Source organism: Cupressus sempervirens, chromosome 9, assembly GCF_028749045.1.
Source record: "Cupressus sempervirens isolate cs-2001-9-10 chromosome 9, ASM2874904v1, whole genome shotgun sequence".
Classification (NCBI taxonomy): domain Eukaryota; kingdom Viridiplantae; phylum Streptophyta; class Pinopsida; order Cupressales; family Cupressaceae; genus Cupressus; species Cupressus sempervirens.
The window spans coordinates 328,479,748-328,551,836 of record NC_143126.1 but is presented as its reverse complement, the minus strand read 5'-3'; the positions used below and the strand labels follow the sequence as shown (position 1 = coordinate 328,551,836).

The 72,089-nt window shown below is 37.5% G+C and overlaps 1 protein-coding gene across 1 annotated transcript; it reads right to left on the bottom strand.

Moving 5' to 3' along the window:
- Positions 1–18,040: 18,040 nt before the first annotated feature.
- TMT2 (tonoplast monosaccharide transporter2) lies at positions 18,041–70,178 on the bottom strand. Its single transcript, XM_089800020.1, has 5 exons — positions 69,866–70,178; positions 68,283–68,843; positions 19,423–20,441; positions 19,134–19,321; positions 18,041–19,027 (listed from the first exon to the last, which is right to left on the bottom strand). The coding sequence occupies exons 1-5, from the start codon at positions 69,948–69,950 to the stop codon at positions 18,580–18,582; spliced, it is 2,301 nt and encodes a 766-aa protein (XP_089656146.1). The 5' UTR covers positions 69,951–70,178; the 3' UTR covers positions 18,041–18,579.
- Between the last annotated feature and the right edge of the window lie 1,911 nt (positions 70,179–72,089).

Genomic DNA, 72,089 nt, shown 5'->3' with positions numbered 1-72,089 from the left:
AATTGTTTAAAATCGACAGGAAGACTTATTTATCATTGATAAGATTTTTTATGCATTGATAAAGCCATTTTATAAAGTTAAATTTAAATATTTAACTTTATTAATGCATAGACTATAGTTTGTGGGAAATATTTAAATTAAAAGAGTTCCCTTTATTTTTATAACACATTGGAGACATAAGGTACATAAAGGGAGTTATGTTTTATCCCACATTGAGAAAATGAAGGATTGAGCTCTTGTGAGAACACTATAAAAGAAATGGAAGAGCTTTTTTTTTGTATGCTTGGATGAAGATTAATGTTATGTTGTTGGATATCTGATTATCGGGCTTGGAGGACAGAATCCCTCTTTGCTAGCATTCTCTTCACTATTGGAAGACATAGTCAGGAGGATCAAGGGTGTTTTCACTTCAGGAAACACACTGGGTTTCATTTGGGGCGTTTGCATAAAGAAATTTACAAGGGTTTGAGGTGCAGATCTGAAGTTAGTTATTGCTATAGTGCCGCATGAACAGTATTTTGCTACAGTATGGCATGAACAGTGTTGGTATCAAGTTTACTTGTTTTTCTGGCTGATTAGAAGTTTGGAGGGTTGGCCGACTACATCTGCAAAATACTACGGCAACTAATTCCAGGTTTCTTCTGTCAAATTTTGATATTTTGCATAATAATTGTTGAATACAAGTCTGAATAGTTGTTGCAGCCTTTAAGGCAGCTGTAAGTGCACATCTACATTTAAAAATCACCCTTTATTAGCAGATTGAAAGAGTTTCCAGATTTTTCATATACTATTGAATGTGTGCCAAGTGTTTGTGAAAATGTTATGATGTGTATTATGCATTTTAATGTCACTTCATAGTTGTTCGTAAATGTACTCATTGGAAAGCAATTTATTGAAGAAATCAGCTTTATGAGTTTGCATACAAAGTGTTTGACAATATTCCTTAAGTTAAATTTCTGCAAGTCAAAGTTCAAATCAAGGGAGGATATTACAGTGGTATCAGAGCTATAAGTCCTGCCATCCTGTGGAGGTCTTATAGGAAATTTGGAACTGGCGGATAGAGGGGAAAGTGTTTGATGAAATGTCAAAACACTAAAATCAGAGCATTTATGATTGAGCATGCGACAGGGGCCTTATAATTTTTGCAATACCAGAGCAAGAAAAAGTAGGAGTTCAGACCTGCAAAGCAAACAGTCTAGTTCATCCGTACAGGGGGGTATAGAATCTAGTCATACAGACATAGCGGAGGTATTCTTTGATCAAGAGAGCAATATGGGTGATCGAGATGACAGGAATACAAGATTAGGTGGAGGCGAGAATGCCGGTCCAGAGCCTGGAGAGGAAAGATTCTTACAGTTATTAGAGACCTTGGTACAGGGTCAGCGAGTAGCAGAACAAAGGGCACAGGAACAGAATCAGAGATTGGATCTTATGATGCAGATGATGGCTCGTCAAATGGGGTTGAATGCTAACATGGGTGGAAGAAATAATCAAAATGGTAACAATCAGAATGGAAATGATCAGGATGGGACACATAATGGAGATGAACAAGTTGGGAACAATTTTGGTCATGCACCCCAGCGAGCTAGGACAGTGAGTTCAAGGCCCATGATTCCTACATTTCCTCCTAGAGCTCCAGAGCAACTCGTACTAGAGCCCCAGATTACTGATATACAGGACCAGTTGAGGAGAGATTGGGAAGCCAGAGGGCTAGATTTTACTGTTGCAATTACCTTTAGGGAGTATATGGATGTGCGGATGAAACATATGCCACGTGGACATGACAGGAACCAGAGCTATGAGCTACGAAAGAAAGTAGGGAGACTTGAGTTACCATATTATGATGGCTCGAGAAAATCTATAGCAAGAGCTTGGGTTCAAAAGCTTGACACATGCTTTCAATTGAACCCTATGCCCGAGGAAGAAGCTATTAAGTATGTAGCAATTCATCTGGATGGGTTAGCACACGAGTGGTGGCATCATGGTATGGTCACTATGGGACATGCACACATTACCTCATATGTGGAGTTTACAGAGAGGCTGATTGAACGTTTTGATAGGAAGGATCCAGAACTCCATTTGAAGGAGTTAGCTCAGCTTAAACAGTGGGGATCATTGGAAACATACATTTCAGAGTTTCAGAAACTTGCAGTGTTAGTAACAGATGTATCTGAATGAAGGATACTAGTTCTATTTATGGATGGGTTAGCTGATCCGTTGAGAGGGTGGATTAAAGCTCTCAACCCTCCCACTTTGCAGGAAGCCATTAAGAAAGCTCGTGACATGGATTCCTCTTCATCTTCAAAAAATAAATTCCAGGCAAAGAGTTTCCCTTCAAGGAAAGATAAGGACAGGAAACCTTTTCATAAAGAGGTTCAGCCAACTAAGGAGGAAAGTAAGAGGTTGGACAATGAGACACTTAATGATCTCAGGAAGAAGAAGCTTTTTTTTCATTGTAGGGAGCCTTGGGATTTGTCACATAAGTGTCCATTGAAAGAAAAAGCTAAGCAGATAGAGTACTTTTCAGCTGAAGATTCAGTAGATGGAGATTCAGAGCAGTCATCTGAATCAGATGGAGATGATGATAGTTCTTCATAGGAGGAAGCACGCGGTGATAGCACGATAGCTCAGTTGTCAAGTATACAGGAGGCCGTCACTTTCAGAGTTAGGGGAACCTTGGATGGACAGAGAGTTGTGGCACTCATTGATACAGGGGCGACACATAACTTCATTGATGAGAAGTTTGTGACACGCAGAGGGCTACATACAGAGGAGCATAGGGGATTTAAGGTGATGGTTGCCGATGGCTTCAAAATTGAATGTGCCAAGAAAATCTCCAACTTGCAGCTTCGTTTGGGAGATTATGACATGACAGGAGATTTCTTTGTGGTCAACATTGGTGATCAGGATATGGTGCTTGGGATGAACTGGATGAAGTCTCTGGTAGAGTTTACATTTAACCTTGAGAAAATGGAAATCAGGTTTGAGGAAAATGGTAAGAAGATAGTGCTCAGAGGTTTGTCAGATGGGAGACTTCAAGTGGTGTCACTCAAGCGGATGCAGAGTTTCTTTAGACATGATCAGGTGCAGTGGGCAGCAGAGTTTAAAGTAATGCCTGAGATGACAGAGCAGCATAAACTAGAATATCCACCTGATGTACAAAAAATAATAACCAAACATACTAAGGTGTTTGGTGAGATACCTTCAGGGAGACCCCCGGATAGGGGAATCGAGCATGTTATTGAATTAGAGGAAGGGGCTAAGCCAGTTATCATCACACCTTACCGCCATCCAAAGAGATATAAGGATGAAATAGAAAAGGCAATTAAGGAGTTGATTGACATGGGGCACATACGGCCAAGAAAAAGTCCTTTCGCTTCTTCAGTAGTACTGGTGAAGAAGAAGGATGGTACAATGAGGATGTGCATTGATTATAGGGAACTAAACAAGAAGACAATCAAGAACTGATACCCTATCCCGTGCATCGATGAGCTTATTGATGAATTGCATGGTGCATGCTATTTCTCCAAGATTGATTTGAGATCCGGCTACCATCAGATACGGGTTAGAGAGGTGGATGTGGAGAAGACAGCTTTTAGATGCCACTATGGACATTTTGAGTTCTTAGTCATGCCCTTTGGGTTGACAAATGCCCTTGCCACTTTCCAGTCCTGTATGAATAGAGTGTTCAGAGATCAGTTGAGGAAGTTTCTGTTGATATTTTTTGATGATATACTGATATACAACCGTACTTGGGAGGAACATTTGAAGCATATTGATACAGTTCTCAGTATTCTAGAGAGGGAGTCATTATATGCCAAGATGAGTAAATGTGAGTTTCGGATGACAGAGTTGCTCTATCTAGGGCATATTATTAGTGCAGGAAGTGTTCGGGTTGACCCAGACAAGATTAGGGCCATTCTGGATTGGCCACCACCGAGGAACACTTCACAACTCAAGGGATTTCTCGGGCTTTGTGGGTTCTACCGTAGATTTGTGAAGGGATTTTCACAGATAGTAGTACCACGTACAGATTTGACACGGAAAGATAGTTTCAAGTGGTCAGAGAGGGCTCAGGATTGCTTTGACAGGTTTAAGGAGCTGATGAGTACATGTCCTTTTTTAGCCATTCCAAATTTCACCAGGCCTTTTGAGCTGCAGTGTGATGCCTCAGGAGAGGGCGTAGGAGCTGTTCTCATGCAAGACAAACATCCCATCGCATATGAGAGTAGAAAATTACGAGGTGTGGAGAGAACCTACAGCATCTACGACAAAGAGATGCTTGCAATCATGCACGCGCTAGCTAAGTTCAGGTAGTACTTAGTGGGAAGCCGATTCACAGTAAAAATAGATCATAATAGCTTGAAACATTTCCTTGGATAGAAGGACCTTAATGATAGGCAACAGAAATGGGTGAGTAAATTATAGGCCTATGATTTCGACATAGCCTATGTCAAAGGGAAGAAAAATATTGTTGCAGATGCTTTATCTAGAAGGCCTCATTTGCTTGATGTTGGGATAGTCATGGATGATTGGAGAGAGATGATATTGGTAGAATATGCTAAGGATAGTTGGGCATCTAGCATTATTGAGGGAGCTATTCAAGATAGTCGATACACTGTCGTAAATGATCTGATCATCTACAAGGAAAGGATTTATTTAGTACCCGGGTCTGCTATGAAGCAGAAGATTTTGAGGGCATTTCATGATTCACCAATGGCAGGACATCCTGGATTCTTTAAGACATATCGACAGGTGAGAGAGCGCTTCACTTGGAAAGGACTCAAATCAGAGGTGCTTCAGTTTGTTAGGGAATGCCCTGTGTGTCAGCAGAACAAACAGGAACATTCTTTTTCGGGTGGTTTACTACAGCCCCTACCCATACCAGAGAAGAAGTGGGATAGCATTTCCATGGATTTTATCACAGGCCTCCCCAAGGCACAGGGTCAGGATTGTATCTTTGTTGTGGTAGACAGATTGACGAAATTTGCACATTTCTTTGCAATTTCGTCTACATATTCAGAAGCACAAACAGCAGAACTATTTTTTCGAGAGGTATTCAGACTACATGGGATACCATGGAGCATAGTCAGTGATAGAGATAGTAGATTTATGAGCCACTTTTGGCAGGAGTTGTTCAGGTTATGTGGAACAGAGCTCACTCTGAGTACCAGCTACCACCCCCAAATTGATGGGCGGACAGAGATAGTGAACAAATGGGTTGAGGGGTACCTTCGAAACTACATTGCAGGAGAGCAGAAGGCTTGGGTGAAGTGGCTACATCTAGGGGAGTACTGCTATAATACCTCTTTCCATATGTCTATTCAAATGTCCCCTTTTATGGCACTGTACGGGTATGATGCTCCTAATTTTTTGGATTTGTTATTTGGGGATAGCAGGGTGCCTAAGGCCAAGGATACTTTGCAGGAGTGTCAGGACATTATGCGATCCTTGAAGGAAAATTCGCAAAAGGCACAAAATCAGCAGAAGCAATATGCTGATCAGCATAGGGTTGAGAGGTCTTTTGAGGTGGGAGATATGGTGTACCTCATGTTACAGCCGTATAGACAGTCCTCTCTCAAGAAGAGTGGAGCAGAGAAATTGAAACCACGCTACTATGGACCGTTCAAAGTAATCAGGAGAGTGGGTGAAGTAGCTTATGAGTTGGAGTTGCCTGCAGACAGTAAAGTGCATAATGTGTTCCATGTGTCACGCCTTAAGAAGGCATTGGGTCATAATGTGGTGCCTTCAGTAGTATTGCCACCTCTTGATGATGAGGGAAAGCTTATCTTGGTTCCCGATGCCATACTTGACTCCAGGGAGAGGGTCCTTCGCAGGAGGACTATCAGGGAGTATCTAGTGAAGTGGAGGAACCTACTTGTCAAGAATGCTACTTGGGAAAATGAGCAGATATTGCAGCATCCATAGCTGAAATTGCTTGAGGACAAGCAATTATGGGAAGGGCGGACTGTAATGTCCCCTTTCCAGCATTCATAGCATGATGTTGTCGTTAGCCTATTTCCCCACAGTCCCGTAGGCTAACTAGGACATTAAAGGGGCTTAGAGGCCATTTGGCCTAGACAGTTTTAGTTGCAGGTCTTTCTGAGGGGTTCTGAGGTAACTTTGGGCATACTTACTATTTATAGTAAGTCATCTTGGACATGGCCGAACATTCAGTCACAGTGGTATGTCGATGATAATTTTTTAAAATCGACAGGAAGACTTATTTATCATTGATAAGATTTGTTATGCATTGATAAAGCCATTTTATAAAGTTAAATTTAAATACTTAACTTTATTAATGCATAGACTATAGTTTGTGGGAAATATTTAAATTAAAAGAGTTCCCTTTATTTTTATAACACATTGGAGACATAAGGTACATAAAGGGAGTTATGTTTTATCCCACATTAAGAAAACGAAGGATTGAGCTCTTGTGAGAACACTATAAAAGAAATGGAAGAGCTTTTTTTTTGTATGCTTCGATGAAGATTAATGTTATGTTGTTGGATATCTGATTATCAGGCTTGGAGGACAGAATCCCTCTTTGCTAGCATTCTCTTCGCTGTTGGAAGACACAGTCAGGAGGATCAAGGGTGTTTTCACTTCAGGAAATACACTGGGTTTCATTTGGGGCGTTTGCATAAAGAAATTTACAAGGGTTTGAGGTGCAGATCTGAAGTTAGTTATTGCTATAGTGCCGCATGAACAGTATTTTGCTACAGTACAGCGTGAACAGAGTTGGTATCAAGTTTACTTATTTTTTCGGCTGATTAGAAGTTTGGAGGGCTGGCCGACTACATCTGCAAAATACTACGGCAACTAATTCCAGGTTTCTTCTGTCAAATTTTGATATTTTGCATAATAATTGTTGAATACAAGTCTGAATAGTTGTTGCAGCCTTTAAGGCAGCTGTAAGTGCACATCTACATTTAAAAATCACCCTTTATTAGCAGATTGAAAGAGTTTCCAGATTTTTCATATACTATTGAATGTGTGCCAAGTGTTTGTGAAAATGTTATGATGTGTATTATGCATTTTAATGTCACTTCATAGTTGTTCGTAAATGTACTCATTGGAAAGCAATTTATTGAGGAAATCAGCTTTATGAGTTTGCATACAAAGTGTTTGACAATATTCCTTAAGTTAAATTTCTGCAAGTCAAAGTTCAAATCAGGGGAGGATATTACAGGAGCTACTAGGATGAGGTGTCGTATGATATCATACCTATGGATATATGTCATATATTGTTGGATAGGCCATGGCAATTTGACAGGCATGTTGTAAATGATGGGCATGCAAATACCTACACTATGACAAAGGATGGAGCAAAACATAAGTTGAAGTCATTGAAGGAGAAAGACGAAAAGGTATGTAGTCTTGCTAGAATATGTTTTGTTGATGGAAAGCAATTTCTCAAGCATATGAGGTGTGAGCATATGTGTTTTACTATAATTCCAAACGATGGGAAACAAGAAGTAGAGGAGGTTCCTACAAAAGTTTCAAATTTGTTGGAAGAGTTTCCAAATATTGTGTCAGATAATGTACTTGATCAATTACACCCAATGTAGAAGATTATTCACTAGATGGACTTGATTCTGTAATCACCTAAAAATGGTCATCTAGACTATTAGCCCACTTCTTAGTATTTTGGATAAATTAATTAATCATCTTCCTAAGCCAAATTGCTAAAAAATAATTAATTTGATTATAACATATTGTTTGACTATATTATCCCAAGTTCATTATTTGATTAAAAGAACATGTCCTCGTTTGATTAAATAAAAGACCCCAATCTTTTAACCCACTCAATGTGCACACATAAAGTCCATTTTCTATTTTCAAACTAAAAGGAAAGGCTTTTTGTCTGACAAAGTCAACTTCTTTCCATTGGTTGACTTTTTGCACATGGATCATGCCAAAGTCATCTCTCACCCTTGATCATGCATCCATTGATTTTGATCTCCACCATCCATACACCTTTAAAAGAAAGATCTCTCCCCTTCTCAAAGGATCCACACTCTTGAGTATTGTTCTACTACAAGTTTATCATTTGATCTTCTTGAGAGTTTGTGGAGAACTTCTACTTTCTTATCCAATTCTTTCATACCATGGCATATTAGCTTAGAATCATATATTTTAGCTTTGTATTTTGCAATAATCTCCCTCACGTAGTTTAATTAGCATGGACATGTAATACTCTCTTATTTTCTTAATATAGTTGCATTATGCATTGCATACTAGTTTAGTCCATATTTGCATTGCATAGCTTGAGAGTTTCTTGTGGACACTTGCACTCTTGCATCTTGTCTTAAGAACCTCCAGTTGCATGATTTACTAGCAAGGGTGGTGTCTCAAAGGCTCAGCTGAGAGCTATCTACATTTCTCAAAACAAACCTTTACCCTCCATGGATAGGGAGCTCTAAGCTAGCATTCAAGAATTCCAATCCATGGGATCACTTAAATAGAAGGGTTTAGAGTGTGACACTTTCTAAATGTACATTTTTTGTGCCCACCATGCATACATAGTGGTCTCCACTAGGATCCCCTATTGTTGGTCAAATGGACACCATACTCGGCCGGTGATGAACCACTCTACTATCTCCAGATGTCTCTTGACTAGTGGCCGACTATAGTGCATTTACCCTAGTTCCCATGTGCCAAACCATCTATGGCACTCATGATAGGGTTGCTAGATAAATGAAGTAAGCTCATCAAAGAGCCCCTAGCAGTAAGTCACATCTCCACTATGACTTTGTGGGATGAACCCTCTATATCTAAAAATGAAAGGCTCGTTGCGCTCTCATAGTTGCACCTGCAGTTGGAACATTACGATATGCTCCAATGCCCATACTTGGGCTAGCACTATACCACATGTCCAGGTTCACCCTAATTGGTAGGCTATCTCATGTAGCTCCCTGTACATATCTACCATAATTGCAAGTCCCCATGCCATCCTCTAAGGTTGTTCTAACAAATCTACTAATTATCTACCCCATCCTAGTGGGAAGCCCTTCTAGCCCCTGTCAGTGACCAGAGCCTAGGCAATCAGTGAACACATAAGGCAAGGTAGTGGATACTCAGCCCTATACTCATCTATGAGCCACTCCCAACTCAGGTGATGATTCAAGATAGTAACATCCTAGAATACCTGTTGCACAGCTACCCTCCCATTTCTTAGGGTCTAATCATAATATACCTGTGACATGTAGAACTCACATCAGTACATGCCAGATGGATATCAAAAACTTAATAGCAAATGAGCAACCAAACATAAACCACTCACTGGTTGTCCATAGTAGGGAACACGAAGGATGTGATATACATCCTCCAATGTGATGGTAGCCTCTCTGGTCGGTAGGTGGAAGGTGTTGTGCTCATTGTGCCATTGCTCAACTAAAGCACTTAGTAGCCCATGATTCACCTGGATATGGGGCATGTGTATCACCCACTTCAGCCCATACTTGATATGGCAGCCCTCTCATCAGCATTAAGATACTAGAGGATGCACAATCCTACCACTTTGTAGGCCCTGATATGAAGTGTGGGAAAAACAATTTGCAAAACCAAGTAAAACAAACATCAGTAACATCAAAACAGTGCTCAAACATGCAAAATTCAACTAAAAAGCTCAAAAAAAAGACCATACGACACTTTTTACTATGTGCAAGCGATACTATTTGTTGATTAGGTATTGTACAATACTTTTCATAATACTTGAGTGATATCTTTTTCCTAGGCTACATTTTGCACCATGTGGGATGACATTTGGGTATGGCTGGGATGATACACTTTGTTAGGCAATGTGACACTTTTGGTCTGACAGAAATATCGTATGATATTTCTCAAAGTGTGTGATATTTCTTAAGTACATGTGCAATACTTTTAAAGTATCGGGTGATATTTCTTTTTCAAACCCTTAAAACGTGCTAAAAATGCAATAAATGCTTCTAAAAATGACAAAATAATGATAACTTATTGGGGCCTCATAGTTGGGTGGTTGATTGTGCAACTACATGCCCTCCAAATGATGTTGGTGGGTTAAAGTGCCTACCAAATCCATTTTCTCTCTCCAAATCACTCAAAAACTCTCAAAACCATAAAGACAAATGAATTGAAAATAACACTTAGACCCTTTATATAGCCTTCTGACCTAATTTTGACTCATTTTTCAAACTCCTCATAATTTCGTGAAAGTTGCACTCCTAACTAATTTTGACGTCCTGGATCCATTTTTAGGATCAAAATCAAAATCCAAGTTCACCTTGATATTCAAAATTACATTTCAAAATTCTACCTTCTTCTGTGCAATTAACTGACCTTTTGAGGTCTAATCCTCGAATCTTCGCTACGACATCTTCATTTCTCCATATCTTTACCATTTCTACACTTCATATCCACTTCACTTCACATTTTCATGTCTAAATCATCTTTCTACTTGATTTGACCTTTTTGGTCAACTCTAGTCAAACTAGGACATTCTACCATTTCCTTATGGTCACTCTTTGGTTCTAATCACATATTTGTTATCATGGACTTTGCTATCTCAATTTTCTCATACTTAGCTTGTTTCTGCATCCCCTTTCCCTCATTTTGATTTCGATCCCGAGGGGGTAGAAATACTCTATCATTGCTTGCTACAGCTATCTATTTCTTAGGAGCATATGTTTGTTCTTTTCACGTGCTCTTGATCTATCTATTTTGCTTGGTATTAGTACTCTTCTTGAGTTCTAATATTGTCTCTATCCTAGTGTTTAGTACTATCTATTAGTGTACAGAATTAATTATTATTACATTTTACTTAAGTTTACTTAGGTTAATGCTTTAGCATATTAGTTGTCATGTAGACACCTAGGAATATGCATACACATATGAGTTGTCTTATTGACAACAAAGGAGTTAGAAACCTATTTGAGCACATGGTGTCTACAACATCTCTTTATGAGATTCACCTATGTAAACTTATCCTCTCATCATCGCACAAACTCCTATGCTCAATGGAGGATAATCCACTCTTGGTGGACATGTGCTTAGTTGGGATGTTTATCTCTTTGTTGACTCCTAGTCGTTCTAGTTGCCTTTATATACAAGGCACTTCTAGTGTGTATTCATCTCATATCCAATTATCTCATATCAATTGTCATTTTGATCATTATTGAGATTCTCATTTGATCATCATTAGCCTCTCTTGTGCTATCTATTGAGCTTCTTGATCTTGGTGTCATTTTTCCCTAAGGAAAATTCTTACATAGTATTAGAGCTATACCAAATTCTTACATGGTATTAGAGCCATAGGAGTTTCATTACATAGTCATCAAAGAGATTTTTTTTGCAGGTCAAGATTGGAGCTTGGTGCAAATCAGATGTTGGCAGCACATTCAGAAGGTCAAAAACCCCCAAATTGACTTTTGTTTCATCAAAATTAGACATCTAAGGTGAAATAAAGAGTCATTTTATTTTTGGAGGTGCGACAGCGACGATCCAAGAAAAATAATTACAGATGTGATTTTCAAACAATGATATCTCCCTCATACGGACTCCTTTTTTCGAGCAATTTTTTTTTGTTTTGGGGTAGAATTTTGTGATCTACACATTGGTGTAGGTTATTTGTGATCTATGTTCCTAAATTTTTCTAAAAATTACCAATCCCAATTTTTGCAACTTCAAAGGCTTAGTTCGGGCTCATCTGGACACATATTCAAGTGCTATTTTTTTTTAGAGTGCATGATTTTTTGTCTACTTTCTTGATCTGGTATCAATTTGGAGTAATTTTGAGTAGACATAGTACTTTCAAATTTTGGTCTTATTTTGGCCTATTGGTACTTGTAATTAATTAGATCCTTGAGAGGTCTTGTGTCTTATCTTGTTGAGTCTGATATAGCTTCATATTTGTTGTTATAACCAACAAAATCAAAAGTCCACGTAAGCCCTAAATTGGCAAGTGGCCATTGTAATCGCACTAAATATAAAGTGTCAAATCATGCATTAAGGGGGGGTTTCTTTGATTTTTTTTACATTTTAGGGGTGCATACATTATTTGATCTCATGGAGTCATGTCAAAAGTGTCGCTTTGGTTTAAGATTCAAATCAACAGAAAGGAACTATAAAAAATGGAGTGCTTTGATGATTGATCATCTAAGAGAACATAAGGAAGTGTTTCCTTATCTACATTTGAAGATATTTCCACCTAATACTAATTAGGGACATCTTTATCTTCTTCTTTGCTTTATGTATAACAGTATGAGTAAGAAATCTTTTGCTCCTCTTAGTAAGGCAAGTAGTCCTCATGATGTTTGGATGTGTTTTTGGGAAGAATATGGAGATCCATGAGTCCCTCCATTACCAGAGGACATTCTACCTCCAGTCACTCCAGTTGTGGTACCTACAACTCCAGTTGAGATCATACCTCTTGACGCTTATGTTGCTTCTACTGATCTAGTTCCAGCCACAGATGATCCTGATTCAGTGCAACAGGAAACACCATGTCTTCCTATTTCAGCTTCATGGGATGACTTCCTTCCAGACATTGCAGTGTTGTTTGTGGAGTCTAACATTGAAGATGTGGGAGACATTATTGATGACATTCATCTTCTCTTTGTTACGGAGAATTCTTCTTCACTTGTTACGAGGGAATACTTTGGCCCTCAACCACTTGATCTTTCTTTTGAGATTGACATGATTGTGGACACTTCTTTTCAGCAGTTGAAGGAGGACTCTTTTACTTCAAAGGAGACATATCAGTCTTTGGAGATTGTATTCTAGTTTCCTCAGACATCATATCTTTTGAGGATTCTTTCTACTAGTTGGGGAGCATTCTCTATACACCTATGGCACCACTTCTTCCTACAAGGAGGAACATCATTTAGTTTTCATAGTGCAGCTTCTTCAATCATCAAGGAGCTTCTTTCATGGGTGTGCATTCATCATTGCTACATTGCTTCTCTTCCCATATCTTCCTATAAAGTTGATTCCTTGTCTTTGGAGTTTGATTCACTTTCATATATGGACATGTTACCTTGTTTGCCACCTTCTTTTGGGCATCCACCAGATTGGCTTGTGGCATCTACATTCATCAAGGACTTGTCAACATATGAGTAGACTTCAGAGGTAGCATCCATAGCATACTACATATGAATTCCTCATCCATCTTCCTATCCACAATGGAAAGTATACTTGCACCTATACTTGGTGCATCTTCTTCCTAGAGGGAGAAATGTCATTTGTAGGCATTGGATACTTTTTAGTCTTCATGACATCCTTGCAGGAGATTATTCAATATGGGGGGATACAGTCATGTATTTTTTCTTATGGGGGATGTATGCGTGTACATGCATGATGTATGGGGGGTCTTGATTACTCCATCCTTGCATGCATCTTGTATTTCTTCATCTCTCTTTTTGGAGGAGGTTTTTCCCATGAGGTTTTCCCTCTTTCTCTATTTTCAAAGAGATTGCATTGCATCGAATCGCATTGTATGTAGAGCATTGCATTTGTACATGGGTACCTAACATGGCCTAGTAGCTGGGACCCACATTGCATCTTGCATTTAGCTTTTTGAACTTAAGTGCATTCCCCTAAGTTACACTTAAGGGGGGTGTTAGTGTAAATAATTAATTATTATTACACTTTACTTAAGTTTACTTAGGCTAATGCTTTATCATATTAGTTGTCATGTAGACACCTAGAAATATGCATAAAGATATGAATTGTCTTGTTGACAACACAGGAGTTAGCAGCTTATTTGAGCACATGGTGTCTACAACATCTCTTTATGAGACACACCTATGTAAACTTATCATCTTATCATCGCACAAACTCTTGTACTTAATGGAGGATAATCCACTCTTGGTGGACATGTGCTTAATTGTGATGTTTATCTCTTTGTTGACTCCTAGTTAGTCTAGTTGCCTTTATATACAAGGCACTTCTAGTTTGTACTCATCTCATATCCAATTATTTGATATCAATTATCATTTTTATCATTTTTGAGATTCTCATTTGATCATCATTAGTCTCTTTTGTGCTATCTATTGAGCTTCTTGCTCTTGGCATCATTTTGCCCTAAGGAAAATTCTTATATGGTATCAGAGCTATACCAAATTCTTACACTATCACTATCAGATTGTACATTTAGGACTTGCTATCTCTTTTTGCATTTCGTTCTTTGGAATTAGATCTCTCTATCTATTGTTGTCTACTTGGCTTCTATATTCTTTGACATCATGTGTTCCCAGATCGATCACACATTAGTCAAAGAGAGGCAAATGTAATCACCTAAAATGGTCATCTAGACTATTAGCCCCCTTCTCAGCATTTTGGCTAAATTAATTAATCATCTTCCTAGGCCAAATTGCTAAAAATCAATTCATTCGATTATAACCTATAATTTAACTATATTATCCTAAGTTCATTATTTGATTAAAAGAACATGTCCCCTTTTGATTAAATAAAAGACCCCATTCTTCTAACCCACTCAATGTGCACACATAAAGTCTTTTTTCTATTTTCAAATTAAAAGAAAAGGCTTTTTGTCTCACTTGAAAAGTCAACTTCTCTCCATTGGTTGACTTGCTCTTACACATGGACCATGCCATAGTCAACTCTCACCTTTGATCATCCATCCCTTGATTTTGATCTCCACCATCTATACACCTTTAAAAGGAAGAGCTCTTCCCTTCTCAAAGGATCCACACTCTTGAGTATTGTTATGTTGCAGGTTTATTGTTTGATCTTCTTGAGAGCTTGTGGAGGACTTCTACTTTCTTGTCTAATTCTTTCATACCATGACATATTAGCTTAGAATCATATAGTGTAGCTTTTTATTTTGCAATAATCTAGCTCACATAGTTTAATTAGCATGGACTTGTAATACTCTCTCATTTGCTTAATATAGTTGCATTATGCATTGCATACTAGTTTAGTCCATATTTGCATTACATAGCTTGAGAGTTTCTTGTGGACTCTTGCATCTTGTCTTAAGAAACTCTCGTTGCATGGTTTACTAGCAAGGGTTGTGTCTCTAAGGCTCAGCTGAGAGCTATCTACATTGCTCAAAACACACCTTTGGGCTCCATGGATAGGGAGCTCTAAGCCGGCTTTGAAGAATTCCAATCCATGGGATCACTTGAATAGAAGGGTTTAGAGTGTGACACTTTCTGAGTCTATAGAAGGATCTCCCTATCTCTTGGTGGGATACATAGATTCATAATTGGTTAGGGGATTTTCAAGATTGCAAGTTTACTTCAGGACATTGCTTCTCTCTTGGTTCAAAACTAGTGTTTTGGTTGAGCAAGAAGCAGTATACCCTTAATACCATTTTTATTTGGAATCAGATTTGAGGCTAAGTGTTCTTCACCTTTGGTGGTTAGCACTATTTCAACAACTTTTTGATAGTCACATATACGTCACTCACACAATCTCAGTTTGACATTTCATATTCTATAGAAATGGTATCTTGATTCAAGCAAAAGTGCATCAGTTGCACTAGAAAATAGCTAACAGTCTTTGTTGCATTCAAGGTACTCAATTATGGGATTCACTATTTAGTGGGTCTAGATTTTGACTTGGTGGGATACACAAATTCATAATTGGGAAAAGGATTCTCAAGGCTACAAGTCTACTTCAAGACATTGCTTCTATTTTGGTTCAAGACTAGTTTTTTGGTTGAGCAAGCAACAATTTACAACGTGAGACTTAGTGCATTTCACCTACGGCGGATAGCACTTTGTTTCAATACCTTGTTGATAGTCACGTATACTTGATTCACACAATCTCGATTTGACATTTCATGTTCTATAGACACGATATCTTGATTTAAGCAAAAGTGCATGAGATGGACTAGAAAATAGCTAACAACACTCTTCTTTGCATTTTAGGTGCTCAATTATGGGATTCACTATTTAGTGGGTGTGGATTTAGAATTGGTGGGATACACATATTCATATATTCATATTGGGAAGGGGATTCTCAAGACTGCAAGTCTACTTAAGGACATTGCTTCTCTTTGGGTTCTAAACTAGTTTTTCGGTCAAGTAATAAGCAATTTGCAATTGCTCATTCATCTAGACACGTTAGTATCAAGGTGCACTCAATGCTACTATTAAAGTTGTTTGGCTCATGAACATTCTCGCTAAGTTTATATTTCTTTTTGGAATGTGATAAAGGTATTTAGTTTTGAGAATGAAGAATGAATGGTCCATGTGAAGATTCTAGAATATGCTATGATTCATGATTTGTAATAGAATCTCTTGATCTATTACTTGACTCGTGTATATTTTACATCTGCTATATGTTAGATTGAGGTTGGGCATCAAGTTCAAGCCTACAATCGTAGAAATGTCATATACCTATGAACTCAATCTACTATTTGGCAACAGTCTTGATTTGTGTCTACTTTTCTCCAAATCTAAAGGTGGCAATTATCTCATGAGGTGACATGTTCTCTTATGTCAATTGGTAGAAATGTAGTCCAAGATTACTCTTAAGAATGCTCCTATGAATCTAAATCATTTTTATTGCACTAGATGAAATGCTTATCTCCCTACATATGAATAGGTATTTAGATGATTTAGTATTGATGCACCGAATGATGTATTTGGAACATTCATGTATATCTAGGTTTTTTTCATTGCACCTATTGAAATATTTCTCCCACCAGGAGAAAACTCCTTTTGGATACATTGAGTGCCTAAACAAGACCAATAGTCACTAATCAAACAAATATTTGCATTATTAGATTGGATTCATTGAATGCTTTTAGATGAAAGCACATAGAAATGCATGTTTGGTTAGCTCTAGGGTTAAAGTGGATGGACAAGAGTCAACCGGTATTTAAGTTTGAATTGTAAAATGCCAAAGGTCCAATTTGTGAATGCAAGATCAATTATGGAAGCATGAACTCAACTTGTTAAATATAGAGAACAGCCCACTTTAAATCTTATGGCTTTATTTCTATGTGTATGAGAAGTTAGCAATTCTAAGATATTGTTCAAAAGTTATGATCAGAATAATGAACATCTATGTTTTAGTTGCCAAAATAAAAGGATGACATGAAAAACTGGGCTAACAAAATGGGTGCATAGATAACCTGAATGTATCAAAATGTGCATGTATATGAATAGAAATAAGAATAGATGCATAAATGAAATAATAATAAGACGCTCTCCTTGGAGCAAGGAAAAAATAAATAAATAAAAATAGTCAATAGCTTGCATATACGAAATTCACGATACAACACAATAGAAACAACAATAAATCCAAAATTTAAATCGCCAATCTCCAACGATCCCCTGATACATAAATTTATTAAGGAATCAAAAATTTAATCGATAATATATATGATTTTGGACCAACAGACTAGAATTCGCTAAAATGGTTAACATGGCAGGGTGATCATATCATTCACTAGCATTTTTAGATCTGCTTTTTCAATTTGATTACTCCACTATTTAATTTCTGTGACCTCCCTAATTGTTGATTTATATCTCGCATATGTTTTTCTAATTGCTTTTCCCCAGGTCAGCCGCTATTCTTTCTCAGAAGTCGTTTAACACAATATTTTGCCTATATCATGCACTTGCCGTGCAGCAGGAAAAACGATGCACAAGTCTTCAATGTTGGAAAACTAATTGCAACAAGCACCACGTAAGACTGGCATATCTGTGTCAAATGTTTCAGGCTAATCAATAACAATCTTAAATACATAATCGCTGAAGCACCTGAAAACAGAATTATCATATAAAATAGGTGAAGCAAATGTGGAAGTCTTCTGTAGAGAGAACGCAACTTATTGGAAGCGTCCATTATTAAATCAATGTTCTGCTATGCTAATACTTGTGTGTACTCCATAAAGCATACATAATAAACTAATCTTGCAATTATTGATCAATTCAATTTATCTCTGGTGTAGGCCCTATGGCAACCACTCGAGAATTAATCATCTGAGAGTTGCAAACTGTGGAAAGGAAAGCAAAATGGGAATTTTTTTTAAAGTTCCGTGCATTTTAATCTTTTGTAATTAGATAATATTACTGTAATTCAATGACAGGAAACATATAGATAGATCAAATATTAAAAATCAATCATTACAGGCAAAATCCTTCAACTAAGCGCATTAATGCTCAAGATGTATTTTAAGTGCCACAACATTTAAGCACTAGAAATAGCCGTCAGAGAAATTATAGAATTTCTGCTAACGCAGTGGCAGTTATCTTCTCAAGCATTGTAAACTCATTGCAAGAAACTAAGCAGGAAGGAATAACATCACTCTCTATTATAGCAAATACTCTTCTAAAGAAAAATTAGGACCAGATTATAGGCCCAAACAACTTTTTCGGTATCCTTCGCTCTGCATAAATCTGGTAGAAAGGAAAAATTTGAATTATGGGCATTATTGAAATTCAACCTTGGCTTAATCAAAAAGCTGGCAACTCTTCACTGTTTTGCCTGTCTCCCCCTCTTAACTTTAAAGTACTCATTATATGACACCATTATAGTTCCAGCTGACTAACAATCAAATAATGCCTAACGGAGGAATGGATTACTCCATGAGGATCTTCAACAAAAACTAAAGGCTTCGCATTAATCCTGGCCCTTTACATGTTGTTTCTCCCCCTGAGACATGGCGAAGAACTCGGTTATAACTTCCAGTGGCATTCCCTTTGTCTCTGGAACTTTTAAGAATATAAAGACCCAAGCTATGCAGCATACAGCTGCATAAATGCCAAATACACCTTTGAGGCCAACTGAGGACAATAATGACGGAAGAGAGTAAGTTACAATGATGTCTCCAAACCAAAAGGCCAATGAACATATTGCTATACAGACACCCCTTACACGGGTTGGAAATATCTCTGCACAGAGGATATTTGGTATTGGCCCAAAACCCATGACAAAGAAGCAAATGTATGCAATGACACATATACAAGATATGACGGCTAAAGGTACATCGCCCATAGATATACAATTCACTATCACCAAAATCACAAGTGCTACGATCAAAATAGGCACAGTTTTAAGTAAGAGCTGCCTGCAGGCAATCATAACATCTGATCAGTTTTCCATTTCAAGTTAGAATAAAGTAGCTATAAGAAAAATTACGATGGTTATTTCCAACCTGAAATCTCCAAACTTACCTTCTCCCAGCTGTATCCATAAGCCGCATGGCAACTAAAATAGATGGAAGCATAAGCAATGTCGTAATTCCACTAATTAAAAGAGATGATGAGTCATCGCTTATGCCAATGTTGGCAAAGAGAACATATGCACCAGCCTTCTCTAAAATTTGCGGTGTATAATATAGGACTCCATTTATACCAGCAAACTGCATGCAAAACAGATTCGATTATTAGCAGTGAACCTTTAAAAAATCAGGTTAAAACGAAAAACTGTTGCATGTCTTTTAAATTGCAATTTCAAAATTACCTGCTCCAGAAGTTGTATCCCAATTCCCATTATCAAAGCACGTTTAACCCCTGGTTCAAGAAGATCAGTCCAGTTTGGACCTTTCACAGCTGTTTCTGAAGGATGTACCATAGCAGGTCCTACTGGATGTTCAGACAGCAGCTCTTTCGAAAACAATGCTGGTTGACTTACCAAGGCTGCTGCTTGGATGGGCTCCATCTCACCTTGAAAGCTAACGCTTGGTAAAGACATCATAGAAGCCCGGTTTGATTGGGTTCCACCTTCCTGGTGTAGATAAATTCTTTTAAATTGTCCCTCTTCAGGTTTGGCTTCTCTTCCTTCAGCACCAGTCCAGCGCCAAGCTAACTGCCAGCCACCTCCAATACCTGTACTGCCAAAGGACTCGGTGACACTACCAGGATGTCCACTCGTAAGACTACTATGACGACGCATGCTCAGTGTACTGCCATGAGGAATAGGTGCTCTGGATATCGTATTTGAATCAGCATGAGAAAGGGCTGCATGGTCCCATTTCGCACTAGTGTGTCTAGACAGTAGAGGGCTATGAAGATTTTCATCAAGATCACCTCCGGCATCATCAGATTCGTACCCTTCACCGGCATTATCCCTTTGCACACTCTCTTCATCCCACTGATCATTTTTCCCATCATCTATGTGTCTTTCTGCTGCATTCCACATACTCCCAAGCTCAGGAAAGGCTGTACTGCGCATGCTGCGCATGCTCCCACTCTCGGGTAGAGGAAGATTCCGAAGACTACCAAAGAGAGTGACCACAGGATCCATAAGGGGTACACTCTGTGTTTCCACGCTACCATGCCTTGAGAGGAAACTTCCAGTTTCATTAGTGATTGGCTTGGCAATCCAAGAAAGACCCTCTTCTGGCCCATACAGCTTTATGTTACCATTTTCTGAAACAGGTTCATGCTCATCCCCCAACCCATCAGCAGGCTGAATTAGGTATTCTTCAAGAGATGTTTCACCTCCTACTCCTAACCCTTCAACCAGAAGTGCCATTTCCCCTGCATGCAGAAAAGGATTCTAATTAGACAAATGAGATGCCATAAGTTCCTCAACATCTGATCTATAACCCTTTTATGGAAAAGGCTGTCACATGAGTCATTCCACTATTGCTTTTGAAGGAAGAAATATATGTCGAACATTTTTTTAAGTTCCACGGTATGTCCAATTAACATTCAATTAATCTATCTCTTCCACTTATCCCCACGTATTCTTTGTTAATTCCGTACTAATCAGGTCAAAATATGGGCATCTGTAATCAGACTCTATATTCACATAATCTTAGGGTGAAAAGAACATACAAAGACATTATCCGACATTAACAGATGGTACGCCTACCTACTTCATGGCAGAATTACCTCTTAGATCAAACAGAATTACCTGCACAGTTAATCCCAAACACCTGCAAAGTTAATCCCAAACAAAGAACAAAGCAACTTAAAACTTTTTAGCATCAAGAATTCAACCCCTGCTACAAAAATCAAACATGGAGTTGTTAGAGCAATGGACTGAAAACTTCATAGCAAAGCAGCCATCGCATGGAAACAAAAGTAGAACTATGCACAGTTCATAGCTAGATTCACGGTTAATTCAAAAAAATTCAAGAGTGGATATATATGCATGGATATCATTATGAGCATAGATATATATGCACATAGATATCCATACATATATGTATACATAGTACATACATATATTCATATACAGGTGTGTGTATATACAAATATGTGTCCACATATTTGCACACCTATACTCGTGTGTCCATACATTTATGTGTATATACACATGTGCATGTACCCAAACATATACATTAGTGTGTATCTATATATATTTATGTATGTATATTTATACATATATATGTACCACGCAGATATATATATATATATATATATATATATATATATATATATATATATATATATATATATATATATATATATATATATATATATATATTCATACACATATATACACACATGCATATAATAGTGTAGACACACATATATGGGATATGTTCAAAACTATAAAGTATAAGCACCAATGATAATCGGTGTTCCAGAAGGAACTAGGTTTTGATAGTCAGAATTTCCTAAAAAAACCACTGTGGCTCCCCATGTGCCAGTCAAATGATAAATCAAACATCAAGCATGCTCCCAAAGAAACAAAATTCTTGCATGCTAATCAATAAGCATGCATGAGATAACACATGTCAAACTGCAATATGCAACATTTTTTTAATGACAAAGTGATACCATCCTATTAGCACTTTGTCAACCTAATCACAGATGCCAACAACTGATGCAGAGCCACACCTTGGAAAGCTCAGGAGGAATAATCACTCAACTGAGTTACTTCAAGGGGCACGTACATCACCCAAGATCGAACTGCCGCCAAACTCAATAGTCGATTATCTATATCCTTTCTAATCATTTGATTGCATGAATTGATAGATACAGGATTTAACACTAGACATTCATAAAAAATGGTTCTTCAAGAAACACCATGTTGACACCAGGATATATATAAAAATTTGAATCTTCGTATTCTCTGCTGCAAAACAGAGAAGAACACCACAAGAAAACTGAAATTTGTTTCCAATGAAAATCCGTACCAACCCTCAAACCACTGAAACTTGCACAATAAAACCAAAACGCATTCTTTTCTTTCCAAAATCGAATCTTCCAAAACTGAAAAAAACACACTAAAACTGCAACTTTCTATCTTACTCCAATTCGAATGTTTTCTTACATAGCCGACTGGCTCACATTTTAAAACTGACTTTCTTTTCCTATTAAAGGATGTGAAACATTTTCTTCTTATTTTAGAAAAGAAGAACGCTTTCTATCCAAAAAAAAGGATAAGAATCTGAAACGTTTTTTCTACCAATATTAGACAGTCATTTTCTAAGTCAGGAATATTCCAAAAACTGCCTACTACCTATTATTGGATTTTAAAAATTATTAAACACTCCACCTACGAACTAAAAAAAACTATTCTAATTTAAGATCCACACACCTAGTCCTAGGTGGCTATATCTAGAGAGCTTATCGAACTGCTACTCTAGGTATGCCACCACATGTAGGACGTTATTACAAACTTCAAAAACTAAAAGCATTTAAAACATAACATTAAATTTCCTATTACATTTTCAACAATGTTGCCTCCTATAGCGTTTCTCTTCTCTGCCACTGCAGCATACTCCCCTGTAGAATGAATCTCAAGTCCTCTTGAGATGATGTGTTGTAGAAATGAGTCTCATTCTTCTTTCGAACTTTCCAATTGCTTTGAACTAGGATGAGCATATCTACAAGAAAAACAAAGATAATATCCAACTTCTCCACATTGTAGCTTTGATTCTTTAATGCTGTAAATGTCACAAAAAATTCTCCAGCATGATTCACTATACATGAAATCTGCATCCCTGCATAAACATTATTAGAAAAAAACATATCATCAGCATTAAGATTATTTGAGTTCTCTTTTTGAATATGAGCTTCCTTATACACCATGTAATGTGCATCATATCTATCTTCATCAATAGTAACCATAAACTTATCTGCTTCTTGACTATGAACCAGTTTCACATCTTGAATCTTAAGAATCGTATTTATCTCTTCTTCCTTTATTAAACATTTATCATCATCTTGATCTTTTGTAGTAATCTCACTTTCAAATATCTCTTTCTTATTACAACTTTGCTCAAAAACAATAACAGTATTGCACTCTTTCCTTTCTTCTTCAAGCTGAGTTTCCGTACTACCGCCATGCCTTTTCCATTCTCCCACAATGGCTGCAAATTTTTTCCATAAATCAGATTCTTCTTTAGAACTTGCTGTTACACATTCCTTAGCTTCATCTTCATGCCATTCCTCTTGACATTTTTCTTCATTGTGCATATTTAACGCTTCATCAGTTGCCTCCAAAATCTTTTCCGTAGGAGTACCTTCCAACATTGTACTCTTCTCTATTTTCAAAGGACATGTTATTGTTCCAACCACAAATTGTTCACACTCAAATCCCATAGGACTTTCCTCTTTATTCTTCTCATCAACATTTACTTGCTGCAATTTATCTTCTTTCTGCTCTTCAGGTTCTTTCCCTTCCAAAGGACAACTTACATCTATCATTGTTGAGATTTTTGTACCAACTTCACATACATCTACACTCTTTATGGTTGCCTTCTCTGTAGTTTCATTTGCCTCTACCAAAACTTCTTTCACTTCCTCTTTCACTTCATCATGCATTGAAAATGCTATCCTATCAATAAGATCAATACTTCTTTCACAACATCAGAGCTCAGCAAAAGGTTTGGGAAAAAGTAGTTGTGTATATGTTTGTGTGATTGTGAAAGATTGAGAGAAATAGTCTGAGAAGAAGTCCAGGAGACTAGATAAGAAGAAAATAACCTAGCTGAGGAATGATGGGACAAGGAGAAGCAGCTTTATTGTATCTTTTTAGAAGGTATCAGCAGAGAAAGGATTCTAAACAGAAGGAGATAGAGGAAAAGAAGAAAAGAGAGAAAGAAGAAAGGAGAAAACAAAGAGAAGAGCTAAGCAAGATAGAAGAGGAGATAAACAATTTGAGAAGGAGACTTGAGGAGAATGACGCTAAGTTGAAAAAGAATAAAGCTAAGTTGAAAGAAGTGCAGCAAGAACACAAAGTGCAACAACAAGAAGTGCAGCAAGTATCTCTTGACGAGAGCAGTAACAAGACAAGCCCTATTGGATTTGAATGCAAACAATCTGTGGTTGGAACAGTAACATGTCTTTTGAAAATAGAGAAGAGTACGATGTTGGAAGGTACTCCTACGGAAAAGATTTTGGAGGCAACTGATGAAGCCTTAAATATGTATAATGAAGAAAAATGTCAAGAGGAATGGCATGAAGATGAAGCTAAGGAATGTGTAACAGCAAGTTCTAAAGAAGAATCTGATGTATGGGAAAAATTTGCAGCCATTGTGGGAGAATGGAAAAGGCATGGCGGTAGTACGAAAACTCAGCTTGAAGAAGAAAGGAAAGAGTGCAATACTGTTATTGTTCTTGAGCAAAGTTGTAATAAGAAAGAGATATTTGAAAGTGAGATTACTACAGAAGATCAAGATGATAATAAATGTTTAATAAAGGAAGAAGAGATAAATACGATTCTTAAGATTCAAGATGTGAAACTGGTTCATAGTCAAGAAGCAGATAAGTTTATGGTTACTATTGATGAAGATAGATATGATGCACATTACATGGTGTATAAGGAAGCTCATATTCAAAAAGAGAACTCAAATAATCTTAATGCTGATGATATGTTTTCTTCTAATAATATTTATGCAGGGATGCAGATTTCATGTATAGTGAATCATGCTGGAGAATTTTCTGTGACATTTACAGCATTAAAGAATCAAAGCTACAATGTGGAGAAGTTGGATATTATCTTTGTTTTTCTTGTAGATATGCTCATCCTAGTTCAAAGCAATTGGAAAGTTCAAAAGAAGAATGAGACTCATTTCTACAACACATCATCTCAAGAGGACTTGAGATTCATTCTACAGGGGAGTATGCTGCAGTGGCAGAGAAGAGAAACGCTATAGGAGGCAACATTGTTGAAAATGTAATAGGAAATTTAATGTTATGTTTTAAATGCTTTTAGTTTTTGAAGTTTGTAATAACGTCCTACATGTGGTGGCATACCTAGAGTAGCAGTTCGATAAGCTCTCCAGATATAGCCACCTAGGACTAGGTGTGTGGATCTTAAATTAGAATAATTTTTTTTAGTTCGTAGGTGGAGTGTTTAATAATTTTTAGAATCCAATAATAGGTAGTAGGCGGTTTTCGGATTCTTATCCTTTTCTTGGGGTAGAAGACGAAAAAACGTATCTCATCCTTTTATTAGAAAAGGAGAGTCAGTTTTAAAGAAGCTATGAGGCCATGTAAGAGATTCATTCGAGTTTGAGTAGAATAGAAAGTTCAGTTTTTGTGCATGTCTTGTTCAGCTTTAGAGCAGTATTTTCGGTTTTTTTTTTTAATAGATGTATATTTTTACGTATTGGAACGATGTCTGAATGAAAAAACGGCATCGTGGAGGAAGGAGGCAACGACCACGGAGATCAAGAAGATAAGGGAGATCAGACTCGTGAATAATTGAATGAAAAAGGCAGAACTTTTCATTGGGAATTTCGAGCGGGAGTTGAAGACACAATGAGAAGACTAGTGGAAGCGTCTTTGTGCACTCTACAGGACAAGCGGCTGACTCCATTTTATATTGCTTCTTCCTATATGTTGTCGCCATTATTAACATAATTTCTCCATAGCTGGTGAGGTATTAAGTTTCGCATGAAGTGGTAATGTTACTATCGGCTCTTTCTGTGGATTAACAGCGCGAGAGCATGTTTTACTGTTACTCATATTTCGGCAGCCCAAATTCATATCGAAGGAGGGCGTGAATATAATTTGAAGGGGATTAAAGACGCATCCCACACTCGGACTGCCGTAACAGTGGCAGAACACGAGCCTTGCCGACCCTAAATTGATCGTGGATACCAAATCCCTTGTGGAGATTGTCAGGAGACGGATAGCAAAACGGTGAATGCGTCTCCATGCAGCTTGGAGAAAACCGTAAGCAAGTCATTGCAAGGAGTTAGTTATCCGATTGATACCTCTACATCATATTATAGAAGATACAGATATATATATGTATCATGTGGAATTTAGTCTGGCATTGTTAATATAGTCTCTGTTGAAATATGAAAAGGTAATGAATCTCAAGTCCTCTTGAGATGATGTGTTGTAGAAATGAATCTCATTCTTCTTTCGAACTTTCCAATTTCTTTGAACTAGGATGAGCATATCTACAAGAAAAGCAAAAATAATATCCAACTTCTCCACCTTGTAGCTTTGATTCTTTAATGCTGTAAATGTCACAGAAAATTCTCTAGCATGATTCACTATACATGAAATCTGCATCCCTGCATAAAAATTATTAGAAGAAAACATATCATCAGCATTAAGATTATTTGAGTTCTCTTTTTGAATATGAGCTTCCTTATACACCATGTAATGTGCATCATATCTATCTTCATCAATAGTAACCATAAACTTATCTGCTTCTTGACTATCAACCAGTTTCACATCTTGAATCTTAAGAATCGTATTTATTTCTTCTTCCTTTATTAAACATTTATCATCATCTTGATCTTTTGTAGTAATCTCACTTTCAAATATCTCTTTCTTATTACAACTTTGCTCAAGAACAATAACAGTATTGCACTCTTTCCTTTCTTCTTCAAGCTGAGTTTCCATACTACCGCCATGCCTTTTCCATTCTCCCACGATGGCTGCAAATTTTTCCCATAAATCAGATTCTTCTTCAGAACTTGCTGTTACACATTCCTTAGCTTCATCTTCATGCCATTCCTCTTGACATTTTTCTTCATTATGTATATTTAAGGCTTCATCAGTTGCTTCCAAAATCTTTTCCATAACAGTACCTTCCAACATTGTACTCTTCTCTATTTTCAAAGAACATGTTACTGTTCCAACAACTGATTGTTTGCATTCAAATCCAATAGGGCTTGTCTTGTTATTGCTCTCGTCAAGAGATACTTGCTGCACTTTGTGTTCTTGCTGCACTTCTTTCAACTTAGCTTTATTCTCTTTCAACTTAGCGTCATTCTCCTCAAGTCTCCTTCTCAAATTGTTTATCTCCTCTTATATCTTGCTTAGCTCTTCTCTTTGTTTTCTCCTTTCTTCTTTCTCTCTTTTCTTCTTTTCTTCTTTTCCTCTATCTCCTTCTGTTTAGAATCCTTTCTCTGCCAATACCTTCTAAAAAGATACAATAAAGTTGCTTCTTCTTGTCCCATCATTCCTCAGTTAGGTTATTTTCTTCTTATCTAGTCTCTTGGACTTCTTCTCAGACTATTTCTCTCAATCTTTCACAATCACACAAACATATACACAACTTGTGAAAAAGAAAGATGGAACAATGAGAATGTGTATAGATTATCAATCCATGAATAAAAAGACAATTAGAAATAGAGACCCTATTCCTAGAACTAATGAACTAATGGATGAATTACATGGGCCAAATACTTCTCCAAAATTGATCTAAGATCAGGATATCACCAAATTAGGATGAGGAAGGAAGATGTTCCCAAAACAGCCTTCCGTTGTCATTATGGCCATTTTGAATTCCTAGTTCTTCCTTTTGGCCTGACTAATGCACCTGCAACCTTCCAATCTTGTATGAACCATATCTTCCATCAACAACTAAGGAAATTTTTACTCATTTTTTTTTATGACATTCTCATTTACAGCAAGACACGGGAAGAACATCTCAAACACATTGAGGAAGCTTTAACCATCTTAGAAATAGAGTCCCTCTATGCGAAAATATCGAAGTGCGAATTTGGACTTGAGGAAATCATTTATTTGGGGAACAAAATCAGCAAGGAAGGAGTCAGCATAGATGAAAAAATTAAGTCAATCCGAGAATGGAAAACTCCTAAAAACTTAACACAACTAAGAGGATTTGTTGGATTATGCAGCTATCATCGACGATTTGTAAAAGGGTTCTCAAAAATTGCCACGCCTCTCACAGACCTAACCAAAAAAGGAGCTTTCACTTGGAATGAGAGGGCCCAATCAGCCTTCGAACAACTTAAAATAACCATGAGCTACTAGCCAGTGTTAGCTATTCCTGATTTTTCCATACCCTTTGAACTACAATGTGATGCTTCCGGTGAAGGGACTAGAGTTGTACTCATGCCAAGGAAACACCCCATAGCTTTCGAAAGCCGCAAACATACAGAGGCAAAAAGACTATTCTATTTATGACAAAGAAATGTTGGCTATAATGCATGCCTTGCTCAAATTTCATCAAGAAATGTTGGTTATAATGCATGCCTTGGTCAAATTTCATCAATATTTAGTTTGTGGGAAGTTCGTGGTGAAAACAAATCACAACAGTCTACGTTTCTTTTTGAGCCAAAGAGACCTTAATGATAGACAGCAAAAGTGGGTGAGTAAAATACAAGCCTATGATTTTGATATAGAATATATGAAGGGAGCAACTAATGGAGTCGCAGATGCACTTTCCAGAAAGGTTCACCTTAACGCCATCACCAACATTTCTAAAGATTGGAAGGAAGGGATTATAAAGGGATATGACCAAGATTCACAAGCTCAAGAAATCATTAAAGGCAACCTACCCAATAAAGACTATAAAATTAGAGATAACCTCATATTTTATAAGGGAAGAGTAATGCTTTCCCCCCACTCCCAATTTAAAGATAAGATACTTAAAGAATTTCATGATAAGCCATTAGCAGGGCATCAAGGATGCTATAAGACATATAAACACATCAGAAAAAGATATTTTTGGAAAAATCACAAATTCAATGTACGAAAGTATGTGCAAGAATATTGATATGTCAGCGTAATAAGGCTGAACTCACCCATCCAGCCGGGTTACTTCAACCATTACCTATTCCTCATCATGAGTGGGAAAGTATATTGATGGACTTCATAATGGGTTTTCCCAAAACTCAAGGGAAGGACGGTATCTTTGTAGTAGTGGACAAGCTTACTAAGTATGCACATTTCTTTGTAGTTTCTACTGAATTTAATGCCTATCAGGTTGCTGAACTTTTCTTCAAAGAAGTTTTCCGACTTCATGGGCTTCCCCTCAACATTATCAGTTACAGAGATAGTAAGGTCATTAGCAAATTCTGGCAAGAACTCTTCAGATTGGAGGGGACATCCTTAACACCTAGCACAAGTTACCACCCCCAAACAGAGGGACAAACAGAAATAGTAAACAAGTGGTTGGAAAGCTACCTCAGAAATTATCTTACAGGTCAACGTCACGCTTGGATCAGATGGCTACATTTGTGAGAATATTGCTATAATACTACATATCACATGTCAATAAGGATGAGTCCCTTCAAGGCACTATACAGATATGAAGCTCTGGCTTTCGGGGAACTGTTGCAACCAGAGAGTAATGTACCTAAGGCACAAGACTTAATTCAACAAAATAGAGATATCATTAAGTCCCTAAAAGAAAATCTACATCAAGCTCAAAATCAACAAAAAATCTATGCCGATAGAAAATGCATAGAAAGGACATTCGAAAAGGGAGATCTCATGTTCTTACGACTGCAGTCATATAGACTGTCCACCCTTAAACAAAGTGGAGTGGAAAAATTAAAGCCTCGTTTCTATGGACCCTACAAGGTATTACAAAGAATTGGAGAGGTAGCTTATGAACTCAAACTTCCTAAAGGCAGTAAAATCCACAATGTGTTTCACGTGTCCCGACTTAAGAAAGTCATTGGATAATACACAATTCCTTGTAATGAACTACCCCCATTAGATAACGAAGGTAAACTCATCTTATGTCCCAAAATTATCCTAGACACTCGGGTAAAGAAATTAAGAAACCGCACCGTCAAAGAATATCTAATTAAATGGAAACATCTACCAAGTGAAGATGCCACTTGGGAAAAGGAGGAAGTTCTTAAGTTGCTTGAGGACACGCAAAATCGAGAGGGGGAAACTGTGATGATCCTCGAATAGGGTATATTTGCGGATATAAATTGTACCTTTGTAATTTAATATATCAAAATTAATTGTACCTTTGTAATTTAATATTATAATATATCAAAATTATCATAATTTAATATTAAAATGTCTTTCTTTTGTTTAAAATATATTAAAATTTTCATAAAATAATACTATATGATATATATATTATAATTACAATATTAAATAATAATAATTATATATTATATATTATAATATAATATAATATATATTATATATAATTAAATATTATAATTATATATTATATTATATATACTGAACAACAAAATTATAGAAACAAAAGCAAATCATATAGGCAGAACAGTCACACCATTACGGTGTATCAGTCTCACCGTAAGGTGCGACTGAGGGAAGGGATGTGACTCCCTCTCCCTCCATCCTATAAATACAAGAAACTTCGCCAAGTTTCAGGACAGAGCAGCGGCAGATTGCTAAAAGACAAGCAGTTTTCAGCATTTTAGAAGGTAATTTGTGAGGAGAATATCTAGGGACATTAGATCCACACCTTTTTGAGGCATTATATCAAACAATTCAGGTTATGTGTTCATTCTTCCATATTCAGCATACACATCTACGAGGAAAGTTGTAAATGCAACATTTGTCAAAATTCCCCATTATGCTTGGATGTACCCCGTTCCAAAGGCCCCATTTTGGAAAAGATAGGAACCAAGCTGACAAAGGTTATGAAATTTTCCTTGACACCTATCAATTGCATAATTCAACCCTTCAAGGAATACTCCTGCAGCATAGCTTCGACTTATGCTATTAGCAAATCAATATATATGTGTTTCCTACCAAGATAGATAGAATTAACTTATAACTTTTCATTTAAACCATAGCTTTCTAATTTTCTCAAGATATGCAGTAGTTCCTCTAATGTGATCTAAATAGGCTGCACAACCTGAAAATGAACAAATTTCTACTGGAAAGACTAAAGAGTCAAAGATCAACTTATTTATTATTTCTGATTTTGCCTTAAACATGGGATTCAAGTTCTATAAGTCAATCGACAAGATTTAACAAATGACTAAAGAATAACGCTTTAAATTTGGGTACTAATCTGTTTCTCATAATTTTATGACAATCATTTGTGTGTCCTTCTATGAGCATTGCAATATTCTTCCTAAAAATGCTAGACACAATGGGAACTCCACTTCTAAGCATTTTGGAACGCATAGAACAGATATTAATTATAACAATGCTCGAGTTAATTTGGAAAGTGAACGATCCAGCATCATATTGTTTTCTTAAATCTAAGAAGTTGTGATTTAATGACATGTTGGTTAGCTTCTTGTGTATAATTGATATCAAATAAGGACTCGTACAATGGATGATGATGTTTCTTTCGCTTATGGGAAAGGCTCATTTATTCAAAATATCATACGCTTTGGCATGTAGATATGACACTTTTTCTGTTATGAAAGACGAGCATAAGATGGCATGCAACTAGTTTAGTTAACATCCTATAGAATGCCGATGAATCATATTTGGTTTTTTATTCTGCGCATTTTTTCCCCTTTATAGTGAAGTGCTTGTAACACTGGTAATTTGACTAATCTGATATTTTTTATGTAGACTACTTTGGTTTACCAAATTTTGTTACCTCTTAAGGCTTGGATTATAGCCCAAGTTGGTAGTTTTGGACTGAAAAGTCAGTCTTTAAGTTGCGTCTACTACTTAGTCATTGTTTATTAAAAGTCAACAAAGAGCCTGAATTGTGATGTGAATATCAGGATTTAACTGTGTGATTTTTGAGTCAAACTCGATGACTCATGTTTCATGAGTAGTGATTCAACATGAATCCATCTCTCATGAGAATAAATGGAACACTTAGCACTCATTGGATCTAGGTGATGCTCACAGGGGTGAAGCACCGGGACTTCCCGGGAGGTCACCCATCCCAGTACTACTCCAGCCTGAGCGCGCTTAACTACGGAGTTTCCTCCACAGTTAAACCCAAAGCTTGCAACCCCATTTGCAAAACCTTCACCAAGTGTTGTGCCTTATGAACCATTCATTAGAAAGCCCCTTAAGCTCATCAATTGATAAGTAGGAGATGATTTCCACAGCTAGTCAAATTGTGATGTGAATATCAGGATTTAACTGTGTGATTTTTGAGTCAAACTCGATGACTCATGTTTCATGAGTAGTGATTCAACATGAATCCATCTCTCATGAGAATAAATGGAACACTTAGCACTCATTGGATCTAGGTGATGCTCACAGGGGTGAAGCACCGGGACTTCCCGGGAGGTCACCCATCCCAGTACTACTCCAGCCTGAGCGCGCTTAACTACGGAGTTTCCTCCACAGTTAAACCCAAAGCTTGCAACCCCATTTGCAAAACCTTCACCAAGTGTTGTGCCTTATGAACCATTCATTAGAAAGCCCCTTAAGCTCATCAATTGATAAGGCACAACACTTGGTAAAGGTTTTGCAAATGGGGTTGCAAGCTTTGGGTTTAACTGTGGAGGAAACTCCGTAGTTAAGCGCGCTCAGGCTGGAGTAGTACTGGGATGGGTGACCTCCCGGGAAGTCCCGGTGCTTCACCCCTGTGAGCATCACCTAGATCCAATGAGTGCTAAGTGTTCCATTTATTCTCATGAGAGATGGATTCATGTTGAATCACTACTCATGAAACATGAGTCATCGAGTTTGACTCAAAAATCACACAGTTAAATCCTGATATTCACATCACAATTTGACTAGCTGTGGAAATCATCTCCTACTTATCAATTGATGAGCTTAAGGGGCTTTCTAATGAATGGTTCATAAGGCACAACACTTGGTGAAGGTTTTGCAAATGGGGTTGCAAGCTTTGGGTTTAACTGTGGAGGAAACTCCGTAGTTAAGCGCGCTCAGGCTGGAGTAGTACTGGGATGGGTGACCTCCCGGGAAGTCCCGGTGCTTCACCCCTGTGAGCATCACCTAGATCCAATGAGTGCTAAGTGTTCCATTTATTCTCATGAGAGATGGATTCATGTTGAATCACTACTCATGAAACATGAGTCATCGAGTTTGACTCAAAAATCACACAGTTAAATCCTGATATTCACATCACAATTTGACTAGCTGTGGAAATCATCTCCTACTTATCAAAGAGCCTGAAGCTTTTGATTACGATAGAATGTCCATGTCTCCATTGGAAGGAATCATTGAAAAAAATCTTGGTTGACATACACTCCCAGATCTATTGTAAACCTCTGAATCTAAATATATTGTTAAGCTTAATAAAGTCGTAATCTTATTTAAGTAAAGGAGACAAATGAAATATCAAGGGAAGAAATCAATATTACATGTGCTCTATGACCTCCCTGAACAAGAAATAGACTGGATGACTCCGTTGTTTAAATGAACTATAAATTTTAAGTCAAGTTGTCTTCGCGATATTGCATTCAAAAAATATCTTCAATTAATATTATTCTTTTTGACAACTACTGATTCTGGATAGGAATCTAATGGGCTGGGTTGCAAAGAAAACTACTCGCACATGTTTATAAGTTTTACGAACTACTTTCTGGATTTTGTTATTCACACTTTCCCTTTATCAGACCATGTTGAACTTCTAATTTTGGCCAAGGGATGGGGAAGGCACAATAGTTTAAATACTATACTAAAATTGGTTTATATGACATAAGTACATAAACTGAATGGCTAATATCATTATTGAAGAGTATAATATTATGAACATGGATAAAATTATTTCTCAGCCTTTTGATGGATTCTGGGAAAGCACTCAAGACTTGGAGAATTAACCTAAGTTGCCAATTTGGGTTTGGGGATGGATTCGGGTTCAAGGTTCAAGTTTGTGGGTTCGGGCAAAAAAAAAAAATTTCCCATTTGGGTTTGTGGGTGGGTTCGTGTGTGTGTGTGTGTGTGTGTGTGTGTACAAAAAAATAAGAGAAACCCACGGGTCCTCCTGGGTTCATCATGGGTCCTCTCGAGTTCGCTGTGGGTCCTCCTAGATTCGCCATAGGTCCTCCCGGGTTTGCCATGGGTCCGTTCGGGTTCGCCCACGTTCGCTGCGGGTCCGGGCAGGGTCCTTAATTTGGACTGTGGGTCCGCCTGGGTTTCCGGCTAGGTTCGCGCTGGACCCAGGCGGACCCATAGTCCAAATTAAGGACCCTGCCCGGACCCGCAGCGAACCCAGGCATGAACCCGGATCCAGGCAGCAGGGTCTGAACCCAGTAGCTAAGGAATTAACAAATGAAGAAGTAAGACATAAATGACAGGATAAGATATTTGGTAACTAAATCACCTAGCTATGAATGAATTTAGAGAACATGCAGGATATGACGTTGCCTTTTTTTGGTACTATTCTAGTTTGTCACAGGGTTTGCCAAATTAGACATGATGTTTGAAATTCAATGAACTTCAAAACTGTGTCAAACAAATACAAAAAAGTGTCAAATATTCATCAAAAAAATCACAAAAAATGCCAAATATTCAAAACTACTCCTTTATATCTCGTGCTTTTATCCATATGTCTATCTCATATCTCCTGTACAGTTCTACAGGCAGAACACAGTGTGGAAGGAATGAGCATGGCATCTTTGGAAGAGCCATTTGGGCAATCGAGAGAGATTTTAGGACAAGGTTTTTGTGGAAAATGGTATAGTCAAAACCATAATGATTTGATTGGGGTTTGCCAATGCATAATGGGAAAAATTCAATCAAATCTGTAATAGTCAATTTAAAGGAGAGAGAAAATGTAATGGTTGAAAATGAAAAGTATTTTATAGACCTCAGTTTGATAGGAAAGTTTGAAGGGTTTTGCCAAGGCATAATGGGCGAAATTCAATCAAATCTGTAACAGTCAATTTAGAGGAGATACAAAAGGTAATGGCTGGAAATGAAAAACATTTTGCTGAGCTCAATTTGATAGTGCAGTTTGAAGGATTTTGGTCAAGGCTCAATGAGTGTCACAAGTGGATCTCATAAATTTGGGGCCCGTTCTGAAAGGGGATGTACAGATCTACCCCAGTGCTTGTAGGTCTTTTGTCATTGTGTTTGATAATGTGCAGGACAGGAACGAGATACTTTATGAGTACCAATGAGGTTGTGAGGACAAAGATGTGCTAATGCTAAAACCTCAGTACCTTGCTTTCAGTCCTACCACTAAATCTTTCGACAAGATTTCAATCTAAGACTTTGAAATCCTCCTTTGTAATACTGGCTTGATTCCTGTTTTGAGGCTGTCACTAATTCTTTGGGTAGATTCTTGGTTGTGAATGTGGTTTCTTTAAACTTTCTACACACTACCTACACCCACATTTTGGTGGAGATGGATGTCACAAAAGATTTCATAGATGACACTTGGCTAAACTCTGCAAAGGGTTGGTAGAACCAACCATTGGATTATGAAGGAATTCCTTTCGGATATTGAAGAAGCTTTCCAACAGGATATGTTGCAGCTCACTGTGCCAAGCATACATAGGATAGATGGGCAACTTGGTAGAAAGAGGTCTATGCCCATCACTATTAGATGGAGAAGGAAGAATGTACTCCAAAGGTTCAATAGGAGAAGGAAGATTGTATTGGAGCTGTAATAGACCTTGTTAAAGAATGAGATTCTTGTCTCAACTTGTTTCTGTGGGAGTTTTAAATTTTGCAACAGAGCCCAGAATGAACACACCAATCATGGATAGGAAAAACTGGTATTGCTTCGACTTAGTTCTCAACAGTAGAGCCAAATTATTAAATACAATAGCCAACAGAGATGGTACAGAAAATTATTGAACATCACTACTAGTGCAATATGGAGACCTTTCCTATCTCCAACTACAAACAATCTAGCATCAAAACTGAATGAATTCACTAACAGATATATCACTGTTATATGAATGCATGGCGCTCACCATACCCGTAGCCAGGTTCAGATGGAACCATGAAGATGCAGCAAACTCAAGAGAGAACAAACCCGATAGTCGTTCCCAATGACATCCAGTAGCAAACGATGGGGTATTGCTCCCTGTCAAACAGAAAACATTCACGACACTAATCAATTCAAGAAGTTGTATCCCAGCTCCACTCTATCACACTTGCTCGCAAATATCATCCAGAATGCCTTTCTCCATTTCCTTGCCCGATGCCATTAATATGGGATGCTACGCTGATTGTAAATGGTTTCCATGCACTTGCCAACCTACAGAACACTGCCAATGGTTACACAGAAAGAATGAACCAGAATTTAAGGAGGAGGAAACAATAGGGGCTATGTCCTATTCCCAACATGGTAAGGGATTGCATCCTTCCATGAGAAAGCCAAAATTACCTCGCAGAGAAAACTTTTCCAATCATTTATATCAGCCGCTCCTCGCCAAGCCTCTCCCATAACACTAGCCTCACTGCGGATGCAAGAAGCCTTACGACCTCCACATGCACATTACACCATAATAGCAGAAATGGGTAAACATAGCTGCCATGTGTATGTGGAGGCATCAACTGACCACGGCTACGCGAGCAAGGATCACCGCTTGGATACATAGGCAGAATGAAGTGCGCTGAGGTGGACTTAAATTATATTATTCTTTTCCTTCCCACTCTCAAATCACCCCTTTTTAACAAACAATTAGGCCTATCAGGGTGTGGGATAGGCTAGTGTTGTCTGAGGCAAATCAATTAGAAGGTGGGGTCATGAAAGGAGCAAAACCAAATCCAAAGTCCTTAAGGGAGGTTCTGGAAATGAAAGTGGATATTTATATTGTTGAATGCAGCACAGTGATGGATGTGGAAGATAGGCTAGAAACCACCATTGGCTCGAATTGGAGGAAGGCAAATCAACACGAGAAAGCCCAGTAAATATCCAGAGGGTTGAAGCTCGAGAGGAAGGATGGAAGGTGGTGACAAGGAAGAGAGTGAAAAGGTCAGGGAATGAGGACTCTTTCGGTATGCATCTCCACACTCATTCTAAGAGAGATGCCAAAGTGCATCACTAAATTGCAAAAACCTGTTAATAGGTTCTTTCGTGGGGGAGATGGCTCCCTAGTTGTAGCCCCGCTTGGTTTAGGCCAGGCTCAAAACCTAGCATTAATAAAAATCTAAAACAAAAAACTTCACCAGTCAAAATATATATACATGAATAAAATTACGTATCTATATTACATATTTTAAAAATTTCAAAAACAAAAAAATTATTAAGGCGAATTTAGTCACTTTTTTTTGCCCTTTGTCAAATTTCATCCGCATTTTGTTGTTGCCGAACACAAGTATGAACACAAACCTTGTGAGCTATTCAATAGATGTTATTACCTTGGAATGATATTATTGAACTAATACCAATAAGGGCTTCATCTTCTCGATATTGTTTTATTCATCTTGTACAATGTCAAGCTATCATAGTGATGATTGAGAAATTCTGTGTTGTAAACATTGAATGCGATTAATTTCCATGCATAAGTGCATTATGTTGATTGATTTACATCCAAGCCCATCGTTTGTTAACAAAGTATTAGATACATGATGCATGAAGATATAAGTATGCTAGCATATCAGCGACCCACATAGGGAATTGGATTCATGTTGGCCACATACTGCTAGATTCTTTGTGTTGGGTCAAGCTTCTCTAGTGGAGTGGCATGGAGAAGCTTAATGCTTTGTGGCAAGCTGGAAGTCACCTCTCTCTCTCTCTCTCTCTCTCTCTCTCTCTCTCTCTCTCAAATTCTAAGTATGATATCATGATGATTGAGTAATTATAACATAAAATGTTTATAATTATACCAAAAACTCTTAATTTAATTTGTATTAGTTATTATGTTTGTTGAAATCATTACATGTATTTAAAAAAAGGGTCAAATGTTTGATTCATTCACTTTGAGTAAGTATTATGTTTATTCATCAACTTTTATACTTTGTTAAGTGATAATTTGGGTAGATTTTACAAGACTACTGTTAGCCCTCTATTAATTACCACCAATTGCTTTACAAAATGTGGAGAAATTGTGTCAACGCCATAATGCACTGCTCATGGCACTATGAAGTTCTTGGAAAAGAACAATCTTTGGTTTCGACATCTAAAAGATATTGGTGAGTGAGTGGAACTTACATCTAAGTAAAACAACTGAATTATAAACCAAGATGTTCAAGACCACCCATCACGAGATTGCCCCATATCACCCACAACCAACCAACTAGGTAGAAACTTTGAGCAAGGCATTAGCAAAAGCATATTGACAGAATCTGCAATGTGAACTAAGATGACTGGGAAAAAAGGATCCCAACAATGCTATCTGCATATCAAAAATCTTTTGTGGGTCTACAAGGCAAACGCCATTTCAATCAATAAATGGATCTGAAGTTATTATGCCAATGGAACATATCTATCTGATCCTACGAGTTGCTATAACAACTAGAACGGGAGAGGAAGAGAATCTTACTAAATTAGAAAAGGCCAAATGATCTCCCAATGTGAATAGGAGGTACAGAAGAGACAAAAAATGGTGAGGCATGATAGGACACCATGACTTGCAAAATTCATTAAGGACCACACCTCTTAATACATGAGAAGCTATAAAGAGCACCAGAGGAATTTAAGAATCCAATGACTTGGTCCACATGTAATTCACCACATCACTAACAAAGGGGCACTCAAGCATGGGTATATGAGAGGACAATATGTGATTCATAGTTGACTTAAACCCTGTCAAGGATGAGTGGTAGAATAAAATAAGTTGTAACTAAGTATGCAAAAGGAGCACAAGAGCAGAAGGCATAAGAGCGAGTGTTTTGTTTTTCAATTGGTATGTAGTTGGTACCACTAAGAAGGAAATTTTGAAAATAATCGTAGTTGTGGAGGGATAAGTTAGGCTACAGAAGTAATGAAATTAGAAAGCTGTCACATCTGTGTTAGAAAGTTAGTGGTTATTCCAGACATTTAGAGAAAATTACAAATGTTTAGTCGTATATAACACCCCACATACATTTTGATGAGAAATAGAAAAGCTAGAGAAAATATTTTTTAAGATTGTTTTTGAGCTTTAAAAAAATACAAACTTTACGTAGCCTGAAAGTGAGAATTTTTATTCCCAAACGTGTGGATTCTTGGGCACGAGGAAGTGCAAATACTTTGTACTAAGAGGTGAAACAAAGGGCACATATAAGATGAAGTGTTCAGAAGAGAAAATAGTGTGGAGAGAAGAAAAGGGAAAAATGTGCTAAGTGGACATTTGAGGGTGCAAGCATTTGACTATGAGGAACTGCAAAATGTGATCCAAGAAACTATAATATAAACAATGGTAAAGAAGGCACTCCAAAACGTGATCCAAGAAGCTATAACCTAGACAATTTTAAAGAAGGAACTGCAAAATTTCAACAGAAAATGCTTAAATTTTTTGGAGCTGAGGAACATTTTCATAGTGAGAGGTGTCAAGTTTAAGTCCAGAGCTGCACAAAAGATATGTGGCTATGAAAATTTAGCACTATAATATGCACATTTCCGGAGGAAGAAAAGTTCTTGGAGAATGCATGCAGCAGCAAAAATTTGGTCTAAATAGATGCAAGCCATCAAGTCCAACAGAAAGAAAAGCAAGAAAGTAGTGGAAAAGGTATAAAATGATAACAATAACAAACTTTTGAGTGGGAGACAAAGATGAGGTAGCATGTGCATCTACATTACTTCTGGTGATACAAAAGTGATTAAACTATACAGAAAGGTAAAATTCTACTATCATTTTCTTGAGCCTTCAACCACCACCAAGAGTTGATAAGAGTTTTCACTCTTTAGAGATGCCGACATAGGAAAGGCAAGAATCATAAAGTTCAACAAAATGGCAGCCATCCAAGCATCTAGCTCTACAACAACTATTGTCAAAATGTGTGTAAATACCATTGAGCAAATGTGGCTCTGATGAAGCAAGGAAAGTAAGAATTGAGGTGGAAAATGAGATCATTCATGTCAATTCGGCATTTCACCAAAGGGATTATTGGATGGTAAAAGATCTTCAAGACCCAAACTCATATGCAAGCCAACCTTCAAAGATCCTGAGGCAACTAACAAATCTTCTCAAGTTGCCCCATTTCGGGTCAGTTGAGTAACCTTACTTGATTAATGCTATCATGTATTTTTTATGATAAATCGAGCTTTTTCCAGACTTGGTAATACACATTGATGGAAACAGCATTTACAAGGTTGCAGTGCTGGTAAATATTAGAGATGCAATCTAGGACAAAGCCCATTGTCAACCGAAGGTAGTTAATCATTGAAGCATATCAAAGGTCATTTTCAAATTGTAATAGAGGATCAGTACTTGGACTTGGACATACAAGGAGGTGTAATTATCATTGCCCACCAAATGGTCCATGAGAAAGCACCTCTTGATTGGACATGATACTTAGCAAATGGAAAATTGGAATGCAGGGATGACGCATACACAACTCAAAATTCTAACAAATTGTGTTAATCTATTGATGAACTCCAGATGGACTTGTGGCACTCTAAGGAATTGTGAATCAACGTATTGTTTCAAATATATGATATTACATCAAAGAAGGGCATATTTCAATACAAGAAAAGACAAGATGAATTCAAGCTATGACTTTCAAAACATAAAGAAATGATGAAAAATAGCCCCAAGATACCAAAGTTCTCAATCATCCACAAGGAGTGCAAATTACAGATATAAGATGAACTTGCAATAGTTAGAGTAAATTATGTTTTCCTGTCATGTCCTTTACCATTTATAGCAGCAGAGTATGATTTAACTAAAATGTGTTAGAGCTATCAAGACACAATTCCAAAATAAAATAAAAATTTCCTTCAATGGAGCCCATTTCAATGATGCAACAAAAGAACATTGGAAAGAAACAAAGGTATGTGTTAGCACCACAAAAGAGGAAGCAAACAAAAAAATAACACCCCTAACTACAAGAAATTAAAGGATTGAAAATAAATTCTAATTTGTAACAAACAACATAGTCCTTAGAGATTCAAAAAAATTGTATCGAACTGCTGGTAAAGCGAGGCCAAAAAGAAAACCCAAAGAAAAGATTGCAATAGGTGATGCACTTTCAAGGTTCAAATGAAGCATTTAAAACCCTAGAACAGGTGTCGAACAAGTACAAAGAGTCATTCTGGAACTAGCTAATTTTGCAAGCAAATACTTCAGAATTTATATTGAATTAGATATGTAGCCATCTTGAGAAGAATGGTGAAGTCCTAGATACATCGAGAAACTTAAAAACTTTGAACCCTTGGGAGCTGCAAGAGGAACTATAGTTAAAATTGAATATATGAACATAGTTCAACCACAAAGAGAAAACGAAATGAGTAAAGAATATGCCTAAGATTATTTAGACAGTGCACTACATGGTGCAAGAGCAACAAGAGCCATCTCACACTATTCAACAAAAGTAATTGAAACAACAAGAAAAAGTGAAGTTTGTATTGGAGGAAGAATACCATAAACTAGCACAAGAGATCCCGATTTCAAATACACCTAAGAAAAAGGAAGATGTGCAATAGAGCAAATGTCCCATGTAAGGTCCCTTCCCTAGTACCCTATTATAAATCTTAATAACATCAATATGATCAGAGCTACCAAGCGTAAGGAGATGAGATGTCATGTTTTTGTCTCCTATGTATAGAATGTGAATTATATACTGTTACCATACACCTTATGATAGAACGATGGTAAAAAGGTTCCAGAATATAAGTATGCCATGATTGGTATTTTCCTTATCAATAATAAACCTGAGATCTTATTAAGACTGATATATATATTTTAGTTATTGTTGTGCTAAGTACCCTATTCGGAATTACTTTAGGATGATAAGATGAGACCCTATAGGATAAAGACCCAAGATGTCATAACTTAGAAACTACATCGATGGGTTCATGATATTTTATGTCCTATTAGGATAATTGAATTAGATGGTTATTATGGAAAGATGAATCAACACGCACCCTTATGATATTACTAATAGCCATAGATGAAAATTGTTATCAAATTGCATAAAGGTCTAAATGGTAGAACTTGATATGATGTAATGTAATGAGTTAATTATTGTGAAAGTAGTATTAGGTGGATATTCACAAGGATAGATTTTATGGCCCAATAAAATGTAATGGTTTTATTCTATGATTGATTTTGAAACTATGAGACATGACTATGCAAACATCCTGTTTACATGACATAATTGATACACCTTATAAGGTATTATCTCATAATGATAACGAGATATTATTAGTAATCAAACTATATTCAATTGAAACAAAGGTTGCTAGTTTTGATGTTTATATTCAGGAGATTTTGATCTAAGACATGTATTTGGAACTAATTTTCATGTTGGCTGATTTAACATTTCATCAATATGATCAAAAATGGATTATGATGTGGTTCAGAATGTTAGTTGGATCATTTGATTAGATAGTAATATTCATATGCAGATTCTGACATTTTAATGTTTTAGATGCTTTATATGAAAATGATTAGAAAATAAAGTTGATTAGGATAATTGAGTATGTTAATGTGAATTATTCAATATGAAATTTGTCATGCACCTATATACATGCATTTTATATGATTTTTCATTGGGCTACTGATGTTCGAGTTCAGTGTGCAGGCAATTGAACCATGGAATTTTATTGGGGAAACAAGGCCCAAACTTATGTGGACATAGTATAGCCAAGGCGAATCTTTGGAAGATTCAAAGCCTTGTTGTGATGTGTTTATTTCGTAAATGTAAGTTTGCATGTGGGTAATAAATATATATGTATGAATGAATTAGGGACATGTCATTGTGATGTGTAATGTGTTTTAATGTGTCACTTGACACTTTTGAATTGTTTATGTGTTGATGACATGTCACCTAGGGTTTAAGTCATGGTTGCACTTAACCTTAAACTAATTGCCTTTCAAAAGATTTAAGCAAATCCACTTGGAAAAAGGATAGGATGGGTCACCATCAAGGGAAATTTCAAATTCAAACTTGACAAGGATTTTAGAGGGTCAACAGGTGGTCCCAAAATGTCATTTTTGTGAAAATAAGCTACCCATATGTTAGCATAACCTGTTAGGGGCCTAAATTTGACCATTGTAGTACTTAGCTAGCCTAGGGGGGGCCTTAACCAATGCATTCTTCCACCAATTCGAAAATTGAGTTGTCCCATGAGTTCATCCCCATCTTCCCACTTAGTCAAAAGTAACAAATTTGGTAGGGACAAAGTTGTAAGAGATAGTGGCTTGATGATTTTGCCAAAAAGAGATTGTGGGTGAGTCTTTTTAGTGGACTCGGACAAACTAGTGAAGTATTCACCCACTGTCTAAGTTTAGAGACAGTTAGGGTTTTGGAAAGGAGGCTAAAGAGAGGGAGCTCTTCATCAACTATCACTGCCTTTAGCTTGCACCAAGGTTGGTGCTCAAACCATGACCATCTTTTGCATTTGCATAATGATGCTGAAAGCATGTATTGTTGTTGTGGATTCATATATTGTCATTGTATATCCTTGTAAAGTGTTGTGATGGTGTGATTGTGATTTGTGTTACATGTCTTGTCATTGAATATCCTTGTAAAGTGTTGTGATGGTGTGATTGTGATTTGTGTTACATGTATTTCTTGGTTTTCCTTCTTGATCTCTTTGTTTTGTTTTTGGGATGTTGAATTGTTAATGGGTGTGAAGGCTTCACTCACCCTTGGGAGGGAAGAGATGCCTTGGGTGAAGGGGTTAGTTGGGCTCAACATTGCAGTTGAGAGATTCCTCCTCTTGGAGAAGGTTTTGTTGTTCATGGAGTATGGGCTCCGTTGAAGCCATATGCCTTGTTTGTATTATGGAAGGTATAAGTGTGTTGATGTGATGAGGAGAATATATTTTGATAGCCTAGAAGAGGCATTATGCAATTGCAAATTTTATATGTGTAAATGGATATGGCATTCTCCTCTTTGGAGAGCCTACCTTCATCCAATGTTTCATATTCCAATGGTGGATCATTGTGTTAAACCTTGGAGGGATTGGATATGTATTGTGATATTCTATTGTATGCATTGTTAGCTGCATGAGTGTAATCTGTTTGAGTCTTGTTCCACCTACTCAGTGGGTGGTTTCTTAGAAGCCTAGGATGGGAGGTGAGCCTTCATGGTTCATGTGTACATGTTTTTGCAGGTTTTGTACCCACTGGATCCCGGGAAAAGTCTGGTATCACCCATGTATTGATGGAACAAGGAAGGGATATGTCATTGTGTAATGTATTTGAAAGGATGAAACCTTTCTCCATGTCTTGAGCATTGCATTTGTAAAGTCAAATTTTCCCATTGTTGCTTTTGGTGTAGCATATTGTGCAAGAGAGATCTTCATTATATGCACATTGTGGTGAAGAATGGATCCCTGAAAGGAAAGATGAAAGAATGATATTCCCATATGTGTTGTAACATGCATTTAGATGTAATGAAATGAAAGGGATTAGTAGTATGATAGTCATTGGGAATGTGAAAGAGATTTATTTTCAAAAATAATCTAATGTTTTGACACTCAAAAGGAACTTGCAAATATGGAGCCACACTCATTTTGATTAATGAATCAATATAAGAAAATATATCTCAAAAGATTGTTCAAATAAAGAAGTTGCATTAAGTATTAGTTCATTAAATAATGTCATTTAAAGTTCCATTATTCATGAAAGAGATTAATCTATTAGTTTCATATTTGATGCATTCCACATGCGTTAAGTTCATGGTTCAAATGATTAGAATAGATTCATTAATCTAGATAGATATATTTGGATGTTAAAATAATACCATAGTTGAGTAGAAGAAAAAGGAATCAATAGATCACTTGACATCAAATATTCATGAGAGAAACTTGCTGTAGATGCATATTTGTTCCCTAGATTTTGTATGGGGGATAGGAAATAATACCCCTCCCAATTACAAAGCAATAAAATAATCTCTAGTGTATTTCCTAGGATTCCACTACTAATAATAAATAATCATGCCCCATAACATTTTCCCTATAGCCTAGGACTGCGTAGAAATTCATAAGTTTATAAAGAGGACAACCTCATGTCCCATCGTAACTTTCCATGTATGCCTATTCAAAAATAAAACAATAAAATATTAGTTAGTCAAAGGCTGCTATACTCCAAATATTTGTAATTTCAAGAGAGGGGCAATGAATATAAACCGTAAGTATCATGTGACTAACATAAGTCACCCTCAAAAAGGGGAATGTATTATTAAATGCATTCTTATTACCCTAGAAAAGTCAATATGTCCCTAGTACATGTGAAGATTATATATATATTAAAGAAAGATTAAAAAGACAACACACTAAGTATTCAAGTCGAGAGGGGATCCCTTTAAGATGGTGGTCCCCATCCCACACCCTCCTCCGTATTTCCCACACAACACTCCTAAACAGCTCACATGCAAGCGTACACCAAACTCGTAGGATTGGACATTGATGTAGGTTGGTGGGACCACCAACGTCCTTCCATCCCTTGTTGGAACCTTCAACCAAGACAGGTGCTCAACAAGGGTGAGGTATTAGGAAGTGCCCAGGAAGCTTGGGCAGCACGCCCAACTTTGTAAGGGCCCAAAAGTCTTGAAGGGAGGGAAATGCTTAGTGGCTAAGTGGCCAATAGGAATAGAGCGCTCGGGATTATCGCCCTGACATAGCGCTTAGGATGGGGAGCTTGGGAATTTAGGAGATTGTAGGGCATGCGGGTTAGTGGCAATTTGGAGTTATGAAATTGAATTTTGCATGACTATGATTAGTAGTTAGTGGATAGGTTAGTAAGATAGATAGGCTCTAGAAATATGCGGTAAGGATTGAATAGTTAGTAGTTGTATAGTATTATTTAATTAAGTATTTAAAATGATTTAGATAATGTTGTGGTTAATAGTTAATAATAAATTTGTTAGTCAAGAGTAGGATAGTAGTATTAGTTTTGTTTGGGATATATTGCAATCCAGTTAGTAAGTTGATATGACTAATTTGGTTAAAAGGAATTTAGAGAATTTAAATGGTTGATAGTCTTAGTCATAGGATATCAACAGTATGTGAATTATGAGTTTTAGAATGTTTTTGATTAGGTAAAACAAGCTTTACAAGGATCCTGAAACCCAAAGTTTTACAGCAAAAAGAGCGAGATGAAACAGACTAAACAAACAAAAAACTACCACAAAAGGCCAGAGACAAAAGAAGGCCCGAAGCCAAAGTACAAAGGCCAGAGACAAAAAAGAAAAGCCAAGAAAACAGGCTAGTGGCCATCCGTGTCCATGGCCTACAGGGTTTCTGCAGCATCATTGTCCTTCTGACTGGCCACGCCCTCCTGAATCCTGGTAGGAGTGTTCATCTGGTTCCCCTAATTCACTTGGTCACTGGCCTCTTTCTGAAATTCATCCCGGTTGAATCCTTGCTCTGTGTTCTACTCCGCATCCCTTTCAAGGCCAGTTGTAGTCAGATAGCCCCCCAGATTGACAATATTGTCATTCAAGGTGTGAAGGGTGTCCACTATCTGTTTGGTGATTATCTAGTGGACAGAATCCAGCCTTTGGACCTTCTGCTCAAGCTGGGTGAGTCTGTCATCCTGATGGTCCCTGAAGACCTCGCCTCTGTCTTTCTCCTAGCTACCCACCTGGTCCTTGCTTCCTCTGGCTTCCTGGTCCTTGTCAGAATCCTGGTTGTTGGGCTAGTTGCTCCTGTCCTTCAGAGCCTCAATTTCCTAAAAAAGCCACTTGATGGAACGAAAGTTGTCAATCAGGCTGTTCTTTGCATTGTTCAGGAAGTTGAAGCCAGTTTCTCGCACATTGTCAGAGATAACCAAAAGAGCCGAGTCAATGAGCTCGTCGTAGTGGGTACTTTTGTCAAGGTCCTCCAGCACCTAGATTTTAGCAGGTTCTCTAACAATACCCAAACTGACCTTGTCCCCATAGAAGTTCCTCCAGGCCCTCTTGTTTTTTTTTTATTACCTCCCCCCCTTTTTCAACCATGATTTCAATCATCTCCTTCGAGGGCGAAATGGGAACCTCCTGAGGCGAATTAGGCAGGGTGGGGCTAGGGGGCACATCAACAGGGTCGCTGGGATGATCCTGGGGCAGGGCCTGGTTCACTTTTCTTTTCTTGGGGTTAACCTTGGGGTCCATAGGGGTCACCACCTCCTTGTCATTTTCTCTCCCCTTATCTTCTTCCATCTCACTTTCCTTCCCCATCTCTGAGTCCTCCTCCTCAAACTCCGTATCAGACTCCACATCATCATCACTGGCCTCTTTCACCTCCTTAGGATGAGGAGAGGGGGGGATAGGGGGAAGACATCTGGGGCTCTTCTTGCTAGGGATGCGGGGATCACAGGTAACAGGGATAGCTTTGCTCGAGGTGTCAATTTTCTCTGATTTCACTACAAGCTCATCCCCAAAATCAGAACTGGCAGTGTCCTCCAAGGCACTACCCAAATCCCCAATGGTTTTACCTCTAGTTTGGGTTTTCAAGAACTCATAAATCAGAAGCAGGAGACCCTCATGGAGGGCAGGATTTTTGACAAGGCATTTCTTGAACGCCTCTATATTCTTGGCCATGGAGGTGAAAATGTAAAAAGGAAAAGAAATTTTCACTTTGTGTCTAAAATGATTTAACAGAACAAAATGATGAGTCCTGATTCTATCAAACCTAGGGTCTAGAGTGACATATTCAATGATAATCCTGAGAACATACCTCCAGAACTTTTTGATGGAATCAATGTCGTAGTAGGTGTCAATCTTGACCAATTTGCTTTTCTCCTTATCATCCTTGACAAAGTCATTGACAGCGTTGGCGAACATCTTCTTGTCCCTGTAGAAGTTCAAGCCATCCTGAGAAAAGCCAGTCACCTCTGCAATAAGACCCTCAGTGATTTGGTGGGAAACACCATCAATTTTGACCCTGCCATTTTGCCAGGAATCAACCATAGCTTTAGTAACCTCCGCATCAAATCCATGAAGCTTCTCTATGAATTTGGTTATACCTCCCTTCTGGAGCTTTCTCCAAACCTTCCTCTTCTCTTTCCATCTCTCGGCTTCACCCCATGGCTCTCTTCTGATCCTTTCACCCACCATTGCAGTTTTCAGCTCAACTAACCCTAAACCACTAGCAGTATTGCTGAGTTCAGAGTAGCAAAAGGCGTTGAGAGCGAAAATAATTTTGCACGTGTTTATGGGTTTATTTCTGGCTTCCTTCAGCTCGTGTCTTCCGTACATGTGATTATGGAGTGGAGGGGGTTCCGCATAACTCCAAATAATTTCCTTTTTGAAGTATGATTTTGCAAATCCTATCATCATTAAAAGGATGTTATGTTGGTGCCGTGGATTTGCTCCTTTCGGATTAGCTCAGTCGCCGCCGCGGGAAAGTCATTGTTGCTTCCCCACATCATCACCGAGTTGCTAGCAACCGCTTCGTTGGCAAACCAGTCAGCGACCATGTTTCCTTCACGATAAACGTGGCTGACACGGTAGTTTTTAAATTTCCTTAAGTCCGATTTTAGGTCCTCAATAATGCTTTCGATGGTCCAGGAGGGTTTTGTGACTCCTAAAATGCAATTTATTATATTTAAGGAGTCACCTTCAAGCCACAGCTGCTCAATCCCTGAGGCCAGGGCCAACTTAACAGTGAACCTAGCAGCACTGGCTTCAGCTAGATGATTGGTTTGGTGGCCAATAGGGGAAGAGATAGCAGCAATGTCACCTCCCGAACTGTTTCTTATGATACCTCCGCATCCAGCTGGACCTGGATTCCCCTTGGCCACCCCATCGAAATTGGCTTTATGCCAGTTCTCAGGGGGAAAAGACCAAATAGCCTCCTGTCTTCTTTTGATCCTGTCTTCTTTCCTGGCTTTACTGTTCCCTCCAACCTTTATGTCTCCTTCTCTGGTTATGGCATAGTTCTCTGTAATAAGGTTTTCAGTTTTCTCAGCTATAATAACCTTAGGGGCTTCTCTGTCTCTGAATATCCTATTGTTGCGCTCCTTCCAGATTCCCCAGCAGAAGTGTGGGAGGATCCAGGAGCTCAATAACTGAGGATTCAAACCTTGGTGGTGGCTTCTCCACTGACTAAAGAAATTCAAAATGCAAGCTGGAGGGCACCGGTTGAAGTCCAGGTTAGTAGTCAGATGGCTCCACACCCTGGAGGAGAAGGGGCGGTGGATGAACAAATGATTAACCGTTTCCAGATCTTGCTTATAGAGGCAGCATCTATTAGGTAAGATTTGGCCTCTCTTGGCTAAATTATCCTGGGTGAGGATTTTATCTTGAAGGAGGAGCTAGAAGAAAATGTTTATCTTAGGCGTAAGCCCAGGGATCCAAGCTTTGGCCCAGATAGGTTTCTCCTCTTTACTCACAAGGGATAGATAGTCGGTGGCCACAGAGTAAAGGCCCCCTAAAGAATCTCCCCAAACTAAAGAGTCGTCATTCTGGTTGATGAAGATGGCATTCAAAGAGGACATTAAAGGCTTGAGGTCTTGCGAAAGTTCAGCCAAATTGTGCCATTCATTACCATTTCTGTAGTTCCTTACCATCAAACCGTATCTGCCAATACACTGATCAGCCCACCTACCAAATATGGGGTGATTAATGAGGGGTTCCTGACACAGCCAGCTATCCTGCCAAAAAAGGATTTTGTCTCCCATTCCAACTTTCCATTTAGCTCTGGATTTAGCAAGGGGGAGGGCCTTCAAGATCCCATTCCAAATATGGGATCCCGTCGGCAGCTCAGCCCCTTGAAATATGGAGATAAGAGACAGTCTACCCAAATATTTCTCAACCAGAATATCCCTCCAAACACCTGTGCTTTGGAAGATGCGCCAAGGATGTTTAGCTAAAAGGGATTGATTGAGGTGAGAAATTTTTCTAATACCAAGATCACCCTAGCTTTTGGGCTGGCAGACTAGGTCCCATGCAACCAGGTGGTATCTCTTGTGGTCATCAATCCCTGTCCAGAGAAAATCCCTCTGAATCCTCTCCATTCTTTCCACAAACTCAACCGGAATCCTAAAAAGACTGAGGGCATAGGTAGGGAGGTTCTGGAGAATAGAGTTAACCAGAGAGCATTTGCCAACTTGACTGAGGGTGGCCCCTTTCCAACCTGCAAGTTTCCTATTGAAATTGTCTATAATGCTGATCCAAAAGGAATCCGGAGGTTTCGTACCAAGAGGTAGCCCAAGATAAGTTGCTGGCAGGGACCCGATGCCACATCCCAGGATGCGAGCAATTTTCCTCTGCCTCTCCAAAGGGGTATTGAGGAAGAAAACCGAACTCTTATCCAAATTGATAGCCTGTCCTGAGCCCCTGGTATAGGAGTTCAGAATGCTTTTGAAAGTCCTGGTCTCTCGGACAGAGGCTTCACCCCCCAAGATAGTATCATCCACAAATTGCTGGTGGGTGAAAGTAGAGGGTCCTGAAGAAGGCCTTAGACCTTTCAAACTCCTGTCCCGGATCTTCATCTGGATGATTCTGCCTAGGCATTCCGCCAAGATGACAAAAAGGACAGGAGATATGGGGTCACCTTGCCTTAAACCCCTTGAGGGGGAGAAGAAAGGAGTGGGGAGACCATTAACCAGAACAAACAAAGAGGGAGAGGACACGAGCTGAGAGATGAGCTTGCATACCTGAGCATCGAGACCAAAGGCCCGAAGGACAGCAAAGAGGAACTTCCAGTCGACCCTGTCCTAAGCTTTAGACAAGTCCAGTTTGAGAAGGAAACCTTCCTTATTGCCCGCCTCAAGAGAGTGGATGACTTCGTGAACCGATATGATGGAATCAAGGATCTGCCTGCCTGGGACAAAGTCAGTTTGTTGGGGTGAGATGATCAGGGGAAGAATGTTGAGGAGTCTGGAAGTGAGAACCTTGGAAATGATCTTGTAGAATGAGTTGCAGAGGCTAATGGGCCTGAATTTGTCCAAAGAGTCAGCTCCCGGAATCTTGGGGATGAGGACTAGAAAAGTACCATTAAGTTCTTTGAGCAGATTCCTAGCCCCAAAGAATTCTTGAACCGCCTTTACCACATCCTTCTTAACCACATTCCAATAAGTCTGAAAGAAGAAGGTAGGGAAAGCATCCGGGCCCGGAGCTTTATCCCCCGGGAGGAAAAAGAGGGCCTGGTGAATTTCCTCCAGGGTGGGGATAGCTTTCAGCAAGGAATTGTGATGATCTTGCAGCAGGGGGGGATGGCTGCCAAGATATCCTCTTGATCAGACGCAAAGAGGGAGGGATCAGCTGTGAGGAGAGAGGAGAAGTAGCAAATAGCTTCCTTCGCTATCTCTTCTTCCGTAGAAACCAGAACCTGGCCCTTTCTGATATTAGATATCCTATTGTTAGCCCGATGCTTAAGGGTGGTCAGGCGAAAAAATTTGGTGTTACGATCTCCTTCTTTCAACCAGCTGACTCTAGATCTTTGTTTCCAATAAAGCTCTTCCTTAGATATGATATTATGCAAAACCGAGAGGATTGCCTTTTCCTCCTGCCTGTTGTGATCGTTATATGCGGAGAGCTGGATTTCTTCCTGGATAGAATTGAGCTGATCAGTTTTCTCATCTTTCTCCTGGAAAATGTGGCCAAAGTCAGTTTTGTTCCAAGATTTAATGTTCCTTTTCACATTTTTCAGCTTCTGGACAACTCTGTACATAGTAGTACCATCTACCTGAAAGTTCCACGAAGAAGAGATTTTTCCTTCCAGCATTGGATGGGAAAGCCACATTTTCTCAAAGGAAAAGGGAAGGCCCTTTTGCTAGACAGGGGGGAAACAGAGAGAGAAATCGGGGAGTGATCAGAACCCACCCTTGGGAGGAGGGATAATCTGCAAGAATGGGAAAGAAGCCATTCAGGAGATATGAGGGCTCTGTCGAGGCGAACCTGAATGCTATCTCCCCCAACTCTCCTGTTAGACCAAGTGAAACTTCCCCCTTGAAGGTCCATATCCAAGAAGGCAAGATTCTAAATGAACAATGCAAGGTCACGCTTACTATCCCGAACCGGGACAAGACCCCCCCATTTGTCAGCATCAGAGAGAGGCGAGTTGAAGTCCCCCATGATAATCCCTTTGTTAACATTGCAATTGGAAAGGATGTCGAGGAGCTTGACCCAAAAACAATTTCTTTCCTTCTTGCTACTTTCACCAGCAATTATGAGTTTTAGAATGTTAAGGTATTGGAGTAGAGTTGTTTTAATATTGATAGGAATAAAAATTGATATCGAAATGAATGGTACTAAGGTGGCCATGAATTAACCAATATACATAGTAATTGTATTTTACTTCTATTATCATCTTCATATAAGGTCTCAATATATAGGGGCTATGACGCTAAACAATAATCTATTGGACTCAACATTATGTTGCATAGTTCAAGTTGTAAGTGCGAAGATGTAATTGTCCTATGTATACATATAAACATAATTTATTGTTGATGCTATTGATAATTGGTTTTACTAAAACAAATCATTTAACACCCACATATGATTGTAAACTTGACATAAGTTTAATAGAATTATGTTACTACCCACAAATTGGTACACATATCAACTTTTACATCCATGTATGTAACATGTATACAAAGGTCCTTTGTAGATATAGATTGTGAACCCTAAAAATTTTTATAGCTTAAGTATTATACACAAACACACCTTCCTACAATTCAATAACTCGTAAATAAATTTGTGTGTCAATAGATGCAAGCCTTGGCAACATGTGCCCTTGATGACTATGGCCTTGATCATGACTAATATGAATAACCTTGTAGTAAGGACATTGTCGGAATAAAATTATGATTAGGTTATTGAATACATTAGATACCCAACCCTCTCATTTTCGAAATGTATATATATATATATATATATATATATATATATATATATATATATATATATATATATATATTTAAAAAAAATGTTGTGTTTTTGCCCTAGAGATTTGGGCATGACATCCCAAGTAGAAGAAACATGGAACTAAAATTAAACCTTGTGTGTGTGTGTGTGTGTGTGTACACTCAAAAGTGTCCCTCTCCAAACTCTTCTATCTAACGGATTCCATTGAATTCGGAATGCTTGGATGTCGGCTTGGAGCTCCCTATCCACAGAGTGCAAGAGAGTGTGTTTCGAGTGAAATAGCTCCCAGTTGAACCTTAGGAATACACTTCTTGCTAGTAAACCATGCAATGGGAGGTTCCAAAGACAAGATGCAAGGGTGCAAATGTCCACAAGGAATTCCTCAATGATGCAATGCAAGATGAAGCTAAGCTAAAATGAGAATGCAAGATGCAACTATTCTAAACAATATGCAAGTGTTACAAGTCCAACTAATTACTATGTTAGCTAAGCTATTGTAAGGAAACTACATTAACATGAAACTATGCTACAATATTATATGCTAAGAATGCCATGGATGAGAGAATGTAGACAAGAAATAGAAGTTCTCCACAAAGAGCTCTCAAGAATTTGAATAGTAATCCTGCAGCATAACAATACTCAAGAGTGTGGATCCTTTGAGGGGGAAAGATCTCTCCCTTTTAAAGTTGTACGGATGGTAGAGATCAAGATGAAGATGGTGGGTGATCAACGGTGGAATTCGAAAAGAGGAGTGATCCATGTGCACACACAAGTCAACCAATAGAATATAAGTTGACTTGTCATATACGACAAAAGTCACAAAGGCTTTTTCTTTTAATTTGAAAATTAGAAAAGGACTTTATGTGTGCACTTTAAGTGGGTTATAAAAATGGGGTCTTTTATTTAATTAAAAGGGGACATGTTCTTTGAATCAAATAATGAACTTGGGATAGCATAGTCAAACTATTAGTTATAATCAAATTAATTGATTATTAGCAATTTGGCCTAGGTAAATGATTAATTAAATTTAGAAAAAATGCTGAGATGGGGGCTAATAGTCTAAATGACCATTTTTAAAGGATTACATTTGCCCCTCTTTGACTAATGTGTGATCGATCTGGAAATACATTACGTCAAAGAAAACAGAAGCCAAGTAGGCGGTGATAGATATAGATATTTGATTTCGAAGAATGAAATGCAGAAAGTAAAAACGCATCCTGAATGTATAGCCTGATAGCGGTAGTACTGAACACTAGGGAAAAAGATGAAAACACATTACGTCTAAGAAATTAGAAGCCAAGTAGGCAGTGATAGATATAAATATTTGATTTCGAAGAACGAAATGCAGAAAGAGATAGCGCATCCTAAATGTATAGCCTGATAGTGGTAGTACTGAACACTAGGAAAAAATATGATGTCAGAATTCAAGAAGAATGCTAACACCTAGTAAAGCAGATAGACCAAGAGCAAATGAAAAGATCAAACATATGCTCCTAGGAAATAGATAGTTGTAGCAAGTGATGATAGAGTATTTATGCCCCCCCGGGATCAAAATCGAAATGAGGTAAGGGGATGCAGAAACAAGCATGATATGAATGAATCGAGATATAGCAGCTCTAAGATGACAAATAGATGATTAGAACCAAAGAGTGACTATTAAAGAATGACAAAATGCCCCAATTTGACTAGATTTGACTACAAAGGATACAACATAAAAATTAGGTCAATCAAGTAGAAAGATGATTCTAGACATGAAAGGGTGAATTTGAGTAGATATGAAGTGTAGAGATGATGAAGACATGAAGAAATGAAGATGCCCCAGCGATGATTTGGAGATTAGACCTTAGAAGGTTAGTTCATTGCTCGGAGGAAGATAGAACTTTAAAATACAATTTTGACTATCAAATGATCTCGGATTTCAATTTTGATCCTGAAAATGGATCTAGGACGTTGAAATTATCCAAGAGTGCAATTTTTGTGAAATTCTAAGGAGTTTTAAAAATTAGGTCAAAATAAGGTCAGAGGCTATAAAAGGGGCCCAAGTGTCATTTTCAAATTCATTTCTTTTGTGATTTTTGAGAGCTTTGTGAGTGGTCGAGAGAGCATTATGGCTTTGGCGAACATTTCAGCTCACCGACACCGTTTTGAGCGTAGCCAGTGCACTACAAAGCACCGATAAGTGACTACTTTTTTGTCATTTCGAGCTTTTTTTTGGTCTTTTTCGCACGTTTTAAGGGTTTAAATGCAAAATATCATGCAATATTTTAAAAGTATTGCACGGGTACTCTACAAAATATCACATGATACATCGTATTACATAAATATATCGCACGGCTGTTTTAAAGTGTGTCGTATGGGACATACCCATTTGTCACCCAGACTGGTGTGAAATATCACACGACAGAATTGTGTGACACCGCTTCACAAAAAGTATCACACGATACTATGCCAGCATTTTGTATCGCCTGCATCTGGGAAAAAGTATCACACAGCCTGTTTTTGAGCATTTTTCATTGATTTTTTGCGTTGTGATCATGTTTTTGATTGTGTATTGATGTTTACATGTTTTATGTTTGCAGGAGGTGTTTCCAGTGCTTCTTATCAGAGCCCCCAAAGTGGTGGGGTTGCGAGTTGTTCAACATTTGATCAATGATGAGCTTGCAGCGATATCTACCATGGGGTTGCGGTGGGTTATTCGGATGCCCCATATACGAGAAAACCATGGGCTACTAATTGCACTAGCTGATCAGTGGCACAACGAGCATAATACCTTCCATCTACTGACTGGAGAGGCCTCGATTACATTAGAGGATGTATATCGGATTCTTCGAGTACCATGCTACAGTGATCCGGTGAGTTGTATTCGTGATTGCTCTTGTTATGTTTTGCAAGTTCTAATATTGATGTGGTATACTGATGCCAAGTTTGGTTGAATGTCACAAGTATACTATGATCAAACCCCAACAGAGGGGCGAGCAGTTATGCAGCAGATGTTCTAGGATGTTACCATCCTAGACTGCCATCTAAGTTGGGAGTGACTCATTGACGAGTATGGAGCAAATTACCCTCTTCCTAGCTTGCTATATTCTCTGGTAGCTTAGGCCTTGGTGACAGACAGGGCCCAAAAGAGCTTCCCACTAGGATGGGGTCGTTTGGTGGCAGATCTGATTGCACGGCCACGCAGGATGGCATGGGGGCCAGCGATACTGGCATATATGTATCATGAGCTCCATGAGATAGTATACCACAGTGATCATTCTTGGGCATGCAGGACAGTGTTGGCACAAATCTGGGGCTGGGAGCATATTGTAGTGATCTGACCATGGGTGCAACCATGGGAGCAAAGCCAGCCATATATTTTTGGTTACAGATGATTTGTCCCACAAACTCATAGTGGGGATGTGACATATTACCGATGCATTTTTGATGAGCTGACAACGTTCACATGGCGACCCTACTGAGATTGCCAGAGGTGATTAGATGCCTGGGAGTTAGACTATATGAGGTATAGTAAGCCACTGGTAGGCAGGCATTCAGAGATCGTTGAGAGGTTTGTGATTAGTCGGGTATGGCGACAGTTTGCAGAGCGACAGATGATATCTGTGGAGAATACCACCTATGCTCGCTTTCATTCTGATGAGGCACGAGGGTGGTTGTTGATGCTGGATTATCAGATAGCAATGTGGGAGATAACAGCTTTAGTGCGGACTCTCTAGGATTATCGCCGAGATGTGGCAGATGCAAGAGTAGATCTAACATATTTATATGAGATGCAGAGACATCCATTTCCACGTTTTACTGAGCCGGATGCATTGCCTGCAGTAGGGGGACATGGAGGAGGTGGAGGCGGAGGTGATGGAGGGAGACGGATGGAGGTTGGAGAGGGTTCTCACTCTGGGAGGAGGAGGATGCAAGCATAGGCCGCTAGGGAGGAGGAGGAGGAGGTACCACTAAGGCGACGATGAGCAGTACGGTGGAGGTGGAGGCAGAGCAGCCAGCCTGAGGGGATGATGATCGGGATGCGAGGATCCATACTTTAGAGACGGAGCTACAGGGGGCTCGGGTCACTATTGCAGTACGAGATCAGCAGCTCATAAATGAGCAGGCTCGGCGAGATGAGCTTCGTAGGGAGCGAGATGCAGTGAGGCGAGAGGCATCTCATCATGGTGCGTGCACTGCATATTATTATGTTCCCTACAAGAGTGTGGTGTCGTCGATGCAAGGGCTTCCTGATTACTCAAAGCAGGCAGGTAGGTCAGGGGGTGCGATACAACCACCAGATAGGAGACAAGCTCCACCACCAGGGCCACCACCAGCTGGAGAGGGTGCGAACCAATCAGAGGCTGTTTATGGCAGTTTTTACATTTTTTATTGTACATCATGTATTCTTGAGACAGATATCCAGATTTTGGATCTCACACTTGTATATGTATTGAGACACATTGATATATATATATGAGATACTAGATTTGATCAACAGATTTTGTGTAGTCTCATTTTGATGGATGTTTCAGCATTTTAAGTTTTCATGTGATGTTTCAGTTGTGGTTTCTTGCCCATGTGTGTATTGCTTTGATGTTTATGTGTATATGCTCATGTATCTCTCTAGTGTATGATGTTTTAGCTCTCATGTGTATGATACAGACTTATGTTTTTGAAAATATGTGACACTTGGATAGATTGAATGTGATGTTTAGATTAATCCCTTGTGATGACAGGATAGCAAAAGCAGAGATGAAGCGAAAGATCAAGAAGATGAAAAGACATGATAAAGAAGAAAGCAAAGAAAGATGTGAAAGCAGTTAGCTGATATATCCGCAAAAGGATGAAGGGAGAGCTCTCCCCATATGTATGAATATAAAACTAGACTACTTCAATAGCCACTCACTTCCATCTCCTAGCCTAAATGATGACGAGGAAAGTTACTGATGATGTAGGTTGGTGGGACCACCAACGTCCTTCAATCCCTTGTTGAAACCTTCAACCAAGACAGGTGCTCAACAAGGGTGAGGTATTAGGAAGTGCGCAGGAAGCTTGGGCAGCACGCCCAAATTTGTAAAGGCCCAAAAGTCTTGAAGGGAGGGAAATGCTTAGTGGCTAAGTGGCCAATAGGAATAGAGTGCTCGAAATTATCGCCCTAACATAGCGCTTAGGATGGGGAGCTTGAGAATTTAGGAGATTGTAGGGCATGCGGGTTAGTGGCAATTTGGAGTTATGAAATCGAATTTTGCATGACCATGATTAGTAGTTAGTGGATAGGTTAGTAAGATAGATAGATTCTAGAAATATGCGGTAAGGATTGAATAGTTAGTAGTTGTATAGTATTATTTAATCAAGTATTTAAAATGATTTAGATAATGTTGTGGTTAATAGTTAATAATAAATTTGTTAGTCAAGAGTAGGATAGTAGTATTAGTTTTGTTTGGGATATATTACAATCCAGTTAGTATGTTGATATGACTAATTTGGTTAAAAGGAATTTAGATAATTTAAATGGTTGATAGTCTTAGTCATAGGATATCAATAGTATGTGAATTATGAGTTTTAGAATGTTAAGGTATTGGAGTAGAGTTGTTTTAATATTGATAGGAATAAAAATTGATATCGAAATGAATGGTACTAAGGTGGCCATGAATTAACCAATATACATAGTAATTGTATTTTACTTCTATTATCATCTTCATATAAGGTCTCGATATATAGGGGCTATATGACGCTAAACAATAATCTATTGGACTCAACATTATGTTGCATAGTTCAAGTTGTAAGTGCGAAGATGTAATTGTCCTATGTATACATATAAACATAATTAATTGTTGATGCTATTGATAATTGGTTTTACTAAAACAAATCATTTAACACCCACATATGATTGTAAACTTGACATAAGTTTAATTGAATTATGTTACTACCCACAAATTGGTACACATATCAACTTTTACATCCATGTATGTAACATGTATACAAAGGTCCTTTGTAGATATAGATTGTGAACCCTGAAATTTTTATAGCTTAAGTATTATACACAAACACACCTTCCTACAATTCAATAACTTGTAAATAAATTTGTGTCAATAGATGCAAGCCTTGGCAACATGTGCCCTTGATGACTATGGCCTTGATCATGACTAATATGAATAACCTTGTAGTAAGGACATCGTCGGAATAAAATTATGATTAGGTTACTGAATACGTTAGATACCCAACCCTCTGATTTTCGAAATGTACCTAAATATATATATATATAAATTTTTAAAAAAAATTGTTGTGTTTTTGCCCTAGAGATTTGGGCATGACATCCCAAGTAGAAGAAACATTGAACTAAAATTAAACCTTCACTAAACCAAATTTTGTGGCAGATTTTCAAAGGCCAAGAGTGCAAGCAAAATGTGAAGTAGTAGATGACGAGGAAAGTTAACATATAACTGGAAAAAATAGGAGTCTACAACTCATGAGAGAGAAGGAAAACCAAAGTGAGGAGAAGAAGACGAGGAAATACTATTTGTGGAGGAGTGGAAAGGACGAGATGAAAAGGATCCTATCAAGATGTCTCACTAGAAGATAAAGCACAAAAATTTTCTCTGTCAGAGAAAGGAAGAGACATAAGAGTTAAATAATATAAGAAGCTAGTAGAAGGCAACAAGAAAGAGAATTAAATAATATACTAATAGAGGTAAATGGGAAAGCACATAGAATATCCAATGAATATCTCAGCTCAATATGAAATGATAATATTGAGATCTCCACTAACAATATTAAATGCTTCAATCCATGTAGTAATTTATTGAATGCAAATGATTTTCGAATATGTTGAATTTTTATGAGTAAATGTAGAAGGGTGTTCAATGAGACTCTTGTCACACAATCCACCATATCCTAAAAAATTCCAACCAAAGGCCCAATCTCAAGCCTTTAGTGAATTATCAAACATTCTCAAGATGTCCTTCAGAAAGAAACAAGTTGATGATAGAAAACCAATGTCCCAGGCTACTTCAATAGCCACTCACTTCCATCTCCTAGCCTAAATGATGAACTCCATGATACAAAGAGAAATAACTTACTAAAGTACTTAGTGGCCAATAGTCAAAGGGACTGATTCATTCATATCAAAAGTGGTGTGAACATTGGCGGGGAAAGCTACAAATATGAAGAATTGATAAAGAACATAGACTAGAGCAAGGTCCTCCACCACTTGCTGAGAATAGTGAAACCATAGGTCAAGACACCATTATTGAAGAGGAAATGTTGATAACTATATTAGAATAGTTAAATAAAACTTAGTGATAGGGAAAAAAAACTCACAATTAAACAACTAGACACGAGCACAAGCACAATGGTAGGGGAGAGCACTTCAAAACAACCACCCAACGGCCCACTACAAAATATAAAGGAAAGCTCAGGAAAAAGGTTCAGAAAAAAAGTTGCAAGAGGAATTGAGCACCAGAAAAAGATATTAGCGAATCCCCACACTTCAAATGCATTTAGCAATTGTTGCTCAAAAAAGAAGAAAGGATGCTTTGGTACATTCTCTATAAGTGCACTTCTTATTCAAGCTACAAATTTACAAATACAATAGAGCCTCCAAAACCAGCAGTGCTAATATAAAGTCAGTACATAAAAGCAAGCTTCGAGAGATAAACAAATGGTCTGCTACTCTAATTGAGAGATTTTACAATTACACAACAAACACAAGACCAATGCAGAATTGCATTCAAGAAAACAAGAGATACGTTGTTCACCAAAAGTTACCCCCATATTTTGACACGGACTGGGGATTAGTTCTTGTGTCTGCAATACGCAAGGTAAAAAATAAGATAAATAGAATTGTTAAAGAATAGAGAAGATGCAAGATTTAAAGCTAAAGCAAGAGAGATTTTTTCAATTCGGGAACCAAGTAGAAGTTATAGGTGGAGAAATGCCCAAGACAAAATAAGCTACAAGAATCACCACAGATTGATGTGAAGGTGGGATGCCATCTATTAAATTGGCTTTAACTTCATGAGCAGCACAATGTTCAAATTTGAGAGTCAAGTATAGAAGAGAAAAGTGCATAACTTGCAATTTTTTCTAAGGCAGATTCAATGTCAAATTTAGGCAGATACAAGAGAGGGAATGGAGGGAGTTACATAGAATATGATTGGAAGAATAAATTGCAAGATATAAAATGTGAATGGGGAAGAGTGGAGAATTTGATTTCATGTTATGTGCAGGTATGTGAGAGGTGTGTTAATTTTAAGGGGAATTTTTTTGGGGGGTCTTTAGAAGATTTAGGAAGTGGTTTTTGGTAAGCCAACTCTGGCTGCAAATACACCGGGTTGCAGGTATGAGAGCAGATCAATAATCATTTGAATTGAGAATGTAGGTCTGTGAGAGAATAAATCAGATGGAAATGTTTTGAAACTAATAGGCTCATCATTTTGTAATGCAAATTTGTTTTGGGTTTTAATAAGAATTTCTGATGTTTGTTGAGTCAATTTGCTGTCCATTTTCATCTGTTTTTGGTGTTATATACTTCAGATTGTGTCAGTATTTCAAGTGCTAAATGAGACAGGTTTTAATGGGTTATAATTCTCTACATCATCTACATCAGCATTCCAACACCTCTATTATTTCTGTGTCTCGAGCTCCATTGAGCCAATCTAAGAGCCTAATTGCTAACAAAGATTTAAATCAATTGTTATAGAAGGTCTGAATAGTGCTTCTTAGCACCACCTAGTGTTACCTACATAGCCATATATCAAGCAGACATCTTAAATAAGTAGAAAGATTCCATCTGTACTCGACAAAATTACCCCAAGTGGACTAATTTGCATGTGTAGCATTGTCATACGTCCCAAGACTGACAACTAATAGTCGCTCTCAAGTATCTAACACTAAACCAAATTTCAGATTCTAGTTTTTGACTCTCATACACAACATCTCATATCTTAAGTCAACATAAATTTCTCAGTTGTCATTCACTGCTATACATTACAATAACATAATTTTACAACTTACATTTTTTCTTATAAAATTAAACACTAAATGTTGTATTCAAAGTCAACAAGTCACAAATTCTTCTTCAGCTGAGTGGAAATTGAGACATATCTTCCTTCATCTTTTTGCTAAAGCACAACCATTTGGGTGCAAACAAAACACTGAGGCTTTGATCTTTGTGCACTCGAACCTTTCTTCTTGTCACATAAGAGACATGAGTATGATGAAGGGGTGACAAAGAATTGGGATCAAAATCTTGAGCGTTCCAACTTAGGCACTACAGTTGCACAGCTTGCCAAAGTTCTTATGGATGAGGCAGCTTATACGCATGGCACAGCTTGTGGGAGTGACACTCCAATTAATTGTGGTTCAACTGAAATTGAACCAAATGTTGACTTTGATGCTTTTGATGAATAGCAATATGAAGACTTGAATATTGATTATAAGTTTCAGTGTGTATTGACATTTTGATTTGATAAATCATTGAACTGTGAATTTATGAGTATTTTCATTTTTTACAAATGATGAGTATGAGGCATGAAAGATTCCTGATAGATGCCCTTGCTGATCTGTTGTAGTTTTTAAATTAATAAACTATATTTTCCTGTGATTTCTTTGATGGTCTTTGAGAATAGACAGAAGTTGTGGAAGGTTTTGTTTTTGTTTGGTGTTTTTTGATAGTCTTCACAATAGTAATGAATAATGAACAATAAACATGAGAGGAGACTGAAAATAAATAAGAACATAGAGTCAAATCAGAATTGCTATAAATTTAACCAGGCAGATTTCTAATTTATAAAGCCAAATAATAAATCCAATGCAGTTCCAAGGAGCTTATATCCAACAATGATGCCAAACTGCTGCAAATGGCAGCCGTAAGACTGCAAGGAATCACGTCCCAACTGAAAAAATCAATCTGTAACGCTGAAACCATAAATCTGCAACCTGAATCCACAATAAAGAATGGTGTACTCTATCCCTGATAGCAATGCACACTGTCTGAAGAATCCAATGCCAATAACTGCTGAGGGCTACGTCCCAGCCAATCCAGAACCTGGGGTTTGCGTCCCAGATGAAGAATTGCTCTCTCAGAGCCAATTCACAAAAACAAGTTTTTCAATATGCAAAAGATAATAAGAAATTAGGTCTCCATCTCTTTATATCCCCTTCCAACTGTAAATCGAACTCTAAAGGGAAATTACACTTTGCCCTTTAAATAAAATATAATAAAATAACATTTTCCCAATTAAAGTCGTCCATGCTATAGGAAAAACATTACGTTATTAAAATTCCATAGCTGAAGGCACCAAAAAGTCTACAGATAGTAAAAATCATGTATCATAATTCGAGACCTTTCCAACGAGCTATAACACATAGGTCTACCTGATTAACTGAAGCCAAAATCCCCTTATTACTCCAAAATGGTTATATTATTAACCTTATTTTAATTTATTTAATCACCAACTTAGGAAATATTTAAATATATTAAAATATTTCCCAAATGGTCCCAAAAGGCCCAAAATGACCAATCAAACATGAATCTGACCTTGTCGCCTGTCTGTGACTGATGCCGGACAAGATGTGTCAACTGGTAGTCCATCCCTAAAATCTAGGGATGCTCCTAAAAAGTAGGAGACAGCCCCAATCAACCAAAATTGAGTCCCAATGACTCCCCTGCTGTGTGCACCTCTGAGAGAACTGTCACTGAACTGGGAGTTCCTCCTAAAAAATAGGAGATGCACTCTAAGTCTCCAAAACGTTCGCCGAGGTCTCCAAACGCCTCCTAGACCACTCCTAGTCAATCCCTACAAATTAGGAATCCCTCCTAAATTGTAGGAAACTGTTGTCTACTGCTCCAAACTATTTGGGAAGCTCATGCATGACTCTTAAAGTCCCTGGGTTGGTTCCCTCTATGCTCTGCTGGCCTATGGGAACCAGATAATAGACCAACCCTGCTAGAAATGTTGTCACTAAGGAAGGGCAGAAATTTGGGACATGACAAGGCATTTATTAAATTTGTTCATAGGCAATTACAATTATCACTGCTTAAAAAAATTATAGTATATATATATACCCAAGTCTTAAAAATGTCATATCATTATGACCAGTACCAGTACCCAAACCTGCACCTATACCAGCACCAGTAACTTAGCATAAACAACCCCCCAAAAATTGATGACACAACTACAAGTGACAAAAACTATCTAAAGTATGTTAGAAAGGAGTGGGAGACAGAGGCCCATCATCAATCAGAATGTAGCATTGTGCACGCAATTCTTACTTTTGGTCTTTTTTCACATTTGATCTTGTATACCCTATTAGAATTTTTGTATGGATCTAGTTTGGTCAAAATCTACTCTCCAAAAGTAGATACGGTCAGCGTCCAAAATGGATTTTGCTGTTAATCAATATGCCTCCTATCACTATAGCATATCAATTACTAATTGCTTGTAACCTACAATTTTGATGAAATGCCACTGTTAAAAAACAATGCATCGATAGTTCTAAGTTTGTGTCCGATATTATGCATAGACTGTATAATTGGAGTGTGTGGAATCTAAATGCTTATTTCAATCCAAAAACCCTATAATTGGCCCAACTAGAAAACAAACTTTCGTTAGATTTTCCAGCAAATAAACCTTATCCTGATTGGAAGATTCCACCGTACATGAACATAATAGCAGCCAATATGTAGATAATTTGGTAGAAAATTAACCAGAGCATTAATTAAAACTTCAAACATGGAATGTTGTATCAATATTTCGAATAAACCTCCACAAAAACAATGTAGGGCACAAATCATTCAGTTCAATCATTATCTTCCAGTATAATCACTAGATCAGCTGGAAGGGTTTTCATTGATAAAGCTGATTACCAAAAGGAATTTTGTCCTTTGGTTAAAAATTGAGCCATGTTCAACATCTCAAAACTGAGTTTGTGAAAGTAAAACGTCCAAAATCTTTCTCTTCTCAAAAACTCCCTTTATACTTTTTGGGCAAAGAAAACAATTTCCTCTTATATTTTTCTTTATTAATATTTCTTTTTGCACTTGAGTCACCACCTTGAGCTTAAAATTATATCTCACTTCAAGAAGTTTTTAATTTAATATTAGTGCACTTTCAATTATAAAACAAAGTTATTTAAAGCAACTAAATGTTAAATTATTAAATTATTTTGATTATCAAAAGGGGTTTGTGCCCTATATTGTTATTTGTATCTAGACTGAAAACCTCCTTTGTTTGTGGTTTTGCTTTGATAGCAATTTGCAATGGAACAGATCCCCAATCAAGAATGATGCATGATGTCATATATGGAGAGGAAAATGATATTTAAAATAATTGAGTTTTCATTTTAGACACTATTATGAAGCTTGATGTCAAAAAATGTCTAACCTACAATGATTTTATCAGGTATTTGTTGCATCTTCAATCTCATCTTGTTCTCCAAGAGTTTGAATATGCAATTAACTGCTTCTCATTTAGGAAAGGTCTACTTAAGATCAAATATCCACAATTGAGAAGGAAATAGTCTAATAGTTGGCTTCAACGAGGTCAAGTTGGTATCTCCTACTGTTTATGGCAGTGCAGCTCCAACAACATCGTCCATGTGTTGTTTTTATATTTCCATAAAGCTTTCAAGTGAACAGAACTACATCTTCTTTGATGAAACAATCGATATGGTTTGTGAATGTCAAAGAAAATTCTCAAGCCTATGGGACCTACAAAAATCTGCAAAAAGTTAAGGTTTTAAGCTTCTCAGCAAGAGAAATAGATAAATATCAAAGACCCAAAGGTTCTAATGTGCTACTTATGTTGAAGAGTAGAGTACATATCATTTCTTTTTATGAATTTGCCAAGTAACCAGCATTAAGCCCAAACAATGCAGTTCACCACTTTATGTGGATCCCAGGTACAGAATGGTTTGGGCATTAATACCTGATTTGAAAAATTCAATTGTCCCAGAGCTTCAAAAATATTGCAAACCTGAAAAAGAAGACAATTAAAACTCAGAATTGAAAAGTCCAGACCAAATGGAAAAAGTCCAGCATGCCCAAAAAAACCAGATCTAGATGGCCGTGAGTAAATCTGTCTAGATTTGGTAACTGAGTTTGGGTATACAAAATGTATAGACAAAATAAGTACCCAACATAAAGAAGAATGCCAGAGGTACCAATCAAGTACTTGTAAGAGAATGGAAATCTCTAGGGAAGAGTATGAAAATGTAGGCTAAAGAATTGCTGCATATCTTTGAGAGAAGAATTAATCTTTTCAATAGTATACTGTCCCAATGCTTATATTTATGAGGCCATCACTCCTACAAACCATTGATAGTTTAGTTTAGTAAACGATCGTTAACACACTCAATAATCTAAACTGGGGCAATAATTTAGGCTAGTAAATACAGCGTAAGATTTCTAGGTCTTACTCTTGATTTTTTAAAAGCAAATTTTCAGTTTGTTTGGATAATATCCAAGAGACATACATCATTGAAATGTATTAATTTGGTCCACCAAAGATACAACAATAGAAAAAACTCAAGCTTCTCTCAACACAACAGAATGAATCCAAAGATAAATATCTCCTGATTATTTGAGTAAATTGGAAAATGGCATTTTCACTCATGATCTCCAAAGAGGACCAAGTTAATTAACAAAGAGTTGTTATGTAGAGTAGGACCACATATCCGTTTCTTAAACATCTACAAGAAAACCTTTTATTTAACTGTAACACAAACAACAAACTAAGTATTTAGGCTTTCAAACTGTGAGATTTTTGCCCATGTAAATCCATCAAACAGATGAACAATTTCCGTAGTCATTTCTTACATCAGAATCACACTGAGGGGGAATTCCAGAGTTTTCTAAGTAGGTCATGCAAAGAAAATTTAGGAGCCAGTTTCCTGTATAATGGTTCCATGGAAAACAACAAATTCTATTGTGCTTAACCATTTCAGAATTACAATAAAAAACTGCCAGTAATTAATTGAGGAAAAATAAATAAACTTTGTAAGCTGTCTTTATCACAAGGATTCCCAAATAACTAAAGCTAGACCACAAATCTCTAGCCCCCACTACAGCCCATCCCTTGAAATTATCCGTTCTGAAAAAAGGTGCTCTAAATTTTGGGTAAAGACTTAATTTTATGCAGTTTTATGTGTTCCAAACTTTCCTGTGATGCATGGGACTAACGCAAAAAAATTCTCTGCATATCTTTTTAAGCCAGCACTATCATGACCATTAGTAAACATTTATTATTATTGACCTTTTTCTCTCATGCATATTGATAGATATCACATGGCAAACTCACGAAGCATACAAGCAACTTTGAAGAGTCTTTGTACCAGAGAGGAAGATGAGAATACATCAGCCTAGAGACTCACTGGCTGTGTGTTCCAAAGAAGCAAAGCTATTGAAGAATGTAATGCCATATAATTAATTTTTACTTTTATTCTTTTTTGCAAAATTTCTCTCTATCATCTATCAGTTTCCAAATGAGAGAGCTCCAAGCTTGACACACCATAACTTGTGTTAATTTACAAAGCATACTTAAAATGCACTCTAAAGTGCTCTTTAGTTCTCTCTACTCATATGTTTGTTCCATTCAAAGGATGTATGGCAAATCTGTAAGGGAAGCCAACTTCAAGCAAAATCGCATCAAAATCACAATTAGATTTTTCAAATCAAAACTGAGATAATGTAAAGGACAAATGGAAAACCAGCAAGGGAAGCCAAACTTTAAGTGAATTATGTTGATCTCAAGTTATATCTTTCGAAAAACATCAAGGTTTTGCATATAATGATAATATTTTTTCAAAGATAATCACCAAGCTCTAAACTTTAGGTACAGTCACACAAGTTTCATGAGGATATCTCACTACATCCATCCTGTGTCAGCATTAGAAATTACCATAAATGTTGCAATGCTTTATAGAAGGGCAACATGTTTCTTGAATAAGGAATTATAAAATTAATTCAGAATTCAAAGCTATGGGATGGAAGCATAATACTTAATGTGACAATGCAGAACATAATAAGAAGAATTGCACGGATAACAGTTTTCCTTTGTCTATGTTGAAAGTTTCTGGTTATTTGTCCCACAGTGAAGAGTTTATGTAGATATAAATATAAATGATCAATGTCAATACAATTTGCACACATATCACTGTTGCTGTCCGCCTCACTGTTTCATGAATTGTTAGCAAGAGATAAATGCTGCTGAGCAAGATTATTGTTTGTCACTTGACAAAAAATTTCAAATATTAATTCTCCATTTAGATGCATTTTTGATGAAAAAAATCATTACATTCATCAATATTTACTAGAGTTAGTAGTAAAATCCATACCACTAAATAGATCGGTAATGATCTGTTCAGGTAAGCAGCTAGCGAGGCTATTGTACGTCAAAGTTCATATAGGGTACATAGGTCAAATTAATTTACATAGAATTGTAAAAGAAGACGACAGATGTAACAAACAAATGTTTGCTAACAAAAATGACATACCTGATACATCTTCCTTGCCCCGCAATTCCTGCAACACTTGCTTCGCCTCTCGCATTCGCCCTTTGCTAACAAGCCACCTTGGAGACTCAGGTAGGTAGAAAATTGTTAAAACCACATATGCTATGGATGGAATGAACAAGACAGCTAACATTAATCTCCAGTTTGGGCTCTCCATCAATGACATTCCAAAAACCATACAGTATGACAAGAACATTCCACTGGAACCAGACATTTGCGGAAGGGTATTCAGCTTTCCACGCGTATCTGAAGGCGCAATCTCAGATATATAAGCCGGCACAAGGGTAAGGGCCAGTCCAATCCCAAAACCATCCAAGAGCCGGGCCAAAAGTAATACATACACATTTGGAGACCAAAACATCACCAGTGCACTTACACTGTAGAGCAAAGATGATACAATCAACAAGGTCCGGCGTCCAATCCAATCTGATACTGTTCCAGCGAATGTGGTAAAGATTGTGGCCCCAACCAGCGACATAGCCACAACAAGGCCTTCCATGGTAGCACCCAGAACGAATTCTTTTTTTATATACAGCACAGCTCCTGAACAATCAGATCCACAAAGGTTAGCTGACCCATTGACACATCACAAAGCTAATGTTCAGTCACAATGATTACATTGCAAAGCTGGCTAAGTACACCAAAAAAGTAATTCAGTCCTCCAAGGATGATTATATTCATCCCCAAACACGTTAACATTTTGCCTTCTAACATGAGTTTGCAGTTAAAAGCTAATGACATATAAATTCAGCACAATCATACAAAACTGGAAGTGCCCAGAACAAATTCGTTTTTACTAAATAGCACAGCTCCTGAATCAATCATATCCATAAAGATTAGCTGACACATCACAAAGCTAATGTTGATCTAAAAAGATTCCATTGCAAAGCTAACTGTGGTACAGCAAACATAAAAGTTCAGCCCTCAAGGATGATTTATTTCGGCCTCTAACACGTTGCCTTCTAACATGTGATTGCAGCATAGCTATTGAAATCTAAATTCAAGACAACCACACAAAACTTAAGTCTCCAGAACGAAGCTTTTGTAATATATAGCAATGCTCCTGAATCAATCAAATCCAAATTGACTAGCAGACAAATCGAAACATTACACAGCTAACGTTCATCGTCAAAGTTTACACTGCAAAGCTAGCCATTTTCCACTTCAGTGCTCCAAGGATGATTTATTTCAGCCTATGACACGGTTTCTTCAAACAAATGTTTGCAGTCATAATCTGATGAAACCTCAAGCTAATGAACAAAAACTGTAGACCTCTGTCTGATAATACTACATAATCAATCTTCTAACCTAGTAGATGCACTCTCATGAGATTCTGCACTAAAATTTAGCCTAGAGAGCAGTTCAAGCATCCCCCTCTCATCTCATCTCATCTCATCATCCCAAAGAAACGAAGTGCGCAACTTCAAATAGATTTTTCAAATTCACACTTATATTCTGGAATCTAAAATTTTCAATCATAAAGCAGAATACCCTTTATTCCCAAATCCTCATAGTTTGGAATCGAAAAGCAAAGAGGCAGCAGTACATAAACATCATGCACTGACCTGCTATAGTGGCGTTGTCCCATCCTTGCAGCATGTTCCCGATTGAGGCCGCAAGTGCGACTAGCGCTGCTCCTCTGGCTTTCATTTTCACTTACAGATCGTCTCTTCCAATCCGAACTCAATAATCTTCACCTTCCACGGCCAAAAGCTGTGGCAATCAAACAAGCTACAGTAGGATTTCCCCAGAAATGCATCGAGAAGATACAAGCTGAATCTCCCACAGGACCCGACAAAAACAGCACCGTCGAAAATTTCAGACCATACAGCTCACTTGAGCTCACCCATTAACCGATTTAATTATTCTAGTGTCAGTCTGCTTCATCACACTCCGCTACCTATTAATAGTCCCCAGATACTCTTGTAAAATAAAAGAATATTTTACTCTTTCCTCCATTTATTTTAATCTATTATTAGAGGGTGAAATTACGTTGGGAACACACTGACAAATTGGTATCCCCTGTCAATGATCCTCGAGTCATGTATTGATTCTAGGACGCGCACTGTAACACAGTAAATGTGAGCGCAAAAACATGTTTTTTACAATAAATCAATCATCATCAGTTTTACTAATAATGTAATCTAATAATAAAATACCAATAATGTAAAAAACTAAAAAAATTAGAAAATGCCCCATTATTCAAGCAAATTTCTCTTTTGGATTCTACAGTAGTCGTTAGGGTGTTTTACTAAAACTGTTATGACAACTAATGGTCAAAGTGGTATTTAGAAGTAAAATTATATCAAAATAATAAATATAAATCTATTAAATAATTAATTATTTTATTTTTCTTTCGTACTGTCTTCTTTTGTTATAATCAATTTTAAAATAAATGAATAATTATAATATAGTTTATTAGGGCAAAATAGATAAATAAATATGACCAAAAAATAAATCAATTGTCTACCTTTATTTTATTTTGATTCCAGATATTCAAAAATACTATATAAAATTATAAAAGTAATTTATTTTCATTAAATGTTGATAATGTTAATGTAACTTATCAGAATTCTAAATCCATCTCTATTTATACATAGTTTCAGCATTCGATTGTGTAGTGTTTTTTACATCAACATTTGGATCACACTACATGATCCATCATCAGAATGTAATGTTTTTCTTCTTTTTTGGCTCTCTTACACTCTAATGATAGATCATGTAGTGTGATCCAAAATGCTGATGTAAAAAATACTACACAATCAAACAGGAAAACTATTAATATATTTGTGTTTACATTTTTTGATTTGTCATCGTTTTTCTTCTTGATATTGATGTAAAAACTCACAAACATTAGAATCCAAAACAACAATCAACATTTCAGCATTATAGATTGTGGGAATTTCACATCACTATGTAATATAATATAATATAATATAATATAATAACAAACTATTTCTCTTTCCAAAGAAGAACACAATCATTTAAAAGATGGCTATGTAGCAGTAGTGAAATAGAATGCGAGTAAAAACCCAATGTGGTTGTTAGCGTTGAAGGGCAGGAGGCGAAGAAAGAGGTAGCACCGACATGACACGTGTGTTTGAGGTGGAATGGTAGATGATAGAAGCGTGTAAATACCAACAAAATTCCGTTGAAATGGAAAAGGTGGGATTCTGCGTTATGTGAAATGCGACAAGTGATGGATACCTGCGCCTCAACTGAATCTTGCATGCATGCATTCCCACCCTTTTAATATCTTCCTCCAACATGCGCCTTCTCCTTTTTTATAATGACATCTATTTCCAACGTCTCTTTCTTTATTTTATCATTTATTGCCCTCTTCAGATCGCCTCTTAGGTGGCACGGAAGGGCAGAGGTATTCTCTCCCAACCATATGGCGTAGCTGTCCGGGTTTATTTCCCAACGAAAACTTCAATGTATTTTCTATGTTTTATATTATGTACTATAGGTGTCTTATGTGATCTTAATTGGCTTATTGTTTGTATCTTAGATTGAATTTGGTTCATGTTTGAATTTTTATTTTTTTTGGGAATTGTTTAAATTAGGAAAAAATTGCTTGGAAATTGTTTAAATTAGGATTTTAGTTTAATTTAAGTTACAATTGTATTGTATTGTATTGGATTGATTTATATTATCAAATTCTAAATTTAAATATGAATACATATTGACTTAATTATGACTAATTGATATGGGTTGATATATATACACACACACATACATATGTATCTGTATATATGTATGTACGTCTATGTACATTTGTGTGTGTGT

What these genes read in the sequence shown, in the direction of transcription:
- TMT2 (XM_089800020.1), bottom strand. Translation starts at nt 69,950, where the DNA reads ATGAAAGCCAGAGGAGCAGCGCTAGTCGCACTTGCGGCCTCAATCGGG. An exon ending in GGACAACGCCACTATAGCAG is followed by an intron (nt 68,844 to 69,865) that starts GTCAGTGCATGA and finishes CTGATTGTTCAG; the next exon opens with GAGCTGTGCTGTATATAAAA. An exon ending in ATGGATACAGCTGGGAGAAG is followed by an intron (nt 19,028 to 19,133) that starts GTAAGTTTGGAG and finishes GATTGCCTGCAG; the next exon opens with GCAGCTCTTACTTAAAACTG.